This window comes from Leucopleurus acutus (assembly GCF_964270905.1).
Source record: "Leucopleurus acutus genome assembly, chromosome: 4".
Classification (NCBI taxonomy): domain Eukaryota; kingdom Metazoa; phylum Chordata; class Mammalia; order Artiodactyla; family Delphinidae; genus Leucopleurus; species Leucopleurus acutus.
In genome coordinates this window covers 21,174,081-21,246,169 of record NC_139146.1, presented here as the reverse complement: position 1 = coordinate 21,246,169, position 72,089 = coordinate 21,174,081, and positions in this window count along the sequence as shown.

The following is a 72,089-nucleotide window of genomic DNA, read 5'->3' as shown; positions in this document are numbered from 1 at the left end:
AATAAAAGTCTTTTGTGAATTTGTGATCCAGATTTTATAAAAACTTAAAAATATACTTGTACATTAAAAATAATCAGTTACCCTTCAGGACACGTTAGACAATACAAAAATCACTGTAATATTTAAGGAGAGTCATGATGAGACCTGTTTTCCAGATACATAGCTTATTTGTGAAAAATTATTACTAGTAGGTGAAATGTATCCCTGTGGAGACAAAAGATGAACTAAAACATTGTTCCTAGAACTTACACTTTAGAGGGGAAGCTGATGTGATGCAACTAATCAAATTATTAAAGCATAATTTTAAATGTGGTAGATTCAAAGAAAATAAAATAAGTCAATTCTGGAAAAGTATATGACATAAACCTAACCTAATATGGAGAAGTAAAGGAAGTGATCTTTCCCTTGAGATCAGGGTATTGAGTAGGGGTTAACCAGGTTAAAGTGGAGAGTAAGAAGAGAATCCTATATTGAGGGATCAGTACATGTAAAATCCCTGTGGAGGAAGGAAGCCTGGAAAGAAAGCCAGAATGACTGGAGAAGGGGTGGAAGGGGCAGGGGAAAAAGCTGGAGAGGTTGATAAGAACCAGGCTGTATAATAGTGCTCTGTAGGTCATGTTAAGGATTTTGGTCATTATTCTAAAACAACAGGAAAAGTAGATTATAAATTGGGCTGGGTAGGGTGAGAAGAAGGTTTAGGGATGCAGTAAGATCAGATTTACATTTTTAAAATGTTAATGTTCCATACCATAGAGTACAGATTGGACAGAGACTAGAATAAATCCTTGAAGGCCAGTTATTGTAGCAATCCAGGTGAAAGATGAAGATAAATTTGATTAGAAGAGAGGCAGTGTAGATGGAGAGAAGTTAAGGGAATTCAGAAATGATATGTGAGTTGCCTGAACTTGGTAATTTCTTTGATGTGGGAGGTGATGGAGTGGGAGGTGTTGAGCATCCTTGACTCCAGCTTAGGTTTTAAGGAATTGGATGGGTGATGTTGCCATCCACTGAGATATTAGGTACTGTAGGTGTTTGTGGGCATGAGAGCATGTTCAGTCTAGGATGTACTGACATTGCTGAACCTTTGAGAAATTTCCATGGAATGTTCCACCTATCTTCTATAGGTGGCTGGAGATAAAAGTCTGGAGCTTAGGAGAAAGTTATTGTGAGATATTAATTTAGTGAAAGGATGGAAATGGATGAAATTAGTCTAGAGAAAGAGCATTGTGTAAAAAGAGAAGGCAACTAAGAATAAGCCAAGGTAGCATTGTTTAATGGCTAGATTAAGGAGGATGAAATCTCAAAGGTGAACTAGAAGGAGGTGCCAAATATGTAGGAAGAAAACAAAGAGAATATAGTTCAGGGAGGACAAGGAAAAGAGAACTGAAAGAAGTGAACGGTCAGGAGTGTTAATAACTGAGGAATCAAAACAATCAGGACTAAAATTATCTATTAAATTTTGTGACAGGATCGTTGGTTATCTTGGGAACAGTTTTTTTTTGTTGTTGTTGTTGGCCTGTTTTTATCTCTCTCAGGTAAATATCTAGGAGTGGGATTTCTGGGTCATATGTCTAATTTTCTAAGAAATTGCAAGACTATTTTCCAGTGCAACTATGTCAAACATTCTATACCAAAAATATATATGCGAGTTCCAGGTGCTCCATATCCTCACCAACATCCAGTACTGCCAGACTTTTTATTTTTATTTATTTATTTTTTGTTTTGTTTTTGTTTCTGCGGTACGCAGGCCTCTCACTGTTGTGGCCTTTCCCGTTGCGGAGCACAAGCTCCAGACGCAGGCTCAGCGGCCATGGCTCACGGGCCCAGCCGCTCCATGGCATGTGGGATCTTCCCGGACCAGGGCACGAACCTGTGTCCCCTGCATCGGCAGGCGGACTCTCAACCACTGCGCCACCAGGGAAGCCCCAGACTTTTTATTTTTTTTTAACAGCTTTATTAGAGCAAAGTTGACAAACCATAAATATACACATTTTAAATCATATTTTAAAATATGTATATATATATATATATACATACTTAAATCATACAATTTAATACGGTTGACATAGGTATACATTCACCTGTGAAATCTTTACCACAGTCAAGACAGTACACATGTCCATTACCCCAGAAGTTCTCTTCTTGTCATCCCTCCCTCTCCATACTACTCATCCACCATGCCCAGGCAGCCACTGATCTGCTTTCTGTCCACACATTAGTCCTTATTTCCTAGAATTCTGTATAAACTGATCATGTTTACGTGATACTCCCCATTCTCCATTTTGTAGTACTATGGATAAGAATGTGTACTGAGATTGTAGTATTTTACAAAACTTGTATGAAAATTGTATATGAACTAAACATTGAAGCATTTTCATATTCTTCCTTGATCTACATAATTTTTAAGGTACAGTAGTTTTATATGGCATGGATATATTATATATGTATATATATTTAACCAGACACCTTTTGTTATGCATTTTAGTCTGTTATTATTTTTGGAAATTATAAAGTGCATTGTAACAGATACCCTTGTAATGGAAATTTGTGCACAACCAAAATGTGAGATAAAAAGACTTTTTCAAATTTTAACACCAGTAAATTATATTTAAAGCTCTTAAAATACAGTGCTAAATTCATTCCAGAATGGCTGAACTACAGTTTTAGCTATGGGAGTGCCAAATTACCTACACCCTAATCAACCCTGCAGAGCCATCATAAAAAACAACAACAAAAAACCTCACAGAACTCTGTCCACTGGTAAGCAAGAATACTATTGGTAATGAGACATTTTCATAGTATATTTTCAAGTGAAGAAAGCAGATATCAAAATGGCATATATGTTATGTGATTTCATAAGATATTTTAATGGGTATAATATGTATATGAATATACATATATGAGACTATATATAAATACTAAAAATATAGATGTCTTTGTGTGTAATGTACTTTTATATATAGATATAGATCATTTTTATGCTTAAATTTTTACATTTTAGTTCTACTATAATAAACATGTATTGTTTTAGTAATAATTTGAAATCACCTAACTTTGTTTTAATTAACAACCCAGCTTTAGCCAAACCATATTATTTAAAATCGGAATGTAAAACGTGTTTTATAATGGTCCTCTGTACAGGTCAGTGCAAACATTTTGCTTCTTTAATAGATGAGGAAGTGTAGGTATGGGGTAAGAAATAAGTGTTCATGCAAGAAAAAAATGATGGAGAAAAGGGACAGGGAGTCTGAATTCAGGAATATTATTTTACAAGTTTGCTGGAGAAATTAGTCACCAGAGACCAGCCTCAGCTTTAATTGCAGCCATCATTTTTGTATTTCATTGTAACCAAAATATTTCATGTGGAGTCACAAAGCATTTAAAGAAAAATTCTTTCTTTTAAAATTTCACAGTTGTTTTTTTATGTTTTTAAAATATGTGTCATGTCAGATTTAATAGGAATAATTTCCTTTGTTAATCATTTCAAAAAGTAATATATTACTTTACACTTAGAAATTTTACCTTATCCTTTTTATCAATACAAAGTGATGATGGGAAATCTACATCTCATTAGCGTGACACTTTTCAGAGAAAGCACAGCACAAATCACATCAATCAATTCTAAATGCTACAAATTTCAACTAACTTAATTTAAAATGGTTTACAACATTATTAACTTAAGTTTGTGTCCATGATTTGACTTGAAATAACACATATGTGGGGTCTGAATAGATGAAATGTCTCATATCTTTTGAAAATTTGAGATTTTCCTCCTTATCGTAAGTAACATAGTTATTTGAAGAAGCAGCTCATGCTTGTTAAATGTTAATGCTGTTTTTGGATGATTTGCTATTACCTAAAAAGGAATCTATTTAAACATTTTTACTACTTTATATATGATTATTTAAATAAATCAGATAAAGACAAACATAACTACTCTTCCATTATTTATTGTTATGTCAATTACCAAAGTTTTTACATGTAAAAAGATAAAAAAAGGAATTAAATTGTCTAAATTCCTGTCATGAATACAATAAGCATGAAAAGAATTGGAGATTCTATTTTTCAAGCTTCAAATTGCTTAAATAATAGTTAATGACAACCTCAAAATAAAGACAAAAATAACTCTTTAAAATTTTTTCTGTTAGTATGCCTTCATGCCTTTTTTCTTTCCAAATTTTTGCACATGCTCTGGTATCTCAAACAATGACTACATTTGCTGGAGTTAAGTCTTGAGCATCCATGAGTAGACTCTGCAAGCAAAGTTTTCTTATATACCACTGTGCCTAAAATTCCTGGCCCATAACATAGAATGTAATGAATGCTAAATACATGTTTATTTAGTAAGTGAATTATCGTTTTGTAGATGAGTAAGTTGAAAATATGAAGGGTAAAATCATAAAAATGATGCTAATTCTATGCAGTTGAAGATGTCCTCTTTCAATGATCTCATATTGTTCTTGTCATACATCCAACTTTGGAACACACAGAAGTCCATTTATGTGAACCATAATGGGTATTTCTTTGCTCTTCTTTTTATTTTCAACTTGTTACTTCTTTACCATCTTCTATGTTTAAGGCACTAGTACAGCATCAACTCCAGGAATTCTTAAGACAAACTAGAGCTAATGCAGACTTTGTGGTTTCACCTCTAAAGGGTGAATATTTAAAAATCCTGCTTGTCCTCATTGTGGTTTACTGGTATATTATAAAGGACACAACTCACGAACAGCCTAATGGAAAAGGTATGGGAGGGTGGGGTGGGTGTAGAGCGTCCATGCTTTCTCTAGGGACACCCCCCGCCCCCCAGCATCTTGATGTGTTCTCCAACCCTTTTCAAAGGTAAAGTTGGAAATAAGTTCACCCACATTCAGAGGAACCAGACTCCATGTAGACTACCCTTGGCTTCCAGTAGATGGGGCCTGGCTATGGTAACAGGAGTAGAACATCTTTGCCGGGATAAGGGAGTAAGAGAGCTTGGGACCAGGAAGGCTGCTGGGGACCAGCCTGGAGCCTATGACCAGCTGTGTAGCAGAGGTGGGAAGAGGGCAGGATCAAGAACTACTTTGGACTTGCCTTGTGTTTTCAACCTTATGGCAACTGAGCTTCTGAGGATCACAAATCAAGCAAGAGGAGGGACCATAGCTGGGTTGGAAGCAGTCGAGAGAAGATTCAGGGAACAGTGGATCTAGCAGGGCTAAAGAGAATGAAGACAGATAAAAGGCACCTCATTACTGAGTTAGGTCCAGCCCTGATGATTTCCCAGAAAATCATGATTTGCCAATACATGCCTCTCAAAATGCTCAGTATGAGCTTCTGGATGAGAGGAGAAACCCTATTTCAATTTTTGCTTCAAAATTAGATTATATCTATTTACTGCTTAGGAGCTTGTCATGCATAGTACAAATAATTTTGGGTGGTATAAAAGATATTGGCAGAATTAGATTAGTATGTAAGAGATTCAGAACGAGATATAACAACTCTAAATACCAATTTGATTTTTACTAACTTGCCTCAGTTTCCCGAATGTTGCCAGTATTTGGAAGTTAAAAAAAAAAAAGTTCCCAAGTGCAATAAGTTGAACTAATCACACAGTGTATTACTGAGCTTTGCTATGAAGAAACCTTTCAGGTATTGCCCCAGAAAAGTGAACAGCAAGGGAAGCAGTATGGAATCATGGTTCACCATAAAGCTCTGGAGTCTCATTTTCCAGATTTGAATCCTGCCTGTGATAGTTAATAGCTGTGTGAATTTCAACAAGTCCCATAACCACTATCGTTCTCCGTTTCCTCATTTGTAAAGTTCAGTTAATAATAGTCTGTATCTCATGGGGTTCATACGTGCATCAAGTGAGATATTGCAAGTAAAGTGCTGAGCAAGGAGCCCAGCCCGTGGAAGATAAGATTGGCTAATGTCATTCTTAAGGACTTGTGGGAGGCACTTTTCTATGTATCACATGTGATGCCTCCACCGCATCCTGAAAGCCGTAATGCCATCCCCTGGAATTACTAAAATATCTAAGTGAACAGAGCCGCTTGATTTTGTTAATATCTCCAAGTGCTTCTTATGTGCTAAGGTCTCCACCTAAAATTAATATTCTCCTGCTTTATCAAAACCCCCTTGTGGGAGATAATTCATGTTCGTAATGGACAGGTAAAATTGTGTTTTGCTCTTAGACCAATGAGAATGCCCCTACCCCCAACCCCCAACCTGTCTACAGACTGCTTATAGTACAAGTGCCAGGGGACAAGGAATAGCAAACATTTGGCTTGCAACAATAATGATACTAATATAATTTACTAGCTAAGCAACTGACTTCTAATAACCCTTTGGTACAAATGTTTTATGTCCCCTAATCCTGTTTGAAATTTTTAGTCTAGATATTCAATATTCATATGTCTCCAGTTCAAAGGATAGTAATTCAGTGAACATACTTCTTTGTAAATAACAAATGATGGATTAAAAAAGAACTGATATTTAATAAGCACCAATTATGTACTATCCACCATACTAGGTGCTTTGCATGTTGTATCTCATTTAATCTGCAAAGAAACCTATTTGATATTTAATGTTAAATCAGTTTTCTAGATGAGAGTATACTGTTATAATTCATTATGATCCCATGGGCTACTTACCATAATGTCCAGGCCTAATTTAAGTTGAGATGTCTGGTGGCCATTAGAAGGTTGGGTTGCTTCTAAACTCTTCTGCATAGATTTCAAATGCATTCTAAAATGTTTTACATGTTAGATGTTTTACATAGGTTAGAGTCCCTCAAGGCTTTTCTGCCAGGGTAATTTTGTTTTCTAATATATCTAGGCCTTTTTGGGCCTAGTATAGGTTTCTTACTACAGAAATCATATTACCGGTCTGTTTATAATCCCACATGAGGAGTTAAGGAGTATTTATCCAGTCTTGCATATTATGCAGAAAAGTGAGTAAGGCCTAAGTGTAATTGTGCTCTAAGAAGGTAAGAATACTTATCCTGGTTATAACTTGGTTGCCAGAAGTTAAGTACAATATTACTAGATTTTATTTGTGTTTTGTACGTTCAAGCTAAATCCATCACTTCTTTTCATATATTCTGGCACTTGGCGTAGCATATAGCCTAAGATTGAAATAGCAAATCAGAACAGGCTGATTGTACTTTTTCAGGCTGTCAAGTTTCATTGCTCCAAAGTCAACTTGCCAATAATTGGTCTAAAAAAAAGTATTCATGAATACTTAGATGTCTAGTAAAACATGTATGGTAAGCGAAAATAAATTTCTCATTTTATATTATGACAAATAACATATGCTCATTGTAAGGAAATCAAATAATGTAGACAAGCATAAATGGGAAAGTAGAAATCACCACACGTTTCTCTATTCAGAGATGAATACTGTTAATGTATTGGAGAAACTTCCAGTTTCATTTTTTTCTCTATCTCTCTGTCTCTCTTTAGATCTATCTGATTCTGTGTGACTGTGAACTGTTTTGTAACTAAATTTTTCTTCCAGCATCAAAATATGGAATACTCCCTCAATAAATAGGGATAATCATCATGTTTAATGGCCATGTGGTGTAGCATTACATGAAAATACTACAGTCTCCTGTATGGATGGAATTCTATGTTGTTCTTAATTGTTTACTATTAAAATAAGATTGTGATTTACAAAAAGAAAAATCTCTTTTGTCTGTGGTAGAAAGAATAATGGACCTCCAGATACTTCCACTTCCTAATACTGGAACAGGGCTTTGTAGATGTGACTATGTTAAGGATTGTTATGATGAGAGATTATCCTGGATTATCCAGGTGGCACAGTGAAATCGCAAGTGCTTATAAGAGGGAGATGGGAGCATTAATGTCAGAGGAGAGAGAGAGAGAGATTTGAAGATGCTACATTATTGGCTTTGAATATGGAAGGAAGGAGCCATGAGCAGTGGAACACAGGTAGTCTCTAAAATCTGGAAAAGGTAAAGAAATAAAGCAATTGATCTACCCTAGAGACCCCAGAAAGAATGCAGCACTGCTGACACCTTAATTTTAGTTCTGTAAACCCATTTTAGGACTTCTGACCTCTAGAACTGTGTAAGATAATAAATTTCTGTTTTTAATAAATTTGTCTTTTAAGCCATTAAGTTTGTAGTAATTTGTCACAGCAACGATAGGAAACTAATACAGTATATCTCTTTGGACTCTGTCCAATCAGGGTAAATTCTCAGAAGTGAGATTGCAAAGTCAAACCCATTTAAAATTTGTTACATATTGGGATTGGGATTGACATATATACACTAATATGTATAAAGTGGATAACTAATAAGAACCTGCTGTATAAAAAAATAAATTTTTTTGCATATTGACAAAATTATTCAAAAATCTTTCCAAGGATTTCTAACTACACATTCACTGTGTGGCTTTTCTCTTCCCGCCGCCCACTTCTCCCTGCCCTATTCACGATCTTTTTCATCTACACCAGTAAAAAATAATTTTTAAAGTATTTTTGATTAATTTTTATCAGTTAATGATTATCAAACTGTGATAGCACCAGTGCTTATCAAAGTTGAAAGTGCATAGAATCGATGGGGATCTTGTTAAAAGGCAGATTCTGATTCAGTAGATCTGGGATGGAGGCTTAGATTCTGCATTTCTTTTTAAAATTTATTTATTTTGGCTGCATTGGGTCTTTGTTGCTGCACATGGGCTTTCTCTAGTTGTGGTGAGCGGGGGCTACTCTTCGTTGCGGTGCAGGGGCTTCGCATTGCAGTGGCGTCTTCTTGCAGAGCACCGGCTCTAGGAGCGTGGGCTTCAGTAGTTTTGGCACAAGGGTTCAGTAGTTGTGGCACACGAGTTTAGTTGCTCTGTGGCATGTGGGATCTTCCTGGACCAGGTCTCGAACCCGTGTCCCCTGCATTGGCAGGCAGATTCTCAACCACTGCGCCACCAGGGAAGTCCCAGATTCTGCATTTCTAATAAATTCCCATGTGACGCCAGTGCTGCTGGTCCTTGGAATTCACATGGAGAACCAGGGAATCCAAGTTTAGTAAATATTTCTTTATTTATGGGAGGAGTTATTGAACAAAAATTAAGAGCACAGATTTAAGAGTCTGGCAAATCTGCTCTTTTACTCTTTAATTATATGTTTGGATACGGGACTTTCTGAGCTTCAATTCTCTTATCTACAAAACTGGGATAATAGTACATGCTAATTTTATCCATTTTCTGTGGTATTTCCATAATATAATGCATCTAATTTCTTTAGCACAGAGCTTGTAACTCATCAATTATTATTAGCTGTATCAATTGAATTGATGATGTGCTTCCTTTAATTTTCTCTTGAAATATTCACTTTTTCTGTTTTTTTTTTTTTTTTTTTTTTTTGTGGTACACGGGCCTCTCACCGCCGCAGCCTCTCCCATTTCAGAGCACAGGCTCTGGACGCGCAGGCTCAGTGGCCACGGCTCACGGGCCCAGCCGCTCCGCAGCTTGTGGGACCCTCCCGGACCGGGGCACGAACCCACGTCCCCTGCATCGGCGGGCAGACCCCCGACCACTGCGCCACCAGGGAAGCCCCAAAATATTCACTTTTTCTTATTGCAAATGCTCTTGTATGCTTCGGATATTAAAACCTCCCTTTCCCCCATTTATTTTGTAATATTTTCTCCTAAATTTTAAAATATGTTTTAACTTCATGGCATTTCACAGTTATGAGGTCACCATGATCAATATTCTTTTCTAGTATTTCTGGGTTTTAGTCTTGCTTAAAAAGGATTTCCCCATGCCAAGATTTTTTTTTTTAATAAATTTATTTATCTTATTTATTTATTTTTGGCTGAGTTGGGTCTTCGTTGCTGCGCACGGGGTTTCTCTAGTTGCGGTGAGAGGGGGCTACTCTTCATTGCAGTGCGTGGGCTTCTCACTGCGGTGGCTTCTCTTGTTGCGGAGCACGGGCTCTAGGCATGTGGGCTTCAGTAGTTGTGGCACATGGGCTCAGTAGCTGTGGCTCGCGGGCTCTAGAGCACAGGCTCAGTAGTTGTGGCACATGGGCTTTGTTGTTCCACGGCATGTGGGATCTTCCAGACCACGGCTCAAACCCGCGTCGCCTTCATTGGCAGGCAAATTCTTAACCACTGCGCCACCAGGGGAGCCCAAGATTATTTTAAAATGCACATTTTCTTCCTGTGTTTCAAGGGTTATTTTCTCTTTTCTTTAGATTTTAAGTTCTTTATCCACCTGGAATTAATTTTGCTGAAGAGAGTGATGTAGGGATTCAATTTATTTTTTCCGCAAAGATTAGCCAGCTATCCCAATATCATTTATTGAATAATGTATTTTTTCTACTGTTTGAAATTTTACCAATTTTTATAAACCAAGTTTTATATATAGTTGATTCTATTTTTGAACTAATTTTTATTTTTACTGTTTAGACCATTTATCTCTAAATCAATACTGAACACTTAATTGCTCTAGCTTTGTTATATTTTAATATTCATTAGTTCAGAATTTACCCTTCATATCTTTATTTTAGAATTCTCCTATATGGTATTTCATATAAATTTCAGGGAAAGAATTTTGTTGAGATAGTTATAGTCTCTTTCTGTATATTCTAGCAATAATTAAGATAGCTTTATTCTAATCTTCCTGTATTTACTTCTCTTTTTTGTAGTGCTAGTGCTAATTTATCTATATATTATCTTAAACCTGTGGGTAGACCTTCTGAAGTTTGTCACAAATTGGAAAAATTAATGAGTAAGTAATAGCTTATCAATATTTAAGTTTTGGCTGAGTTACATAGTTAAATTTGAATTGATTGGTAGTCACCATCAAAAATCATGTGCTTTTATCTCAACCTGTGTGCAGTTCAAAATTTATGTAGCTTGGTATCTTCTATCTAAGTATAAAATTCTTTCTGCAGTTTTGTGAATTCCATATACGTAGTCTCTGTTCCCTTTATGTCCAAGGGGATTATAGCACCAGAAAGTAGCCCCTTCTTTGGTGGTAATATTTGCTATCTTTGGTTGGTACCAGGATCCTGCTGTACTTTGTGTGATTCACATCACTGCTATTAACTCAGAAAGCAAGTTTTCTACATCTTTGACTAGTGAACAAAGAAGCTGTAGGTCATAGAGCGTTGAGGAAAATTCACTATTAACCGTAAACTGCTTAAGATGCTGCAGAGATATCTGCTTCCCCAAATTAAATGTAACATGAACATACTAATTAATTTGGCATAAAATGTGACCTCTTGTGGTGGGACTTTTGGCATTGTTTTATTACATTTATGCTCAGTATTATCTGGCTAAAGATTAGTTTAAAGGGATTTGTCACTATCTAAAGACCAATGTGGCAGAAAACAGTTTTCTTGGCAATTTTGATGCATTGTGAAAACTGAGGTAATGAAAACTGTTTCATTGCTACTCTGCAGGGTTTTGGCTTTTGGCATTTACAAAAAAGCCTCCTTCTGTTTGTTTAAGATACAATATTATTTGTACAGTTCAAATAGAACTTTTTTCTTAATGATGTCTTCGTAATTATTTTTTTTTTTACTTCATTTGCAAGATAAAAATCTCTTTTCATGTACCCAAGCAAACCAGAGTTTGTGAAGGGTAACAGCATTCTTGAATTTCTTTTTCTCTGAGTTTTTTTTTTTTAATAGAATGGTCTGTTTTGTGGAACAGCAGGTTTTTGTGCCATTTCAGATAGCGTTGCATGTGGCCGAATAGGCCCCATTCACGTTTTCTGTGGGACAATTTGCAAAGGCACTGTGCTGTGGGAACCTTTTTTAAGAGGAGGGTCTGTAGGGGCGGGCAAAGGGCTACACAACACCTGTAGCAAGACACAATCTGTTCAGTACTCAGATCTGATTTTACACTTGGTTTTATTCCCCATAAGTATTCAGCATATGTTCCTTTCTGTGAAAAATAAAAGGCTCTCTCAGATGGTACATATCAAATGAGCACAAGGAGGTTAATAGATTAACTCCAATCAGTCTAAACACTCCCTTGTGAGACCCTAATGCTGGTTATTCACTGCCCTTATTATAATGATGTTCTTTTTATTAGAGCATGTAGCTCCATAGCCACAGTTTGCCATCTTTTTACTGTGAAAAATCTTTCTGCACGGCTGCTTTACTCAGGAAGAAAGCACCAGTAAAATGGTAAGCATTCCCTTTACAAGACTTGCAGTGAGTCTGAAATAACAGAAATAGGTTTTCCATTTTAAATAGCTTGAGTGAATGTCTAATGTTTTCCTGGGCCTGGTAGTACATTCTGTGGACTGAAATTTTTCAGTACAGTGTTTCTAAACCCCAAGTCCCTGCCATGTTCCTTTCACTCTCCTTTTTGCCTCTTCTGTTTCTAAATTAGAGCAATTGGGTCTGCCCGGAGACACATACAGTAGTGATGCTCCGTGATTCAAGTCAAAGAATGTTTAGTCTGGATCCCACAAAGGCCCACAATTCCCGGCACAGACACAGATACAGCAAAGCAGGGAGAAAGCAAACGTGGCATCAAAGAAAACTTGTGAATATAGTCACCACTATGAAAACTAACTCTGTGTTAGCCCAATAAAGAAAGAAGTAACAAGGGTGTTGAATGCTAAAATATAGAGGGTTGTATGAAAGGGAGGGAAACATACACAAAGTAGACAGGCTGAATAAAAGTATTTATCTTTAAACCACACAAGTCACGGTAATTAAATTAGGTCAGGCTGCTTACAACGCTACAAAAAGCAGGCTGTAACTAATTTCAAAAGGAACAGAAGAAGACCTGAAAAGAAAACAGATCGACAGCTCCTTATTTATTTATTTATTTTGGTCCAATCAAGGCAACCCAACATCAGAAAGTGTGAAGGAAAATCCTGATTTAGCAGGACATTTGTCTCATCACAGAATATAAACTTTACACATATATTCAGGATCAGCTTAGAAGTACAGGAAATTATTACTTGTTGTACATGAAAAGCAAAAATTACTCACAAATTAAGTTTGCCATTTGAAAGAAACTGATAAAAACTTTGTGCCCTAAATAGTTCAAACCCTGTTACATATGCTACATCTTCTCTATTCATTATAACGACATAGAGACTTTCTCAGCTTCAGTATCTTCTGCTTTCAACTGTTTAATGTAACTCTGAAAGTATTATATGAAGAGGAACAGTATGAGACTTTTCTTTCAAATTATCTTTTCACAAAGACCACTTACTGATGCCTATTAAAATGACATAAAAATAGTTTCAAATATTTACTTTACATGTAAATGTATCAAGTTATAAGGGACATTTGGAACATAAATTGGGGAATGGGAGAAAATAACAAAGGGAGATCTTTGTTTGGAGCCCATGCTGTATTTTTCAAAGAAAATTTAAGATGTATCACTTTCTTTCTTGAAAACAAAAAAAAATGCACAAGATTTGAGAGATTTTTGCTAACTTAATTTTTTTAAGTAGGAAAATCATTGACTACCAAGCAATTAATTAACAATGCAAAGAAACAGTAATAAAATTGCCTCTGAAAATCTCAAATTCATCTTTCATCCTTGTCCAATAATTAATTTCATTTCTCTCTGTGTATCACTAGGGAGATTTGAGTTAGGAACATGCGATAGCTATGCAAGAGTAGATACTGGCTGAGAAACAGAAGTCATTATGCTGTTTCATTACATATTTAAGGTGTTCGCTTTTCTGTATCTTGGACACAAGCCTGTGTTTAGCTGCTACGTTTCCTTATTTATATAATGTCCTGCTCCTCAGGAGTTTAGACTTAGGCAGGCATTGCTGGTGTAGGTAAACACATGATATTGTAACTATATTTAAACATAGTTTTTTTTGCCTTTCTGATGTTTTAAAGAGCATGTTTAATTCTTTTCCATCTTTGAGAGGTTATTCCCACAGTGTGATTTGGTGATCTCACTGGGATGGACTGATGACAATGGCTGCTCATGACATTAAGTTGCAGGATGGGGAGCATGAATACACATATACATAAGCAGAAATATTATAGTTTCTATCAGAAAAGACTGTGGTATAAAAGTGAGGTAGGAAAAGCCTAACGGAAACAGGCCATGCTTGATTTTATGATGGCTCCTGAGAGCAACATCATCAGATGAGCTTAACTCTCCATCAGTCGTATGCACGCATCAAGAAGAAGCAGCGTGAAGAATTCAGAGAAGGCAGATGCTTCTGTGTTAACTTCGTCATATTGTGCCGATGGTGTGTACCCCACTTATCCATGAGAGTAGTCCTCTCGCGGGATGGTAAGAATCCATACTAGTGTCCCTCTGGAGTAGTCTTTCCAACACCTAGAGATCTTAATAAGGTCTGTTGTGTCGGTTAGGACACTGACGAGATGTCTGTGGTCCTCTTAGCAGGAGGCAGTTGCGAATTTCCCATCTGCTTTGCACGGCATCACATGTAGCTCAAACAACCATTAGAATTTTTTACTAAGTGCCTACTTGCTGAGTTTTGTTTTGCAGGGAAAGCAGCACAATAGGGGAAGCGCATCAGGGCAGAAAAGGGTGGATTTGCAGAAGGAAGAGGGAGGGCACGCCAAGGAGAAAGATGGGGGAAATTGAAAGAGACCGAATGTTTTAGAAAGTTCCCAGAACAAAGGAGCTAATGTGACCCATGCCCCCTTGTGAAGGGCTGCATCTGCGGTAATGAGGTTCTGTTGTTGGGTATTCAGCCTTGTAAATGGGGGCACCCGAGAGCCCAGAATGGGGGTGGGTGGACCAAAGCTGAAGGGGAACCATCTTCCTTACCGACCGCCTTGACCTCGGGCTGCCGGGAAACCTGAGCACAGTCACAGTTCCACATGCTGACACAGGATGCAGTTTGATTGAACAACAGGGCACGGTGGAAAGCTTTTTCTATTGAAAGGTAACATTTTGAATTAAATTAGTCATTTAACTTTTAGACTCGATACATAAATCTAGATGGTATGAATCCAGGTGAAATAGTCCTCTAGGAACTTAATGAGAATGTGAAGGATAAACAGCCACATCATAAAACAGGATAGTTCTTTCTAGTCAAAACTACAGTGTAATTCTCATACTGAGATATACCCCTGTGTTATCTCTAGCAGCTACTTGGAAGTTGTTTTCTAGCCACCGTATTCCATGTTTTAGAGGATCTCACGGTTAATTTAGTGTAACAGTCTAGCTAAAGGGGTGTGAACACACACAGCTTAAGCTGGATGTACTAGCTTGACGACGCTGGATACTTCGCTTAATCTGTTGGAATCTCAGTTTCTATGTTTGACACATAGCAAGCACTCAATAAATGGTAGCTACTATGATAATGTGACTCTCAAGAAATTATATTTTACATCATGGTATTCAACACTTTTGGTTTTCAGCTGTAACTCTTCATATTATGTCAGAGTGCTAATCTTCTTAGGTTGGGAAGTGCTTCATGTCAAGCACCTGTGTTTTGTGTATCCCTTTGTGTCCAGCTCTTAATACAGTACCTGGCAGTTAGAATGGGATTGACAGATGGCTGAATGAGTGATTGGATGAATGAAGGAAATATAAGTTGTTTTTATACTGAGACATTTATTTTTCAGTTGGGCGATGGTTATGTTTTTGAAAGATTCAGCAGAGTTTCAGAGGAAAGGAAGCTTTTAGACACTTTCAAAAAATAAACTTGGCTCAAAATCTTCTAAAAACCTCAAATGAACCTTTCAACACATCAGTAACTGTGATCTCCTTTAATCCAAAACACTCTTTGAATTCTTAAACACGTTAATTTCCAAAGTTTCTTGGAATGCTGATCTGGTGTGTGACCATTTAGCTTTCAGATTTATCCAGTGTTTTGAGTCAAATCCCTATATTTTTCCATCGTGAGAGAGCATAAAATATATTTGTTACTTGGATAACACTTAAAGAATAGGAAACTTATGAAAATGTCATTCTAGGCTACTCCATATTTTTGTGGTTGAAAATATGTATTTTGTTTCCTCCTAGTATTTGCTATTATTACTATCTTGTTGCCCTAAACAGTAATTCTATATTTAACTCTATTAAAAAATTTTGAAGCCAGTGGTTCCCAACTTAGGATCAGATTTTATTCTAAATTCTATTTTATGTTGATTTCTTAGAAAACGGAGCAGATATTTCTAAAGAAATTATGTTTTATAATGGATATTGAGTCTCTACTCATGAAAAAAATCTTTTGGTTATTAATTAGATGGGACAGGATGTCATAGTGTTTGAGAGTATGGGCAGTGGGCTCAGACTACTGATGTTGTCCTGGCTCTGAGAGCACTAGGCGTTTGACCTTAGACAAAGCAATGATCTGTAATTATGCTTAATAAATGGTATTATTTTTTAACATAAACTTTTAAGTACCACATACATACATAAAATTACATAAATCCTAAGTGTATATACCTTGATGAATTTTTAGAAATACATGCATGTAACCAGTAATCAGGTAAAGAAATATAATATTAACAACCCTCCAGAAGCTCACTTGTATCCTTTTTCAGGATTAGCCCCTTCATTTTCTCTTCGTTTGTGAAATTCATATAAATGGAATCAGTAAATATGTACTCTGTTTTAGCTGGAGTTTTTTAATCAATGTGATGTTTGTGTGTCCATTTTGTTATGTGTAGTTGTAGTTTGTTTGATTTCATTATTGTATATAATTCCATGTATTCATACACCAGAAATTACTATTTATTGTACTGTGATGAGCTGTTGGGTTGTTTCCAATTTTTTTTTTCAGATGTCTAAAAAAGTCGAGCACCCTTTCATATGCTTATTGGACATTTGAATATTTTCTTTTTGATGAGTGCATTCATTTCTTTGGCCCATGTTTCCTTTGCAGTGTTGCCTTTTTCTTATTGTTATGTAGGGCTACATTATAAGTTCTGGATATAAGTCCTTTGATATATACATTGCAATTACCTTTTCCTACTAAGCTGTTTGCATTTAGACTCTTTACAATGTCTTTTGCAACCAAAGTACTAAATTTTAAAATATGTCAATTTATCAGTTGTTATATATATACATATATGTGTATATATATATATGCATATATATATTAATTTAAACCTAAAATCCCTTTGGAATTGATTTGTGATAGTCAAAACTTGTTTCTTCCCCCATAAGGATATCCATATGATTTAGCACAGCTTACTGAAAAAAATTTATTTTTCTCTCACTGCACTATGGTATTGCTGTTGTCATAAATCAAGGAAGCATCAATTAGGATTCAATCAGAGAAGCAGAAGCACTAGAAGATATACATATACATAAAGATGTATTATATAGATTTGCCCTTATGCAATTTAGAAGGCTGGTTAAACAGTTACATGAGGCTACTGCTTCTGTTTCTGATCCTGAGCAGGCACTCAGGAAATACGGACATGTAGTGGGGAAAGTCACATGAACTTGGATCCTGTGAGGATGATCTGAAACCCATGCCAGTCTCCCTCTACCTCCACGTCCTCAGCTACAGAGATGGGTGATCTGCAGAAGTGAATGCCTTTCATATGGAGCTAACATGCCCTTGGCCCAGGTGTCAGGAAAGCTGAAGGAGGGAGTGGGGGGAGCTGCAGGCCCAGCTGCTGCCCCACACCGAGTGTGCTGCCACTTAGGCGACAGTGGGTGAGGTGCAACAGCACCTGTACTTTGTGCTGACCTTATGAAAAAACAATGTGCCTGCTGCTTCACCACCAGGTTCCAGATCTCTTGCAAAATGCCTCTGTGGCCCACTCAACTTGGAAATATGCAGGGAGGGAAATTCTGGTAAACAGCTCCAGTTTAGCTATGTTGACACAATACAAGTTCACCACTTCTGTGTGTGGGCCTTTCTGAGCTCTGTTTTGCTCCAGTGGCTCGTCTATTCTTGCAACAAACCACACTTTATTAACTGATGTAGTTTATAATAGGGCTTTATATTTGATAATGTAACTCCTCCAGATTTTTTTCTTCTTCAATTTGCCTTAAATAGGTTTAATCTTTTGCATTTACATGTAAATTTTAGCACCAACCTGTCAATTTCCATTAAAAAAAGAAAAAAACTGTTGGGATTTGATTGGGAGTGCATTGAATCTATATTTCAATTGGTGCATAATTGACACATTTACATTGTTGGAACTTTCAATTCACAGACATGAAATAGCCTTCCATTTATTTAGGTCATCTTTGATATCTTTCATGTTTCTACATTTTCAGTATAAAATTTTGGCACATATTTCATTAGATGTATGGTGTTTTTTTTTTTTTTTTTTTTGCGGTACGCGGGCCTCTCACCTCTGCGACCCTGCCCGCTGCGGAGCACAGGCTCCGGAAACGCAGGCTCATCGGCCACGGCTCACGGGCCTAGCCGCTCCGCGGCCTGTGGGATCTTCCCGGACCGGGGCATGAACCCGTGTCCCCTGCATCGGCAGGCGGACTCTCAACCACTGCGCCACCAGGGAAGCCCAGATGTACGTTTTTTGATGCCATTCTAAAATATACCTTTTAAAATAATTCATTTTCTACTTTTTATTTTAGCTGTGTATAAATACAATTCATTTTAGTTTGTGTCATATTCAGATATATTGCTCAGCTTACTTTTAAATTATCATTTTCTGAAGACTTGAAGTTTCTACTCAGAAAAGCATGTAGAAATAGATAATAATTGTAGATTTATTTCTCCCTTTTCATCCATATAACTTATTGTTTCCTTGTCTTGCCTTTTTACACTAGCTAGGACCTCAGCTGAACAGAAATGGTTATAACAGATTTTACATGATTGATCTTAATCTTGAAAGGAAGCTTTCAGTACTTCAGCATTAAGTATTGCTTACTGTAAGATTTTGTAGATACGCTATCAGATGAAGAATCTCCCTTCTATTCTGTGTTGAGAAAAATTGTATTAAAAACTGTAACTTTTAAAAATTGTACTTTATAAAATTTCTATGAGAAAAATTAGTTAGAGATTGCTGAAGGAGATGTCTGGAAAGCCTTTCCCCTCTCATTGTAATAATTTCCAGCAAATAAATAACTTTCCTCTATTTTCAGAACATCACTTCCTCCTCTGCCACACCCGGTTCTTTCCTTAATATAAACCTATAATGGCAACAGTTTTTGTTCTTTTTCACACATCAATTTATTATTAAGAATTGAGTTGAAATAATGGAGTAGGATTTTATTAAAAGAGATAGGTAAAAGTACGGATACTGTAAGTATGATAATTCTTATAGCCACTGTTTGCATTTGATCCAATGAAAATGGAGCCCTCAGGGGAAAAGGCTAGTTTTAAAGATAAAAACTGGTTCATTTGAGAGAGAGAGAGAGAGAGTATATATTATAGTGGTTAAAAGCTTGGGCTCTGGAGCCAAACTTCTTGAGTTTAAATTCCAGCTTTGCCGTTTAGAGACTATAGTATCTTGAAATTTTGATTTTCAGTTAATTTCAGATTTCTCATTTGAGAAATGGGCTAACATAATTCCTAGTTTATGAGATTGTGGTAAAAGAGTTTGTATATGAAGTACAAATAACAATGTTTGGCACATAAGCACCACCCAGGCAAGTGTTCTCTATCCCCTCCCCCCTCCCCTCCCCTCCCCTCCCCTCCCCTCCCCTCCCCTCCCCTCCCCTCCCCCTCCCCTCCCCTCCCCTCCCCTCCCCTCCCCCTCCCCCTCCCCCTCCCCCTCCCCTCCCCTCCCCTCCCCTCCCCTCCCCTCCCCCTCCCCCTCCCCCTCCCCTCCCCTCCCCTCCCCCTCCCCTCCCCTCCCCCTCCCCTCCCTCTCCCCCCAACAGTAATATCACCACATGCTTTCCAGCAAACAGCTGGCCAATTCTTCACTGATATGAACTGTGAAGAATTGAAACAGTGAGAAGGGTGGTATAAACTGAGTATTATGCAAGATACAATTTTTAGTGAAAAGCAGCATTCACTGTTATATAACTATAGTTGGGACCACTCAGATGGGTCTTCATATTTTTGTTCTCTAATTATAGGTTAACTTGATCCATGACATCCTTATTTCAAATAATGTTCCTTTTCTGCTGTTTATTTGCTAACTTGTAGCCATATATTGTTTGTTTCAACCCATATGAGCAAAATGAACCTATTTAATCACCACCATTGCAGTGTCTATGCATATACTTATTATGCAGAAGAGATGGCAAACTTTCTACTAAAAATTCATGCTTTTCTTCCATTGTGTAGATTTTTTTGCTGAGAACTGGCTGTCACGTCAGGAACTTGACCCTCAGCCCTCCTTACCTTAATTCTAGCTGGGAACATATGACTAATTGCCCTCTGTGGAATGTGAGTAAAAGTGATGTGTGGGTAAGAAGCAAATGTGTCTTCTCTGCATCTCTTTACTCATCCATTGGCTGAAGAGGAGGATGCAGCCACAAGATGAAAGGAGGTTTGATACCAGAAAGATCATGATGAAGGCATCTTAACTAGGAAAATTCACAGGGGGATGGTGACATGAGCAAGAAATATACTTGTTTTGCTAAGCCTTTGAGGTTTCAGTGTTTATCACTTGTAGCACATAGCATTGTTTTAATGAATATATTATTCTCCTCTCTTTCAGTTGTTCAGGACATGATTCAGTTCCCTGAGGAACTGAAAATGAGAGGAATATGTTTGAGATAACATGTAAGAGGTATAGGGAAGAGACATTTGAGTCCCCTTTGATTTAGATTTCTCCATTTATCTGAGATTTAGTCAAATACCCATTTAAATAGAGTCTCTGATCATAATCTTTACAGTTATATTTTACAGCTTTTAAAGATGAGAACTCTGTTTGCAAACTTCTGTAAAATGATGGAAAAAAAATCATTCACCATTTTTTGTTGTTGTTGACCGTTTTTGTTTATATAATTTAATCTAGAAGATGTCTAGAGAGGGATGAGACTATAAGGGGCATGGGAAAATAACCAAAGATGATTTAAATGCCTTCTCAGGTGCTCGCTTCGGCAGCACATATACTAAAGTTGGAACGATACAGAGAAGATTAGCATGGCCCCTGTGCAAGGATGACATGCAAATTCGTGAAGCGTTCCATATTTTTTGAAGTAAGTCAGAAAGAGAAAAACAAATGCCGTATGCTAATATATATGGAATCTAAGGGAAAAAAAAAAGTACCTAGGGGTCAGATGGGAATAAAGACACAGACCTCCTAGAGGGAATGGGGAGGGGGAAGGGTAAGCTGGGACGAAGTGAGAGAGTGGCATGGACATATATACACTACCAAACGTAAAATAGATAGCTAGTGGGAAGCAGCCGCATAGCACAGGGAGATCAGCTCGGTGCTTTGTGACCACCTGGAGGGGTGGGATAGGGAGGGTGGGTGGGAGGGAGATGCAAGAGGGAAGAGATATGGGAACATATGTATATGTATAACTGATTCACTTTGTTATAAAGCAGAAACCACACCATTGTTAAAAAAAAAAAAAAAAGCCTTCTCAGAGTTTGGGTTGTTATCTAGAAGGCATCTTGTTTCATTGAGTCCAGTTATGACTTTGAGTGGGTAAGTAGCTGGTGCAGAGGACCTAGACAGTTAGGGATTTGAAGTTCATGGGAGAGACATGGAAGAGGGAGAAACAGCTGCTATATGGGTGTTGTGAGGAGGGTAGTAAAAAAAGAAAAACTGGTTGGCCTGGCCATGATGGAAATTTGAAACACAGAAATGCCTAATACAGAAGTTTAAGGTTATTTGTAATGAGTTGTGCAATATAGACCCCTCCTTTAGCTTGCCTGAGAAATAATTCAGTTCATTCTATACTGCTGGTTAATGCTTTTATGATTCTTTAAAAAAAATGCATTCTATTTTTGATTTGATTTATTTCTAAAATATAAATAACATGTGAGAATGGTCTAGGGGCTGCAGATATCTGGATTATGGAGATCTATCTTATTTCCTTTTTCCCCTAAAATTTAAATTCAGGAGATATGCCTAGTTAGGCAACAGTGAAAGCTATTTTTAGGGCAATTTGAAAATGAGGAATTCTGAGGTAGAGTTTAAAGTAGTCTTTCCTCCTTTAGATTACTATACATTTAATATTTCACTCTACTTCCTTTTCTTTCATTTATCTGTATTTTATTTCTAGAAGTATTTTAATTTTAAAATATAAATTGTGATTATGTTAATACTTTCATTTTCATGACTTCTTTGGTTACTATTTTGGTTGATTGAAGAAAGAAGGCACTAAATTTTTTTCCACTAGGGTTGAGGCCATTATTTACTTCTGCCATTAACATAATTAGAGGTAAAACAGTGACTAAAATCAACCTTGATCAAAGGACAACTGGACAACTAGTAATGAATCCTTTCCTTTCCTATCCAACAAGAAAGCTGCTTCTTTGTGTCTGTTCCCCAAATTGTATGGGAGAGGCTTCTGATCAAATTGGTCAGCATGGAATTATGTACAATTTGAGTATTGTTTCATCTGGAAATTGAACTGATCAACTACCAGAAAAGCTGATTTTTTTAGTAGATAGTATTTCATTCTATCCTATTCAAAATTATTTAGGGAAACTAAACTGACAAAGCAAATATTTTGGAAATCTTGTCTAGAAATTGAAAATACCTAAGAAACTATTTTTATAGGAACTAAAACTAATTTTAGATTTTTAAATTGAAGGTAACACCTACCAAATATTTCAAATGATCTTTCTCTGACACCAGATATGTATCTTTCTTTATTGCTAGAATAAAACTTTAGCTGTCCTTTGTGGTTATCTCAGTCATTTTCATCCTTTTGTGTCGTGCAGTATTTGTGTCATGCATTTACATTTTAAAAGTTGTAGTCTATGCAGTGTGACTTTCAAACAATCGACAGACCTATTCCCATGTCAACCTCTCTGCTTAATCAGCAGTCACTTTTTATTCCTGCTCTTTTCAAAGGCACTTGAACTGCCTGAAAAGCTAAAGGACAATTCAAGTGAGTGCTCTGGGCTGGTTCCCTCCAGTGTTCATCTATTCAAATCCTCACATGTAATCTGGTGAAGAAGGGTGGTTCAACGGCACCATCACAGCCATGCAGAACAGATGTCCTAAACATAAAGGGAAGAAAGTTTCCTTCTAGAAGGTGGCGTTAATTTTTCTTATTCTGGGTATGTGAGTGTGTGGCAGTTGTGAGGTAGAGGATAAAGACTAAAATTAGGAAGAGAAGATATTTTACAGTAGCAGTGCATGATCCTACCATCCCTTCTTGTTTGGCAAACACATCCTGAATGGTTTCATCAAGTGGTAGGCTGCCCTATCACTTGCTAGATTCTCATGATCATCTCCACCTTGCCAATTTACATATATACTCAATATCATCCAGAATTCTTAGGGCTTAGGCATAAAACTATTAAATATTATTGATAAAAGGATGAGTTTTTATTTTTTACTGCAGACCATTGGATGCTGGTAGGCTTAAGTCCCTTGAACCTTTAAAATAATGCTTTATTTTTTACTTTGGGAAGTCAGATTTGGCCAAAAGTAAATATATCAAGAAACTCAAAAACAAATCATTTTGGATATGAACAAAACATTTAATTTGAGAAATTTATTTGATTATGTCAGAATTTTTTTTATTGAAGTATAGTTGATTTACAGTGTTGCAGGTATATAGCAGAGTGAGTCAGTTATACATATATGTATATTCTTTTTCAGATTTTTTTTAAAAATTGGAATTGATGGGAGGTATAACATGGAACTGAAACTTGGGAAATGTATGTGCTTTCGTGGCAAGCAGTTTTTTGACAATTTCAATTCCCTATTTGAGAGAGTTTCATTGTAGACTTAAGTACAAGTTGGCTGTGTTCAAAATGTGAATATTGACATATTAGGAAGAAAATGTTGATGAAAAAATACTAAACAAAGGATGACCGTACTTATCTTGATGTATTCCTAACCACTGAACCTGATACCAAGATGCAGCTGTCACATCTTCATTGTTCACAGTGGGAAAAGCATAATTTTATTTTATTTATTTATTTATTTAAAAAATTTATTTATTTATTTACTTACTTTTGGCTGTGTTGGGTCATCATTGCTGCGGGCGGGCTTTCTCTAGTTGCGGCGAGCAGGGGCTACTCTTCGTTGCAGTGCGCGGGCTTCTCATTGCAGTGACTTCTCTTGTTGAGGAGCACGGGCTCTAGGCACGCGGGCTTCAGTAGTTGTGGCTCGCGGGCTCTAGAGGGCAGGCTCAGTAGTTGTGGCACATGGGCTTCGTTGCTCCACAGCATGTGGGATTTTCCCGGGCCAGGGCTCAAACCCGTGTCCCCTGCATTGGCAGGCGGATTCTTAACCACTGCGCCACCAGGGAAGCCCAAAAAGCATAATTTTAGAGTCAAACACATTTGAACTTGGTTTTGAACTTGAGTTATTAGCTATGTGATCAGGAGAAATTATTTTAAATCCTTGGAGCTTCAAGCTTCGTTATTCATCAAAGTACCATTTTTTTCCACTGAGGGCTGTTTTGATTTATATATAGTAGCTGTGAATATTTTTCACCAGAAGTCTTTATCTAAATATATTATAGTAAATATTTGAAAATCAGAATAAAGTTATTCATATTTCAAGGATATTTTATTGTGATTAATTAGGTATATTTTGTTATATTTATTATATGTATCCTTTCCTGAAAATGACAAAGTGAGCACTTCAGTATTTTGCCTGCAATAACAGATTTAGAGTTTCTACACTGTGACTGTTGATTTTAGAAATTATAAAATAATTTAATAAAATTTTTAGTTTTGCCTGCAACAGCTCAATTTAGGTTGAATTTTAAAGCTACTTTTTTTTGACTTCGGGGGTTTAGGGTGCATTTGTCCTGTATATTAGACATGGATTATTTGGGGGTAATTTGGCTTCATTTCTACTCCCTTTTTATTATTACATATGGGGCTTTAGAAATGGCTGGAATTACATAGGGGTTAGAATCAGTCAACAGAGGAGACCAGAAAAGACTGAGGGAAAAGGGATACTAGATAGGTCTTTAGATGAGATTTGTCCAGGCAATAGATTTCAGTGAAATGCATGAAATCGTTGCGAGTTTTTTTTTTTTAATTTAAGAACTAATTGCTCATGTATTAGGTACTGTTTTAGGTTCTCTATGGCTACTTTAGCTTGGAGAAGATGACATTATAAAAAAGGATGTTGCTAATAAGATTAGAAACATATTAATATACTTGTAAACATTCCTTTTAATAATTTTTAGGTACATGCCATTGTGACTCAGTCCTTTTGGCATAACTGTTTTGACCCCAGAGACTCCTTCCCCCCACAAGTTCAACCATATTGTTTTCAGCCTCTTATGTTTATTCCTGCCTAATGTTCACAGTTGACAGCTTCAGTCTGTCCCCAATGTCATAATATCCTGGTCCCCCAGGCAATCTCTGAGCCTTGGAGTTGACAGTCTGGCCTCATCCCTCCTGTTGCTCTGGCTCCGGTGTGAGGTTCCTCTGACCATGTTGTTCAGCCTTAGTGAGGCCCAGTCTGGGAGAACCTGAGGAATGGGTGGTCATCTATGTTTAGGGGAAGATGAGGGCTGCTCTTTACTTGTGTCACCAATAGTACAAAGCAGTACTGGTGTGGTTATATTTCACACAGATTAAATCTAAATAGTTTCATCAGCATGTTCATATGGTCAAAAGAGCTGTCTCAAGTTCACCAAAATACTCTGCTTCAGATTCTCTCAACACAAAGATCAATATGTACACATTGGTGGATGTTAGAATTTGTGTGTGTGTAAGATTTTTTTTTCCCTCTTCCTGAATGTATGTCACCCCAAATTCAAATTTTCAAATATGAAAAGTGATATTCAGGGTGTCCCTTTTCAAAGTGATATAGTTTGCATTTATTAGTATTACTTTTCAGTTGTTCCTAATGTGCTAAAATGCCTTCCAGTTGATTACCTAGTTAACAGCAGACTTTTGTTTTCTCAAACAGTAGTATGGGGATTCCTGATAGAACCCCTTCTACAGGTAGTGAATGCAATTGGATAATATGCTGAAATATGGATTTATTCACAGATACATTAGAGTCTGAGTCATGGTGATACATGTCAGTTCAAGTCATTGTTTCTTTTGTCTAAATCAGTGTTGAGCCACATCCATCTGTATATGTAATGCTAATTTGCTAACAGCCTCTTCATACTAAGCCAGAACTCATTTTACCTGGTGGTTTTGTTTTAAATGTATGAGCTATATTAAATAACATTCAAAGAAGTAGTAGAAATTTAGCTCAAGGAATATGGAAAGAAAAGCCATACAGTTACTTTCAGAACCAGTTGGAATCTGGCACCTGACAATGATTAACAGGTTGAACAGATTAGACTAGATCTAAATCTCTGTAAATAAAATTGAAAGACAGAAATCTTTTTATTGAAAAGAACGTCAACAATTTAACAGGTCGGTGATATTTGGAAAAAAATTGATTTGTTTACATATTATCAGTCAATACTAGGATAGGCTGGAAGATTTTGAACACACCATACAAAACAGGACACAAAATAGATCAACTATCCCAATAGTTCATCTGATTGAAACCAGACTTCTGAGTATTTGAAACACCAAATTATTGTTGAAAAATATACATTTTGAATAGGTATTTAACCTCTTATAGATATATTACTAATAAATAAAGCAATAATATTAATAAGTTTGATTTATGAAATAGTTATAAAAATATGTCTATCTGTGTAGTCAAAAAAGCAGTCATTTAAACCTGTCTAAATAATTTTGATTAAAATATTGGATACAGTGTGATCTACTCAGATTGAGCGCCCACAGCAAGTGAACTACTCATTTCTTTACTTCATTTTGCATCATGAACATAAGACTGAATTCATTACTTTTTAAAGATGACAATCTTTTCCAAGAAACCATTTGCATATAAAATATGTAGAGATATTAATATAGCTTACATAGTTTGCTGAACCCTACAGTAATTTGTAAAATTTGTTTATATATACATATTTTATATTACCTAAAACATAATAGGGATTAAAAAATGTTATATAGAACATACAAAGCCCTAAAGTAAATCCTGATGGGTAGTAACTGTGGCTGCCATTAAAAAAAAACAAACGTTATAGCACAGTACACTGTTCTGTGTATGTGCAGAAGGAAAACCAAACTTTGAAGAGACACCCTTCTTCAGATGTTGGCTTTTTCTTACACAAGCCTGTCTTCTGAAATATAAAGCAATTCTCTAATCTTTCATCATATTGTCTCCTACATACATACAGGAGATCGATGCAGAATTAGTTGGTGAGGTGAATACAAGGAGAGCTTGTTAATATGTGTTTGCTGCCCATTTCCAGAATAAACCATGTTTTTTCAACAAATTTCTTTCATGCAGTTTTATCTTCAAAGTGTTATTTGGACATAATTCCAGAGATGTGACAAGCAAATAAGCAAAAAATAAATAAAATAATATACAATAATGATCTTGGCCCTAAAACATGCAATTTTTCCTCTAAACACATCTTCCTTATTGGCGATCTGGCTCAAATTATATGTGTATGGAAATATCCTGCGTTAAGTAACATGAACAAAGCATAGTATCTGGTTGAGATAAAAGTCCTCTTTGAATATTGTTTGTAACTTGAAGACTTTTCTCACTCGTTGGATAGATTCCATTAAACACAGCCGGGAGCAATATATAGTGTGGATTATATGACTTTGGTGTAATGGACATGCAAATACATATTTTTCACGTACAATATACAAACATCTCAGCAGGACAATTGGATAATGGAGCCAAAAAATCAGAAAACTGGCAAATGTGCAATGGACTTCTATGGCTTGATTCCACACTTCAAATATAATGAACATTTAATTCATCTGATGTCTTTTTTTTAATTGGAGACACATTGGTAGAGGGGCATTTGAGTTCACAAACACTCTCAATTACTTCCATGTTAACCACATTTCACAAACTTCTAACTTGTGAACTATTTTCTAAAAAAAAAACTTACGTGGTAGAACTTGCAGACTTTGGCCAACTCAAGTTTTCATTCCTTTTTTTTTGGCTTTGCCTCTCAAATTATGTTCCCCTGAAGTCAGATTTCATGTTTCAGCCTCATGTGGCAATTTAAATGCAATTGCAATTATCACATTTTTAGAAACTAAAAATTTTAATTAATTTTGCCGAAGAGTGCCAGGTTAACATCAAACTTTCAGCAGTGTTTACTGACTGTTATAGTTTATTACCTTCTATATGATTCTACAACGTAAACTATAGTAAATAATAATAAAAATGGCTAGATTTGCATAGCTTTACAGTTTACAAAGGCAATGTATTCATTCATTTAACCAATAAATGTTTGTTGACCACATACAACATACAACATGCCATAAGTTTTCTTACACTCAGGAAATAAAAGGGAGAAGAGAAAATACTGGTCCCTGCCCTCATGAAACTTTCAGTCTAGCCTCATAAAATCCTTGCACACTGACATAGATACCTCTGAGGTCCATTAACTTCCCACCTCCAAGTAACTGCTACCCTAAACTTTGTGTTTTAGTTTACCCAATGTAATTGTATCCCTAAACAAGAGGCTTTTCAGTTGTACCTGTTTTTTGCCCTTATATAAATGGAATCATACTTGCTTTTTTCATTCATTTTTTTTTTGTATTCCATGTCTGCATAGCTGTAGATGTCTGTTTTCACTGCAGCAAGGGATGAACATACAACTGTTCATGAACTGATAAAGTCTAATGCTGGGGGATATTAATGAGTTTCAATTACCCCACATCTTCACCAACTCTTGGAATTCTTAAGCTTATAATTTTTTTGCCAATATGGTAGGTTAGGAAGGTATCTGTGGTTTTTTTTGTTTGTTTTTTTGCGGTACGCGGGCCTCCCACTGTTGTGGCCTCTCCCGTCGCGGAGCAACAGGCTCCGGATGCGCAGGCTCAGCGGCCATGGCTCAGGGGCCCAGCTGCTCCGCGGCATGTGGGATCTTCCCGGACCGGGGCATGAACCCGTGTCCCTGCATCGACAGGCGGACTCTCAACCACTGCGCCACCAGGGAAGCCCTCTAATTGTGTTTTTAATTAGGATTTCCTTAATTACTAATGAAGTTAGCATTTTCACAAGTTTATTGGTCATTTTTGTTTTAAGACTTGCCATGTGTCCTATTTTAATGGTTTTTTTGTTGATTCTTACATATTTTATATTTTTTGGATACTAATCCTTTGTAAGTAATATGTTTTGTAAATATTTCCTCCAAGTTTATGGTTTGCCTTCCACCTTTTTTCTCACTGATAAACACTACTGATTTTTATTAAGCCAGGTAATAGCATTCTAAAATATTAAGGGATTTGTATCAAAGCCTTAGGATGCTATAGATACTAGTATAAAAAGGATATTAATTAATAAATCATTAAATGATTTTTGAAAGGTCTTAAGCAGTGAAAGGCCTTAAACTACAGAAGTCTTTAAAATATGATAAAATACCTAGCAATTGGAAGCATCAGTCAAACTGTTTTTTTAATTTAATTTTTATTTTATATTGGGGTATTATCTGATTTACAATGTTGTGTTAGTTTCAGGTGTGCAGCAAAGTGGTTCAGTTATACATATACATTTATCCACTCTTCTTCAGATTCTTTCCCATATAGGTTATTACAGAATATTCAGTAGAGTTCCCTGTTGATGATTTATTTTATATATAGTAGTGTGTATGTGTTAATCCCAACCTCCTAATTTATCCCACCCCCACCTTTCCCCTTTGGTAACCATAAGTTTGTTTTGAAAGTCTGTGAGTCTGTCTCTGTTTTGTAAATAAGTTCATTTGTATCATCTTTTTAGATTCCAAGTATAAGTGATATCATATGATAGTTGTCTTTCTCTGTCTGATTTACTTCACTTAGTATGATAATCTCAAGGTCCATCCATGTTGCTGCAAATGGCATTATTTCATTCTTTTTTATGGCTGTGTAATATTTCATTGTCTATATGTACCAGATTGTCTTTATGCATTCATCTGTCAGTGGACACTCAGGCTGCTTCCATGTTTTGGCTATTGTAAACAGTGCTGCTATGAACATTGGGGTGCATGTATCTTTTCAAATTATGGTTTTCTCCAGATATATGCCCGAGAGTGGGATTGCTGGGTTGTATGGTAATTCTATTTTTAGTTTTTTAAGGAACCTCAATACTGTTCTCCACAGTGGCTGTACCAATTTACATTCCCACCAACAGTTAGAAGGGTTTCCTTTTCTCCACACCCTCTCCAGCAAACCCTCTTTATTATTTGTACATTTTTTGATGCTGGCCATATTCTGACTGGTGTGAGGTGTTTTCTCACTGTAGTTTTGATTGAATTTCTCTAATAATTAGCAATGTTGAGCATCTTTTCATGTGCTTTTTGGCCATCTGTATGTCTTCTTTGGAGAAATGTCTATTTAGGTCTTCTGCCCATTTTTTTATTGGGTTATTTGTTTTTTTGATATTGAGCTGCATGAGCTGTTTGTAAATTTTGGAGATTAATCCCTTGTCGGTTGCATTGCTTGCAAATATTTTCTCCCATGTTGTGGGTTGTCTTTTCATTTTGTTTATATTTTCCTTTGCTGTGCAAAAGCTTTTAAGTTTAATTAGGTCCCATTTGTTTATTTTTGTTTCTATTTTCATTACTCTAGGAGGTGGATCCAAAAAGATATTACTGCGATTTATGTCAAAGTGTGTTCTGCCTATGTTTTCCTCTAAGAGTTTTATAGTATCCAGTTTTAAATTTAGGTCTTTAATCTATTTTGAGTTTATTTTTGTGTATGGTGTTAGAGAATATTCTAATTTCATTCTTTTACATGTACCTGTCCAGTTTTTCCCAGAATCACTTACTGAAGAGACTGTCTTTTCTCCACTGTATATTCTTGCCTCCTTAGTTGTAGATTAATTGACCATAAGTGTGTGGGTTTATTACTGGGCTTTCTACCTTATTCCATTGTTCTATATTTCCGTTTTTGTACCAGTGCCATACTGTTTTGATTACCATAGCTCTGTAGTATAGTTTGATGTTAGGGAGCCTGATTCCTCCAGCTCCGTTTTTCTTTCTCTGTATTGCTTTGGCTGTTGGGGACTTTTGTGTCAGCCACCCCCCACCTCTGCAGGAGACCCTCCAATACTAGCAGGTAGGTCTGGCCCAGTCTCTTATGAGGTCACTGCTTTTTTCCCTGGGTCCTGGTGTGCACAAGACCTTGTGTGTACCCTTCAGACGTAGAGTTTCTGTTTCCCCCAATCCTGTGGAATTCCTGCAATCAAACCCTGCTGAACTTCACAGGCAGGTTTGCTGGGGGCTGCTCCTCATGTTCCAGACCTCTAGACTGGGGAGCCTGACCTGGGGCTCAGAATTCTCACTCCTGTGGGAGAACCTCTGCAATATAATTATTTTCTAGTTTGTGGGTCACCCACTTGGCGAGTATGGGATTTGATTACATCATGAAAGCACTCCTCTTACTGTCTTGTTGTGGCTTCTTCTTTGTTTTTGGATGCAGAATATCTTTTTTGTTAGGTTCTAGTGTTTTTTATCAATGACTGTTCAGCAGTTAATTGTGATTTTGGTGTTTTCGTGAGAGGAGGTAAGCTCAAGTCCTTCTACTCTGCCATCTTATCTCCTCCCATGATCTCCTTTCCACTTTCTTTATTGAAACATAAGTTTCCATGAGTTGTTGATAATCAAAAACTCTTAAAACTAATTTAGTCTAATTGAGCAATATTTTTATGCAAAATTTTTATGTTGTGCCATGTTTAAGAAATTTTCTTTACCCTAGCATTACAATAATATTCTCCTGTGTCATTTTCTAAATGTTTTAAATCCTTGTCTATCTAGAAATTTTTTGTGTGGGTTGCTTTGCAGAGATCCAGATTACCTATATAGAAGCAATTGTTGAAGTACCAACTTATTGAATGGTGCATTTTTTTCTCCATTGATATTTAATTCCAGTACCATCATATAGTTGAGCTCTACTTTTACCCTGTTGGATAGAACCACCAGTGAAATGTTAAAGCAAAGTGTTGATAGCAGCATCATTGTAATGTTCATGATATTGAAAGGAAGGCTTCCAGTAGTTCGTTGTGCACCTTTACTGTAGTTTGTTTTTAGACAACTCATATATTTAGAAAGTTCTCTTTTATTTCTAGTTTGTTAAAAGTCTTTTTTTTTTCTTTAACCACGCTCTTTTTCTGTGCCTATTTTACATGCAGTCATAGAGTTTACATTATTCAACCTATCTTGTTCTGAGATAAAATTAATCATGGTTTTATTCATTTTATAAATAGTGGGGTTCAATTTGCTAGTAATTAGTTTAGAATTTTTGTATCTTTGTTCATGAATGAGATTGTCCTGCACTTGTTACTTTCTTTTGTCCTTGTCAAGTTTTGGTCTTGACCTTCAGGAAGTCAGTTGTGCAGTGTTTTCATCCATTCAGTATCCTGGAAGAGGTTACATGAGACCAACATTATGTTTTGTTTTTTGTTTTTTTTCTGCGGTACACAGGTCTCTCACTGTTGTGGCCTCTCCCATTGCGGAGCACAGGCTCCGGACGTGCAGGCTCAGTGGCCATGGCTCACGGGCCCAGCCGCTCCGCGGCATGTGGGATCTTCCTAGACTGGGGCCCGAACCCATGTCCCCTGCATCGGCAGGTGGACTCTCAACCAGTGCGCCACCAGGGAAGCCCCAATATTATGTTTTTAACTTCTTAATTTTGAATGTCTGGGAGACTTACCAGTGAAGTCATCTGACTTACATTTGTTGTATTTGTGGTAATTTCTTCTGATCTATATTTCAGTTCACTAATTCTGTCTTGTGCACATATGTCCAAATGTGGCCAATGAGTTTTTCATTTTAGTTATTATATGATTAATTCTACATTTAAATTAGCTATTTTTTAGATTTTTTTATAGTTTCTGGTTCTTCACATATTTTCATTTGTCATTCCTTTCTTTAAACAGGATAAGTGTATTTGTTTTAATACTAGTTTATTTCATAATTCTTATATATGATATACTTGTAGATCTGTTTCTGTTAATTTTTCTTCTGGTATCTTTCATATTGTCTTACTTCTTTGCGAATGTTGTTATCTTTGGCTGCTTGCCAGTCATTGCCCACAGAAAATTACTTGAAAGTTTTGTCAAGGTCAAAGATAGATGTGACCTTTTCCATAAAGAGTTTGCTTTTGCTTATTCCAGTTTCCTATGGATGACGAGAGTTGGAGCAAACTCAAATCATTTGCACAATTCCAAATTGTGTGTTCCATTGAGAATTAATATACTTATATACTTAGTGAACAGATTCATTTTAGAGCAATGTGTGGTCACAACTTTGTAGGAACTATTTCCCCTTCTTTCCTTGTTTTTTCTTTATTACCTATGGTCAAATCCAAGACAGCCTTGTCTGCTATTTCTTGATGTTGGGAACACAGGAGAGTTTAGATCATATGTATCCCTTTAGAGTCTGGGGTTAATTTTGAGAAGGTTTTTTTGTTTTTGTTTGTTTGTTTTTAAAAATATTTCCCTAGCATGGTGCTAAGCATCTAAGAGTACTTAATAAATATTAGAAAACATCATTATGCAGATTATTCTCAATAAACATTTACTAAGCATTCAGTTTTTCGTAGTGCTCTACCATGTTCCACAGAGAGAACACCTTTGTTTTGAACATTTTCCAGTAGATTGATTATTTATTGAGAACACTAAGTTTGTACTATGCACAAGGCAAGGGGTTAGATATTTGGGTTCAGAGATGTTTTAGACTAAACCCTTAAGAAAATTTCTATTTAGATGAGGATTTACGTTATTACTGCAAAGCCTGGGTAAGGCTTAGGAAAAACAACCAAAGGGGCATCTAATAATTATCCCAGGAATTGAATTTGCCTTTTTCCAACTGCTGCCTTGCTGGTCTGATAAGGCAGAGCCTGCTCAGTTAATTTACTATTGGTAGGAGAGGACAGGAGAACCCCTTGCCGGCGTGCAGATTCTAAATTTTCCAATCATATATGTCACTGTGCCTCCTCAGAAAGGAGTGAGTGAGGGTATGCAGAGAAGAGAAGCTGTAATTCTCAAACCTTCTTCCTTACTCAGTATGCCCCCAGGACAGAGGAGTGGGGAGAGAAAGGATGTTTTCCTTACAAACTATACTGGAAATGATGTCAGAACCTGAACATTGTAGGCTAGAGTTCAAGTTGGACCAGATTACTCAGAGCCATTAAAATGTCAGGCTTTGAAATTAGTGTTTTATTTAGATGAGATTGAGGAATGACTATAGGATTTAGTGGCAGGGCGAAATTTGCACTCTAGAAAGCACTGCAAACAGTGACTTAGATAACCAGGAGGACTTGAAAAATATTAACTACAGAGGGCTCCCAGCTTTGATATTATTGTTATGAGGTAATAAAGGCCTGAATGTTCATGTGGCACATTTAGGTTTATTTTATTTTACTTTTATAAGGCTTTCACGAGATCTTTAAACTGGTGGAGTGACCAAAATGTTCTCTAATTTATGTGATTTGGTCCACTAAGGAGACTTAGGTTCTAAGCAAAATGTAAATAGCTGCCTTGTAAAAATACATAATTTTTTAAAGAAGTAACTGTTAAAAGGCACACATAGTCATTTGTAAAGATAAACACCCTTCTCCCTGCTTTCTTTTTTCTTTTTGAGCTGTATACTTTTGGCTAACATCTAGAGACTATTAGAGTTTAGTCATAAGGTTTTAAAAAATTGGAATGTTTTCAAAATTACTCAGTGATGAAAATTTGGAACCAAAGTTATTATGTCCTAAGAGAGACTTATTTCAGAAAGTGAAATGGAGTTGTCAGAAAAAACAATTTACTAAACTCCTAATTAGTGAGTTTTTAAATATGAAATACAATCTTAGCTACTACATGAGAAAAGAAAAATCAACCTTAAATTACATTGAAAATGTTAAGCAGGTTGACAAGATGTGTATACATATTGGGAAAAGTCTTAGATACCAAAAGCTCTAACGCCATTAGAATATTCTTGATCATTTCTTGTAAAATCTCAGCACTTCTCCAGTGATGAATGGTTTATTTTTTAGTGCTGGCAGTTTAGTAATTACTAATTTCATAATTCATAAGTAGAAGTTGAATCACATGTGGGCGTCTAATTTTTATTATATGAGGTTTTTTATGTTTTCAGAAATAATTATCTAATTTTTTCTCAGGAATAACAATCGGTAATTTTCAACATTGCTGTGCTCATATCTTCTGAGATTATTAGATGTGTGTAACTTCTTATAAACAGAATTCTCTGGAGTGGAATTTCTCATCCTTTGCAGTTCATGAAATGTCATATGCCAAGAGAGCAGTGAATTTTGGAATGGCAAGAATTAAGCCCAAACTTGTTCAGGCTGGAAGTGTATGGTTGTTTACATGGGAGGTGACTTCACCACTCCCTTTGACCTTCCGTTGAAGGGCCAGTCTGAGCCTGGTGATTTCATCCCGCAAGAGACTTAACCATTTTAGGACTAGCATTGAAAATGAGAAAAAGGCAATCTTCTTGTGTTCTGTGTGTATTAAAGTAAGCAGGTAACAAAGCAAAGCAAAATGTGAGTGGGTGATATCGAGAGCGCCTTCTTTATCATTACTAGATAACCTGAGATTTCTGGGTTTCTGTTGAATTCAATCATATTATGATCTTTAATGTGAGCACTTGAATTGTAAAACACAAGTTCTAGCCAGACTACAGAGTTGCACTTAATGGAAACTTTATTGAAATCACTGGTAGTAAAGCCTTCCCCTGTGCTCACTTTTTAAAAGGTAGGCTTGATGGATCAATGGATTAGAGGTACCCTCCCACCCAAAAATGTCCATAGTTAGGAGACAAGTAGTGGAGTAGGCTAAGGGCACAATTACTAAGTAGTGAGGTCACAGCTGGATCATTGTTGATCTGTGTTCTCTCTGCAGATGTTTTCAAAGCTTCAATCTATGTTTCAATATAATAGAAAGAGTTTATAAATTGAAGAACAACTTGTTTTTTAGTTATTTCTAAGAGTTCTACTTCATTATTAAAGCAGAGTACAGCAATTTGAAGTGCATTTTTACTTAGCCAATTTAATCTGCATTTGGCTAGAACACACTTCAAGTTATTGGGATAGGATCCAATTGTTATGCAAATTTAGATCACTGCCTTATTATAGTTGAGGCAAAAATATGCAAAAAAGGAGATAGCAGCTGTTTAGATGAAATAGAATTTAACTGGATTTGAACCCTGTTGAAGGCCAGACAAGTTTAGGCAAAGACCTGCTAATAAACACTCTTTCTATGATATTAAAACTTATGAATACATCCATGTCTTCTTGCAGAACCTGAAGTCCTAACAAAGCCCATATTACAGCTCCAAGTTAGGCTGCTTGACCATAATTCAAAATAAGTAAACAAAATTTCTTAATTAAGTTATAAAATGTAGCAGAAATAACCTGAAATGGTTTATAAATTACAGTAAGAACAGAAGCAAAGATAATTATTATAAAGACAATACCATATATCCTATTAAATAGACTTTCCATTTCCATATTTTTTTATTTGAGATTTTCAAAGATGTTTACACCCAAAGAGTCAGAATAGTCTTCATATTCTCTTCCCAAAGCTTCTTTGAATAGTTCAACAATAGGTTGTGTGTGACTTTTCAGTTATGTAGCAAAGGTGGGAACAAAAAATAAATTATAGAAAGTGTATATTCAGATGGCTCCACTGAAAATTGGAAAACTTTACACAAATTTGCCTGAGGTCACACCATACCTGATTAAATCAATAGTATAACTCTAGTTCTTATACCGTTAGGAAACGTTTAAAATTGCATTCAGAAAAATGAGAAATTTTAGATTTGGAGATTTCAATCCAATTTGCCAACAGTTGGTGGAGATCATGTCAGCTCCTAGCTTGAAATAGTACATAGTTTCAACAATAGTTTGAACCATGTTTCTTTAGATGACATCATATCTTTCCAAAGCTGGGTTTTTGTTAGTTGTGATAAAAGCAAGTGTTGTGTGAAGATCATTGTGGAACATGAAATGACAGTGATGAGGCCCAATCTGATGTCAAGATTTGAAAAGTTGTGCTGTGTCTCGGACAAGCACAACCATCTCATTAATAAGTAATTGAGGTTATTTAAGAATGTAATAAAAATATTGTTTTTGCTTCCATTATGTATTACTTTTTGTATGCACTCAGAAACCCATCACCAAAATCAAGATGATGAACCTATCTAGCACTCCCCAAAGTTTCTCATGCCTTTTTGTAATTCCACCCTCCTGTACCTCCCAACCTTACCACTTTCCCAGGCAACCACTGATCGCTTTCTGTCGCTATAGATTAGTTTACATTGTCTAGACATTTATATAAATGGAATTATATAGTATGTGCCTCTTTCTGTTATCTTTCATTCAGTGTAATTATTTTGAGATTCATCCATATTGCATGCAACAATCTGTCATTATTTTTTATTACTAAGTAGTACTCCATTATACAGATAGAAACAGATAGATACATTGTACAGATAGATACAGATAGATAAGTGATTGTACATTGTTTATCCATTTGCCTGTTGATGGATTTGGGAGGTTGGTTCTGGCTTGTGACTTATGCAAATGAGTTTACAGTGACCATACATGTACATATAGTCATCTTTTGTTATCCATGGAGGATTAGTTCCAGAACACCCTTTGGATATCAAAATTCTTAGATGTTCAAGTCCTTTATATAAAATAGCGTGGTATTTGCATAGAACCTATGAACACCTTACCATATACTTTAAATCTTCTCTAGATTACTTATAATACATAATACAAAGCAAATGCTATGTAAATGGTTGCCTGCTTGAAGCAAATTCAAGTTTTGCTTTTTCAAACTATCTGGAGTTTTAGTTTGTTTGTTTGAATAGTTTTGATCTGCAGTTGGTTGAATCTGAGGATGAGGAACCCACAGTTAAGGAGGGCCAGCTGTATACTTTCATTACTTTGACCAAATACCTAGGAGTAGAATGGTTTGTAGGTGTAGGTTTCATTTTTAAGAGACTCTCAGAATGTTTGCCAAAATGGTGTATCATTTCACATTGCCACCAGCAATATATGAGAATTCTGCATCCTTGCTAACATTTTGTATGGGCTATCTTTTGAATTTTAGACATTTTATTATGTGTGCAGTAGTAGCTCATTGTGGGTATAATTTGCATTTCCATAATGCCTAATGATGTTTAGCATCTTTTATGTGCTTATGTGCCATCTTTATATCTTTTTTGGTAAAGTGTATGATCAACTCTTTTGCCCTGTTTTTTTAAAAAATTTTGTTTTCTCATTATTAAATTTTTAATAGTTTAAAAATATATTCTGGATACAAATCTCTTATTAGATATGTGATTTGCAAATACTTTCTCCCTGTCTGTTTTTCATTTTCATTCTTTTTATACTCCCTTTCGAATAGCAGAAATTCTCAATTTTGATGAAGTCCAATTTATTGATTATTTTTATATATTGTACCTTTGGTATTTAAGAAATCTTTGATTAACTGAAAATTACAAAGATTTTTCTCCTATATTTTCTTCTAGAAATTAGCTGTCATATGTGTCTGGGTCCAGTGGCCTAAATAATGCCACCAGGAAATTTTCCCCCTCTTTCTCGTGACACTTTTTCTTATGTTTTGGCCCCATTTTCTCCTTCTTAAAATGACTTTCTCATCTCTTTGTAGCCAGAAGACAGTGATACAAATAGCCCTCTGTACATTGTCCTCACATGCAGTGGCAGAATAAGCAAGTATCTTTCCTGATGATTCCAGAAGAAAAGTTCCTTGATTACGTGCCTACCTTTAAATCAGTCCTTATGGCCAAAGGGTAGGTGGTCCTTGGCAACAGCTGGGTATCTGCCCACTTCTAGGACTGGGTCTAGGAAAAATAGTTCTCAAAGACAAGAATATTGTCTTGTCTCAATATTATTGAGACAAGAATATTGCTCCTGAACAACGCATTACAAATGGCTGCTGCATACATACCTACCATTTCCTGCAATTTTTATAAGCAGTTGTTAGGGTGGGAAGTGACTAGAATGTCAGCTGTCTTTTATTCTACTTTTTGATGTTGGTACAATGAGTCATACATTTGGCATTTTGCTGAATACTCCCATGATAGTAATTTCTGTGTATTAGCATACCGATTTGGAGTATCATCTGCAGAAATATACCATTTTGGGACCCTGTCCTTAACTGTTCTTAGGAAAGAGAATTTTAGGGTAAAAGAAAAGGCTAGCATAAAAATGAAAGAATAAAGTAAATGGGGCCATGGATATACTGAGGAAAACAGGAAAAATACTCATGAGAAGTACTGAACTACTTTGTTGATATTACATACACCTCCAGGAAATTACAACTACTGATGTAAGACCAAAACATTAAAATAATGTTTTATAATACTTTGAGTCTCTTCTGATTTCTTAAAGTAGAAATGGGATTGGTAAGGAGATGTGACTGGAATAATGAGAATATTAATGAAGTATAATGGACACTGTATGCAATCATCAATTCTCCCTTTGGTCTGAAGAAAACTCTACCTCCTTTTTTTTCAAAAGCATTACTTCTTTTTGGTTATATTTGACCCTATGGTTTATTAAATAAATAGTAATAAATCCTATGGTTTACATACAAAAGCATAACTACCTTTTTATGGATACTGGAAAGTTTTATAAAATTTATTTGCCAAATACTCTGAAAGGTTAGAACTTCTTGAGGAATGTTCATTTGTCCCTTAGAGCTGTACTGCAAATATGGTAGCACTAGCCACAAGCGACTATTGAGTACTTGAAATCTGGCTAGACCCAGTTGAGTTTTTAAGTGTAAAATACACACCGAATTTTTGAAGATTTATTAGCATAAAATAAAATGTAAAATTGCTCATTAATAATTTTTTACTGATTCCATATTGATATGATATTTTGCATATATTTTAATATATACATATTTGTGTATGTGTATATATACATCTTAGTCTGTTCAGGCTGCTAAAAAAATACCATAGACTGGGTGATTTAAACAATAAATATTTATTTCTCACAGTAATGGAGGCTGGGAAGTTCAAGATTAAGGTGCCAGCAGATTCGGTGTCCAGTGAAAACTGAGTTCCTGTACCCTGTGTCCTCACATGGTGGAAGGGCCAAGGGAGCTCTCTGGGGTCTCTTTTATAAGGGCACTAATCTCATTCATGAGGATTCTGCCCTCATGACCTAATCACCTCCCAAAGGCCCCACCTCATGAATACCATCACACTGAGGATGAAATTTAAACGTGAATTTTGTAGGGACACAAACATTCAACCTATAGCAGTCGATATATAATTAATTTTATCTGCTTCCTTTACATTTTTAAAAATGTTAAAATTATATATGTGGCTTTTATATTTCTTTTTGGAAAGTACAGCTTTAGAGCAAATGACATGCTTGAGTCACAAAGTACAAATTTCTTTATTAGTTCTTTTATAAAATTTTATTTTATTTTTTTATTATAGTTGATTTACAGTGTTGTGCCCATCTCTGCTGTACAGCAAAGTGACTCAGTTATACACTGAGTATATTCTTTTTTTTAATATTTTTTTCCATTATGGTTTATCATTCTTTATTAGTTCTTACATAATAAGTCTTAACCAAATTCTAACATCATTGTCTACTATGTTTTACATTATTTTAAGTTTTACAGCTCTGAATATAGACCTTGGTTGAAATTAACAATTGACATATTAGAAGAAATTAGTTTTTAAAAATTAGCTATTTGTATTTAAAATTTTCAATTTTTTTCTATATAAGAAAGAAATATATGGAATGTAATTATTCGTAAAGTTCTATATATGAATGCAGCAATGAAGAAACATTCTGTGGTTGCAGTAAGAACACTATATTTTCACTCCCCTCAATATTTTTTTTTTTTCTTTTTTTTGCGGTACGCGGGTCTTTCACTGTTGTGGCCTCTCCCGTTGCGGAGCACAGGCTCCGGATGCGCAGGCTCAGCAGCCATGGCTCACGGGCCCAGCCGCTCCACGGCATGTGGGATGTTCCCGGACTGGGGCACGAACCCGTGTCCCCTGCATTGGCAGGCGGACTCTCAACCACTGCGCCACCAGGGAAGCCCTCCCCTCAATATTTTATTTAATTTACTAAATATATAATAATTAAGCATTTTTATTTTAATAATTACGAGATGAAGTGAGAACAGGGTATACACATCATTTGTTGAGGGAAAAGCTCTAAACGTTCAAGAGACTTGTTTTATACTCTGAGCTCTCCATGAGTGGCTTTGGGCAGATCATTTTACTTCTCTGAACCTGTTTCTTTATCTGAAGAGCATATTTTAGATGATTTTCAAGCTTCTTCTTTTGGTATTAACATTCTACATTCTACAAAAGAATTGCTTCTCTTTCTTTCTTTTTTTTTTTCTTTTTCTTTCCCTTCTCTTCCTTTGACTTTCTTTGGAGACAGTGATATGACCAAGCCCCCTGTTGGTGGCAAGGCCAAGGAAGTAGCAGTGGGGCCAAGGAAATGTAGATCTAAGGAAGTGGCAGATGTGTGTGATTAGATTTGGTTCATACAAGAGGAATGAGCAAGTAAGCAAATATATTAAATATATTGAGAGCCAAATTTCTCACTGCTGGAGAAAGGATTTCACATATGTAGAGGAGGAAAGCTAGAAAAGTATTGCATGGAAACTGGAGTTGTTGACATGAACCTATTTAAAAAGATAAATAGGTTTAGAAGTAGATACAGATGCATGTCCATGTGTACTTACATTTAGTTTCTAAGTATATCCATTAATTAAAAAAAAATTTATTGGCGGGAATGTAAATTGATACAGCCACTATGGAGAACAGTATGGAGGTTCCTTAAAAAACTAAAAACAGAATTACCATATGACCCAGTAATCCCACTACTGGGCATATACCCAGAGAAAACCATAATTCAAAAAAACACATGTAGGGCTTCCCTGGTGGCGCAGTGGTTGAGAGTCCGCCTGCTGATGCAGGGGACACAGGTTCGTGCCCCGGTCCAGGAAGATCCCACATGCCGCGGAGCGGCTGGGCCCGTGAGCCATGGCCGCTGAGCCTGCGCATCCGGAGCCTGTGCTCCGCAACGGGCGAGGCCACAACAGTGAGAAGCCCGCGTACCGCAAAAAAAAAAAAAAAAAAAAAACAAAAAAAAACACATGTAACCCAATGTTCATTGCAGCACTATTTACAATAGCCAGGACATGGAAGCAACCTAAATGCCCATCGACAGACAAATGGATAAAGAAGATGTGGTACATATATACAATGGAATATTACTCAGCCATAAAAGGGAACAAAATTCGGTCATTTGTAGAGACCGAATTTGGATGGACCTAGAGACTGTCATACAGAGTGAAGTAAGTCAGAAAGAGAAAAATATCGTATATTAACACATATATGTGGAATCTAGAAGAACGGTACAGATGAACCGGTTTGCAAGGCAGAAATAGAGACACAGATGTAGAGCACAAACATATGGACACCAAGGGGAGAAAGCTGGGGGTGGGGTGGTGGTGAGATGAATTGGCAGATTGGGATTGACATATATACACTAGTATGTATAAAATAGATAACTAATAAGAGCCTTCTGTATAAAAAAATAAAATTAAAAAAAAATTTTATTGGAGTATAGCTGCTCTCCAATGTTGCATTAGTTCCTACTCTACAGCAAAGTTAATTAGATATATGTATACATATATCCCCTCTTTTTTGGGTTTCCTTCCCATTTAGGTCACCACAGAGCATTGAATAGAGTTCCCTGAGCTATACAGTAGGTTCTCATTAGTTATCTATTTTATACATAGTATCAGTAGTGTACATATGTCAAACCCAGTCTCCCAATTCATCCCACCCCACTATTGAGAAGTCCTGAAATCAAAGACACCTCAGTAGCAATGAGAACATGGAGTGCCACCTCTGTTTCTATATATCATATTCCACTAAAAAAACCCAGGACTTCTTGCATAATGGACTGATTCACAACAGGGACAGAGGGCTTGTTTTCTCTAAAACTCTCAAGGTCATGAAAGACAGGGAAGGATAAAGGAACTGTTTCAAATAGAAGGAAGCTAAAGAGACATAACAACAAATGCAATGAAATCCTGGACCAGAAAGTGAAAAAAAGACCTATTTTGAGAATAACTAGAAAATTTTAATGAGATTATTATATTTATCTCTATATATGGTTGATAGTGCAAGTATGTTGAGATATTAACAATTGTTGGGGAACCTAGGTGAAAGAAATCAAAAGTTCTTTGTACTCTTTTTGCAACTTTTCTGTAAATTTGAAATTAAGTTACTAGAAACTTGTCAACCTGAAATGGAACAGTAATATCAATAATAGTGTTATTATTTAGTAGTCTGAATGAAAAATATAGTTTGAGTTCTATGAGGTAAGGTTGTGGGGAGAATGAGTAGAGGCTTCAGGGGCTGAAGAACATTGGGGTGAGCTCTGAAGTGTGGGTAGGATTTTGATAATAAGCAGAGTAGGGAGAAAAGGAAGAAGGACATTCCAGGTCAGAGAAATAGTAAGAACAAAGAATTTGGGATGAAAATGAGCATGGTGTGCTTGACAGTTGGCTGGAGTGGAGGACTGGTGTTGAGAAATAGTGGGAGATGGATTGAAATTGTGGAAGGAGTCCAGAGTATGGGTGGCACATCAGTATAAGGCAGAGCAAATTAGGGTTTGATCTCACCTTCAAAATAATTTACAGACCAAAATTTGAAGCAAAGAAAAATAGAAAATGATGACTTTATTTTTTACTATCTTTTTTTTTTAAAGCAACTTTACCTAAGAAAATGTGTCAAGAATTCAAACTTTATCATTGGCTTAATGTTACTCTAGGGCAACCTCATTGTTTTGGGGGACTGTATTCATTCATTCAACAATGTGCATTACCTTCTTACTATAGTTCCTTGCACACTTCCAAACCCACTGTCATCTAAGATCTTTGCACTGCTCTTCTCTCTATAAGAAGCCTTTTTCCTCTAGATAATCAGTTTATTTTATTTATTATAATTTTCAAGAAATAGTCTTGGGTGAATTTTAGAACCCATATTAAGAATACTTAATTTTTTTTCATAATAGCAAGTTTTTTTCTCAGTGTTAGTTGAGGATGATCTTCAGAAAATGGCAAAGGCCTTGTCTTGTGTTTTATTTAAAAAGTGTTTATTACCTAATCCCTTCCCTCACCCACCACCAACACCCCTAGAAAAGCAGAGCTTCCCATGGGATGATGGGTGAAGTCTGATATGACAGATCTTGACTGATGACTGAACAACAGTAAAGTGTTTCTTTATAGGAAGTTCATTTATGAAAATTGTATTTACCTGTACAATTTTCCATTTTTATTGGCTTTTAACTTTACATATAATTATTCAGAGAATCTTGAGTCTAAGATATGAAGTAACAGCTTGGATTTCAACTTTATTTTTGTTGTAATAAATAGCTAAAATTTGTTTTGGTAGATTGAGCAAATGTTCCTTTTATCATTGATTTGTGAAGCCATTGTCATCTTCTACTACATTATTATATATACCATTTTTTCTGGATAATTGTTCTTTTCCACTGGTCTGTCTCTCAAGTCATTATCACAAAATGTACTGATAAAGAGTTACAATGCATTTTCATTTCTGCGCACGTAAGTTTCTCTTATTATTATTCTTTTTCGTAGATATTCTCAACTAATTTATTTACCCCGAAGAGCTTTGGAATCAGTCTCTCAAGTACCAGTAAAAAATAGAAAGGAGGAGGAGATTTTTATGGGAACTGAGTCTTATTATAAATTAATTTAGAAATAAAATAGAATCTGTATTTTTAATGTCATTTTGTCATGCAGGAATTCCAAATGAAGTCTGGAAGGTGAGTCAGGTGGTTGCTGTTCTTTCTGTGATAGTAGTGGATGATGGACAGGTTCTGGCAGACACAGGTTTTTCTGACGCCAGACTGCACATGCCACTCTCTGGTGGAATAGGCAGCTGTGATAGCAACACCAGTTTCCAGCTATTTCCTGACTTCAGAATAGCAGTAACAGTTTTCTGATATTTGGATAGTAGTTGCGTGGCATGGCCTTGCAGTCTAGTGGTCTTCCCATGACTTCTACTCTTCCATTAATTCCAGTAACTTCCTTTTTTGTGTGAAATACCTAGACTAGTTTCTAGACTAATACCTAGACTAATTTCTCTTTCCTGAATTGAAACCTATTCCCATAAACAGATTCACAAAGTTTGAAATCTGGATTATTATCTTACAAGTTTGGACTTGAAGGCAACAGTAAGCCAGCGGAAAATGAGATACTGGTGGTCAATTAAAAAGTAGAAAAACGATTAAGTGATTACTTGAGGTTGTCTGGAAAGAAGGGGTTATTTAAGGCAAGGCTTTGACACATTATATAGCTGCTGTCATAAACTACTGTGATAGGACTAAGGAATACCTACCTCTGTGGGTCAATATCTAACTCCAGAAGTAATGAAGAGCTTAAAGAAAGAGAATAAAATGTTCTGAATTTTTAGTTTTGGTCTTATGGCATGGTCTGAGGACATGAGACCTTCTATGACTATTCTAAGAATTTCTTCTCTTGTAGACTCAAAGCTGATGTAGCTAAAAACAAGACAGAGTCTGATCTTGCATGCCTAATTCCAACACAGGTTGAATTCATAGCTTCACCAGATCTCTATGTGAAATTTAGGATAATGTTTAGGAAAGAGTGTGACTTTAAGAAAGGGTTAGGGACAATTGGTAGTTTAGATGAATCCAGGTTCTGTGAATCACCAAGTCCCAGTGAGCTTCTTTGCCATCAGGAGTCCTTTCTCGCAGATGAATCTAGTACTGTCTTGCTTGAAGATCCTTCAAGGATTTTACCTGAGGCAGTTAACCTACAAAGGATGCTAATTCTCTTCATGTCCACCTCTCATTGTAATCAGATCTGTATTAGAGTCAGATTCCATCTTGTCTCAGAAGAACAATTAAAAAGTTGGAAGCAGAAGAAAATAGATACACATCAAAAAGAATTTTAAGATCTTAATAATTTAACTTGGTAGAACCCTTAGTAATATATATGGGAATGAATTCTAAGAGTGCTGATGAGGAAGGAAGAAATTTGTTAGTGTGGGTTGAATTGATCTATGTAGGTATAATGACCAGGCATGTGGACACAGTGTATTAGCTTGAGCATCTGAGACCAGCATTGGAAATCTGCTTGCTTGGAGAACAGAAATCTCAACAGTTCTCTGTATTAAATTAAAATGGGATGCCAGACTTCCCTGGAATAATGGAGAGTGTGGTAGACAGTAGTGCCTGTTGACAAATATTTCAGGTCCTCTACTGAGAACATCACAGAATTGTACTTCCAGGCCCCCTTGTTAGTTAGTAGAGGGTATGTAATTCCATTCAATAAACTGTGAGAGAACGTGGCACACATCATTTACAGGCCAGGGCGTTTAACTGCTAATGCCACACTTCCAGAGCATTTCTTCCCTCTGCTGCATTGACAGTGTTTGAGATGGTGGCTGTTGCATCAGCTTGGTTCACTGAGTGTCTCCGGTAGTAGAACCGCTTTGCTGACCTGAAATGAGCAAGTAGTGTGAGTAAAACATAAGCCTTCAATATATACAACCGCTGAGATTCGAGGACGGTTACTGCATCGTAATCGAATTTATCTTGACTTACACCTAGAGGAAGTGAAACGCTGAGAATTTATCATGTGTTATCCATACATCCACGATATCACTATGTACCCCAGGAAGTTTCCCAAAATACTGCCATGACCAAAGTGCTTAAAAACAGTAGCTACCCCTTAATCACGGGGAATATGTTCCAAGACCCCCAGTGGATGCCTGAAACTGCAGATAGTACTGAACCCTATATATGCTATGTTCTTTCCTATACATACATACCTGTGATAAAGTTTAATTTATTAATTAGGTACAGGAAGAGATTAACAACAATAATAAGATATACTGTAATAAATGCTATGTGAATGTGTGTCAAAATTTCTCACTGTACAAATTTAATGCCCTTTCCATCTTAACTAAGCACCTATGATGCACTGTGGCTGTAAACTTTTGCAGTTTGAGATGCAACAGCAAAACTAGTACCAGTTCCTTTTCCCTTCTTCACAATTTCACTGATAGAAAATTCATTTTTACTGTGAAATTTAACCATCTCAGCATTTGACTTTTTCTTTCCTTATAAAGTCAAGAACTTTCACCTTGTCACTTAAAGGGCACATTTTATGGCTTCTCTTTGGCATATCCGAATAGCCAACATCACTACTCTTGTGCTTTGGGGCTGTTATTAAGTAAAATAAGTGTTCCTTGTGTACAAGCACTGCGATACCTGGACAGTTGATCTGATAACCTAGATGGCTACTAAGTGACTAATGGACGGGATACCCCAGACAAAAGGATGATTCATGTCCAGGGTGGGGTGGAGCAGGATGGTGCAAGATTTCATCACGCTACTCGGAATGGTGCACAATGTAAAATTTATGAATTGTTTATTTCTGGAAATTTCTATGTAATATTTTTGGATTGGGGTTGACCACAGGTATCTGAAACCTCAGAAAGTAAAACCACAGATAAGGGGGGACTACTGTACATTGGCAAAAGAAGCACCAATTTCCTTGAGGTCTGTTGTAACTTCCCTCTGAAAGCTGGAGATGACAGTGGAAGATGCCGTGATTGAGATGGATGCCTTATTTCAATGGGATGATGGAATCCCAGAAATGCAGAGTTATGTGGTAGCTCTTCAGCACCAGGCATAAAGTACATATAAATACCATAATAGTTAACAACACCAAAGCATGAACTGGAATGATTTGACCCACAAGAATCACCCTCTCCCTAGGATGCAAATACATCTGCAAGAACAGCATACTGACTCTTACTTGACATGTGTGTTGAAAAATGAAACTCTAAGTTTGGGGAACAGAGACCTGATATAAGTCAAAAAAAAGAGTGTAGAGAGATATGGATTTCCTAAAAGGAAAGACACTGCAATATTGTCACAAGGTTGTGTTATAAATATTCCTCCTCAGATCCGTCTGCCTCCCACTCCAGTCATTCCCAAAGGAATCTGTGGCCATTTATATAGTCTTTATATACTGGGCAAAGAGATAGTCAGAATATTAGGAGAATATTAAACATTGAGACCTGGGTATCTTAGCTAAGGGTATTCTATGAAGGATGAGTGACTAGTTCTGTTTCTAAACCCCACCCATGGTAAGATAAAATCCCTTTCACAACATGGAGGATTTTAGATTGTTAAGTTTGGTTTCTCTTATAGTTAGAACTTTGGAATCTCTGTTTTCATGAATGTTTCCTTGGAAAGGCAGAAAAATTGTACCTAGAGGGGTGGGATAGGGAGGGTGGGAGGGAGATGCAAGAGGGAGGAGATATGGGGATATATGTATATGTATAGCTGATTCACTTTGTTGTAAAGCAGAAACTAACACACCATTGTAAAGCAGTTATACTCCAATTAAAAAAAAGGTAAAAAAATTGTATATTAACTGCAGACACATATATACATGTCGCATATTGGTAAAAAAAAAGCAATGGTCAAATTTTACTTCTAGTTTCAGATAATTTGGACCCTAGTTCTTGTTCTTCCTTTAACTGTTTTTAAAATGCTGGGAAGTTTTCTTAACCTCTTTGAACCTCTTTGAATCATCAATAAAATGGGATGAATAGTACATGATGTATTTTTACAAGGTTGTTGTGAGGTTTAAATAAGAGGATGCACTTGAACTTTGTACTTTGTGAAGTGTAGAATGTTGTGGAAATGTTCCTTTTTCATCATTTTGGATTCCCACATCAAAAATTTCTTAAGAGGAGGATTACGGCTAATTCATTTTATAAATCCCCCAAATATCAAACATCATGTATTGTACCTAACAGTTACTTACTTGTTGTTAAGACAAAGTTGCATTGAGAACTAAATATTAGAGCACAATATAGGATTTTGGTGAACTGGGAACAGCCCTCCATTCACTGACTCCTTCTCTGTATATTGTGTTTTACAGTAGCTAAGTAATGAAAGAGGCTTTAGTCACTCCACGGTACACTGAAACCCAAAGGTAGCCTTTTAGTGCTGTTTTACACATCCTCAGTAATTCCCACCTGACAGTATGCCTCTCAACATCATCCAGGCATTACCAACATCTCTGCCACCTTCCTAAGAGCATATCTTTGCCCAATCACAAAACTATGCAACAAATACAAGAAACCTCTAGTAGGGTTGATGTTCCCATAAAGGTTCTTTGCAGGATGTGTCCAGATACTGCAAGACACAAAAGGGAAAGTAAAACTTTTGGGGAGTAGGATGTGAACTATTAATAACAGCATTCCACTTGAAAACAGGGAGTCAGACTCACAGGCAAATATTTTCTTGTACTGGAAGAGGACATCTTGTTCTCAGATTCTGTTTTGTTCACCTCTTCCCAGGGAAATTGATGCTTCTCTTGCCAATGTACAGTAGTTCCCCCCCCCCGCATCTGTGGTTTTGTTCACCTCTTCCAAAAGCACATTTTTATCTTACTTGATTAGAAACTGTGCAATTCACCTCGCTGAAATGGTTTTAACAATTAAAAAGCTCTAGAAAGCAAGGTGTTATCAAGTAGTATGAATTATGCCACCTTGAGTGGTACATGAACCTAGATGCCAGGGATTTTTAGAATACAGTTTCAGTAATTCCAGGCAGTTAAACTATTTGTTTATTTGGTTCATTAATTTACTTTTTGCAAGTTTGCATCTCATTTGCAAAATGCATTAAATTTTTCAGTATTTTTACAATAGGGTTGAGTTTCATAGTCTTAAAATATGAACCTATGAAAGGAGTCTATTTCAGATTCTTTCTCACTAGTGGCTTATCAGAAAGCTGTCATTAAGATACCAGGACGGGCTTCCCTGGTGGTGCAGTGGTTAAAAATCCACCTGCCAATGCAGGGGACACGGGTTCGAGTCCTGGTCCGGGAAGATCCCACATGCCACGGAGCAACTAAGCCCATGCGCCACAACTACTGAAGCCCGCGTGCCTAGAGCCTGTGCTCCGCAACAAGAGAAGTCACTGCAATGAGAAGCCTGTGCACCTCAACAAAGAGTAACCCCTGCTCGCTGCAACTGGAGAAAAGTCCACATGCAACAACAAAGACCCAACACAGCCAAAAATAAAATTAATTAATTAAAAAGATACCAGGGCAATACCTAGGGAACATTCATTCTATATTTAGGTAGAAGGTGACCTGAAATTGCTCTGGTGAGTTCAGATGATTTATACATTGTCTTGTTTGGTTTATTAAAATATACCCTGGGTGTAGAAAAGCTCTTTGGATTTGGTGAGCACAAGAGTGTGAAGATGTGTATGTGTGTGCATGTTTGTGTAGCGTGGCAGTTGGGGCTGAAAATCAAAGTCCTGATGCATAACTGTTGATGTTACAAAATGTTATGAAAAAGTCGTCTCTTTGTCACCCTCCTATTAGTGAATGTGCACTCTGTGTATGCAAGTCTGTCCTCTGCTTTCTGAGGTTGCTGCAGGCCGTTTAGACTTTTCTGATTTAGCTGTTTCTAAAGTGACCCTCCACTTTAGCTTCCACTTAGTTATTGTTGTATTTCTTGGGACCATCTATGTAGGAAGTGCTTATTTCATAAGAGATTGTAGTTTAAGTATATCAAGAACCTTTTTCCTCCTTAACCTGTTCATGTCTGTGTCTATTATTTGCATAAAGTAGTGACTCAAAACATTTTTCAAAAATTAAAAAGTCTACTGGATTTCTCTTAGAGTTCACTTATTTTAGGGAAAGGGGTAACCCAGTTTCAATAAGGGCCAAACTAAACCTACTAAAAATTGGTCAGAACTGTCAAATAATTTCTTAAATAAATTTACCATCAATCTTGAGATAATTCTGAGTCCCAAGTTTCACTCAAAGAAAACAATTAAAATGTGGAGTTGTTTTGTGTTTTGAAGGAAAGGGGAACGTGATGAAATTTCCTTTTACCTGTTTAGGGACCTGAAGTCTGTAAAATTTATTAAAGAATTTTACATGGAAAGTAAATCTTTGATAGCATTTAGTTATATGCACAATAAATTATACCTACAACTAGCATCTATTATCAATCTTTTTTTCTCCTTTTAAAAATATTATTTATTTCTTTTTTAACAATAGTGATCATGGTTTCTGAGTCGTGACCCAAAATGGAACAAAATATTTGAAATCTGGAGGTATTAATTTTTTTTTACTCCACATATTACTTTATTCTTGTATTACTACTACATAGTATTGTTGAAAGAAGTATGTAAAATTCACAAGAATATTTACATCTAAAAAATTTTTTAAACTTACCGTATATCCCCTAAAAACACTGTAATATTTTTGAATCTTTACAAAAAGGACTCAGTGAAAAGCATTTTGTATCTTTATTTCAGTCAGTGATATCAAGACATACAAATATAGATCTAATGTTGATTAAAACAAGTGTTTTATATAATTGAATGATGTAATACACCAGAAAATGAAAAATGAATATTGTCTCCAAGCATTCTCACTGTTATAAATTTATTCCACTACATTCTGCTTTCTTTGAAAGTAAGATGTCTGTTCATAGTAATAAGTGTGCTAAAATGTCAAGGACTCAACAATTCACATTCTATAAAAATATTGTCATAAAAATTTCTAAAAAACCAAAAGGGATATTTTAATCATTTCATCTATAATGAGCCATTTTTATTGATGATCACATCTTCCTTTAGAAAATGAATATTCAAAATAGCTTAAATTTAAAAAAAAATTTGCCTGCCTCTACAGATAAGATTGGCTTTGGAAAATGAATCTTAGATTTGCCAGCAATATGTGTTAGAATAAAAAAAGCTCAGCAATTATAGTAAATGTATTTTCTTTTTTTTAAATTCTTTTTCAAATTCTTTTTCCACTTAGGTTATTACAGACTATTGAGCATAATTCCCTGTACTGTACAGTAGGTCCTTGTTGGACCTACTATCGGGTATCTATTTCAAATATAGTAGTGTGTACATGTCAGTCCCAAACTCCCAGTCTATGCCTCCTCATCACCCTTCCACCCGTAACCATAAGTTCATTCTCTAAGTCTGTGAGTCTGTGTCTGTTTTGTAGATACGTTCATTTGTATCATTTTTCTTTTTTGTTGTTTTAGATTCTGCAAATAAGTGATATCACATGATTTGCCATTCTCTGTGTCACTTACTTCACTTAGTATGATAATCTCCAGGTCTCCATCTATGTTACTGTAAATGGCATTATTTCATTCTCTTTTATGGCTGAGTAATATTCCACTGTATACATGTACCACATCTTTACCTATTCATCTGTCGATGGACTGTGTTAGATTGCTTTCATGTCTTGGCTGTTGTAAACAGTGCTGCAATGAACATTGGGGTGTATGTATACTTTTGAACCAAGTTATTCTACAGATATATGCCCAGGAATGGGCTTGCTGGATCTTATGGTACCTCTACTTTAAAATTTTTAAGGAACCTCTATACTGTTCTCCATAGTGGCTGTACCAATTTACATTCCCACCAACAGTGCAGAAGAGTTCCCTTTTCTTCACATCCTCTCCAGCATTTAAAGTTTGTAGACTTTTTGATGATGGCCATTCTGACTGGTGTGAGGTGGTATCTCACTGTAGTTTTGATTTGCATTTCTCTAATAATTAGCGATGTTGAACATCTTTTCATGTGCCTCTTGGCCATCTATATATCTTCTTTGGAGAAATGTCTCTTCAGGTCTTCTGCCCATTTTTTTGATTGGGCTGTTCGTTTTTATGTTATTGAGTCGCATGAGCTGTTTGTGAATTTTGAAGCCTAATCCTCTGTCGGTTGCATCATTTGCAAATATTTTCTCCTATTCTGTGGGTTTATGGCTTCCTTTGCGTTTGAGTTTAGGTTCCATTTGTTTATTTTTGTTATTATTTCCATTACTCTGGGAGATGGATCAAAAAAGATATTGCTGCAATTTATGTCAGAGCGTGTTCTGCCTATATATTCCTAAGAGTTTTATAGTAAATAGTCTTACATTTAGGTCTTTAATCCATTTTCAATTTATTTTTGTGTATGGTGTTAAAGAATGTTCTAAGTTCATTGTTTTACATGTAGCTGTCCAGTTTTCCCAGTACCATTTATTGAAGAGACTGTCTTTCCTCCATTGTATAGTCTTGCCTCCTTTATCATAGACTAATTGTCCATGGGTGTGTGGTTTCACTTCTCGGTTTTCTGTCCTGTTCAATTGACCTATATTTCTGTTTTTGTGCCAATACCATACTGTTTTGATGACTGTAGCTTTGTAGTATAGTCTGAAGTGAGGGAGCCTGATTCTTCCAGCTCTGTTTTTCTTTCTCAGGATTGCTTTGGCCATTTGGGGTCTTTTGTTTCTCCATACAAATTTTAAGATTTTTTTTGTTCTAGTTCTGTGGAAAATACCATTGGTAATTTGATAGGGATTGCATTGAATCTGTAGATTGCTTTGGGTAGTATAGTCATTTTCACAGTATTGATTCTTCCAATCCAAGAACATGGTATATTTTCCCATCTGTTTGTGTCTTCTTCTATTTCTTTCATCAGTGTCTCATAGTTTTCTGCATACAGGTCTTTTGTCTCCTTAGGTAGGTTTATTCCTAGGTATTTTGTTCTTTTTGATGTGATGCTAAATGGAATTGTTTCTTTAATTTCTCTTTCTGATCGTTTGTTGTTAGTGTATAGAAGTGCAGCAGATTTCTGTGTATTAATTTTGTATCCTGCCACTTTACTGAATTCATTGATGAGCTCTAGTAGTTTTCTGGTAGCATCTGTAGGATTTTCTATGTATAGTATCGTGTTGTTTACAAACAGTGACAGTGTTACTTCTTCTTTTCCAGTTTGTATTTCTTTTGCTTCTCTGATTAGCATGGCTAGAACTTCCAAAACTATGTTGAATAAAAGTGGCGAGAGTGGACATCCTTGTCTTGTTCCTCATCTTAGAGGAAATGCTTTTAGCTTTTCACCATTGAGTATGATTTTAGCTGTAAGTTTGTCATATATGGCCTTTTTTATGTTGAGGTATGTTCCTCTGTGCCCAGTTTCTAGAGAGTTTTCATCACAAGTGGGTGTTGAGTTCTGTCAGAAGCTTTTTCTGCATCTATTGAGGTGATCATGGTTTTTATTCTTCAATTTGTTGATGTGGTGTATCACACTGATTTGTAGATATTGAAAAATCCTTGCCTCACTGGAAAAAATCCCACTTGATCATGGTGTATACTCCTTTTAATGTATTGTTGGATTCCGATTGCTAATATTTTGTTGAGAATTTTTGCATCTATGTTCATCAGTGATATTGGCCTGTAATTTCCTTTTTTTGTGGTGTCTTTAGTTTTTGTATCAGGGTGATGGTGTCCTCATAGAATGAATTTGGGAGTATTCCTTTCTCTGCAATTGTTTGGAAGAGTTTCAGTAAGATTGATGTTAACTGTTCTATAAATGTTTGGTAGAATCACCTGTGAATCCATCTGGTCCTAGACTTTTGTTTGTTGGGAGTTTTTAAATCACAGTTTCAGTCTCATGACTTGTGATTGGTCTGTTCATATTTTCTATTTCTTCCTGGTTCGGTCTTGGGATATTGTACCTTTCTAGGTATTTGTCCATTTCTTCCAGGTGGTCCACTTTATTGGCATATAGTTGCTTTTAGCAGTCTCTTACCATTCTTTGTATTTCTGTGGTGTCCATTGTAACTTCCTTTTCATTTCTGATTTCATTTGTTTGAACCCTCTCCTTTTTTTTCTTGGTGAGTCTGGCTAAAGGTTATCAATTTTGTTTGTCTTTTCAAAGAACCAGATTTTAGTTTCATTGATCTTTTCTATTGTTTTCTTCATCTCTATTTCATTTACTTCTGCTCTCATCTTTATGATTTCTTTCCTACTGCTAAGTTTGGGTTTTGTTTGTTCTTTCTCTAGTTGCTTTAGGTGTAAGCTTAGATTGTTTTTTGAGATTTTTCTTGTTTCCTGAGGTAAGATTGTATTGCTATAAATGTCCGCTTAGAACTGCTTTCAGTGTATCACGTATGTTTTGGATTGTTGTGCTTTCATTTGTCTCTAGGTATTTTTTTATTTCCTCTTTGATTTCTTCAATGATCCTTTGGTTCTTTAGTGGCATATTGTTTAGCCTCCAAGTGTTTGTGTTTTTTAGAGGTCTTTTTGTAGCTGATCTGTAATCTCATAGCGTTGTGTAGGAAAAGATGCTTGGTATGATTTCGGTTTTCTTAAATTTACCGAGGTTCAGTTTGTGGTCCAGCATGTGGTCAGTTCTGGGGAATTCTCTATATCAGTTAAGTCTGTCTGGTCTATTGTGTCATTTAAAGCTTGTGTTTTCTCATTAATTTTCTGTCTGGATCATCTGTCCATTGGTGTCAGTGGGATGTTAAAGTCCTCCACTATTATTGTGTTACTGTCATTTTCCACTTTTATGGCTGTTAGCATTTGCCTTCTATATTGAGGTGCATATATATTTAAAATTGTTATATCTTTTTCCTGGATTGATCCGTTGATCATCATGTAGTGTCCTTTGTCTCTTGTAACAGTCTTTATTTTAAAGTCTATTTTTTCTGATATGAGTATTGCTACTCCAGCTTTCTTTTGATTTCCATTTGCATGGAATACCTTTTTCCCTCCCCTCACTTTCAGTCTGTATGTATCTCTAGATATGGAGTAGGTCTTTTGTAGACAGCCTATATATTGGTCTTGTTTTTGTATCCATTCAGCCAGTCGATGTCTTTTGGTTGGAGCATTTAATCTGTTTATGTTTAAGGTAATTATCAATATGTAGGTTCTTATTGCCATTTTGTTAATTATTTTGGATTTGTTTTTGTAGGTCTTTTTTCTTCCCGTCCTCTTTTTTGTCTTCTCTTGTGATTTGATGGCTAACTTTAGTGTTGTGTTTTGATTCCTTTTTCTTTTTTGTTTGTGTATCTTTTGTAGACTTTTGATTTGTAGTTACTGTGAGATTTTGATAGAGCAGTCTGTATATCAAGAAGATTGTTTTAAGTTGCTGTTCTTTTAATTTCAAATGCATTTCCTATGTCTTGCATTTGTGTTCTCTCCTTCTTACAATTGCTGGTTTTGATATCATATTTGTGTGTGGATGATTTCCTACCTTTACTGTGTGTTTGCCTTTACCGGTGAGCTTTTTCATTTGTAATTTTCTTGTTTCTAGACATGCCTTTTCTTTTCCACTTAGAGAAGTTCCTTTATCATTTGTTGCAAAGCTGGTCTCATAGTGAATTGTTAGCTTTCACTTGTCTGTATGTTTTTGTTTTCACCATGGAATCTGAATGAGAGCCTTGCTGGATAGAGTGTTCTTGGTTATAGGTTCTTCCCTTCCATTACTTTAAATATATCATGCCACTCCCTTCTGGCCTGCAGAGTTTCTGCTGAGAAATCATCTGATAACCTTGTGGGAGTTCCCTTGTATGTTATCTGTTGCTTTTCCCTTGTTGCTTTTAATATTTTTTGTCTTTAATCTTTGTCAATTTAATTACTATGTGTCTCAGCATGTTCATCCTTGGGTTTATCCTTCCTGGGACTCTCTGCACTTCCTGGACTTGGGTGACTGTTTCTTTCCCATGTTAGGAAAGGTTTCAGCTATTATCTCTTCAAATATTTTCTTGGGTCCTCTCTCTCTCTCTTCTCCTTCTGGGACCTCTATCATGCTAATGTTGATGCATTTAATGTTGTCCCAGAGGTCTCTTAGACTGTCTTCATTTCTTTTCATTCTTTATTCTGTTCTGCAGCAGTGATTTCCACCATCCTGTCTTCCAGGTCATTTATCCATTCTTCTGCCTCAGTTTTACTGCTATTGATTCCTTCTAGTATTTTTCATTTTAATTATTGTATTGTTCATCTCTGTTTGTTCTTTAGTTCTTCTAGGTCTCTGTTAAACATTTCTTGCATCTTGTCGATTCTTGCCTCCATTTTTTTTCGAGATCCTGGATCATCTTCACTATCATTATTCTGCATCTTTTTCTAGAAGGTTGCCTATCTCCATTTCACTTAGTTGTTTTTCTGGGGTTTTATCTTGTTCCTTCATTTGGGACATATTCTGCCGTTTCATTTTGTCTAACTTTCTGTGATAGTGGTTTCCGTTCCACAGCTGCAGGATTGTAGTTCTTCTTGCTTCTACTGTCTGCCCCCTGGTGGATGAGGCTATCTAAGAGGCTTGTGCAAGCTTCCTGATGGCAGGGACTGGTGGTGGGTGGAGCTGTGTCTTGTCCCTCTGGTGTGCAGGGCCATGCTCAGTAAAACTTTAATCTGCTTGTCTGCTGATGGGTGGGGCCGTATTCCCACCCTGTTGGTTGTTTGGCCTGAGGCTTCCCAGCACTGGAGCCTACAGTCTGTTGGGTGGGGCTAATGGTGGCTTCCAGGAGGGCTCATGCCAATGAGTAGGTCCCAGAATTGCTGCGGCCAGTGTCTTTGTCCCTGCAGTAAGTTCCAGCCGCCCCCCATCTTTGCTGGAGACCCTCTAATACCAGCTGGTAGGTCTGGCCCAGTCTCTTATGGGGTAACTGCTTTTTTTCCTGTGGGTCCTGGTGCACATAGGTCCTTGTGCGCGCCCTCCAAGAGTAGAGTCTCTGTTTCCCCCAGTCCTGTGTAATTCCTGTGATCCAACTCTGCTTTCTTCAAAGCCAGATTCTCTGGAGGCTCCTCCTCCTGTTGTCGGACCCCCAGGCTGGGGAACCTGATGTGGGGCTCAGAACTTTCACTCCAGCGGGAGAACTTCTGTGGTATAATTGTTTTCCAGTTTGTGGGTCACAGGTATGGGATTTGATTTTATTGTGATTGCGCCCCTCCTACCATCTCATTGTGGTTTCTTCTTTGTCTTTGGATGTAGGGCATCTTTTTTGGTAGATTGTAGCTTTTTTGTGTGTATGGTTGTTCAGCAGTTAGTTGTGATTCTGGTGTTCCAGTAAGAAGGGGTAAGCACGTGTCCTTCTACTCCACCATCTTGAGCTAATCTCTCTGACAATCCCTGACACAGAGTGTTTTGCTGCTCCACGCGCCAGCAGGCAAGGCCTAAATGTATTTTCTGTGGACTTAAAACACTTCCACTTTTGAAGGATTATCTTAGGTTACTTGGTGCACTGCTTCATTTTATTTGTCAACTTGACTGCACCAGCAGGTACCCAGATTGCACACTATTTCTGAGTGTGTTTGTGAGACTGGATTTGGATAAGATTAGCATTAGAATAAGTGGACTTAGTAAAGTAGGTTGTACTCCCTAGTGTGGGTAGGTATTATTCAATCTGTTGAGGGCCTGAAGAGAACCATGGGTGGAGGAAGGAGAAATTCACCCTTTTTTCTTCCTGCCTGCCTGCTGTTGGGACATAGGTCTTCTCCTACCTTTGGACTGGGATACACCATCAGCTCCCCTGATTCTCAGGCCTTTGGACTTGGACTAGAATTATACCACTGGCTTTCCTGCATCTGTAGCTTGAAGATAAGCAGGTCATGGAACTTTTCTGTCTTCATAATTTCATACGGAAATTACTTATAATAAGTCTCCATATATAAAAATTATATAGACAGATATAGATATAAATCTATAGATATCTCCTATTGATTCTGTTTCTCTGAATAACCCTAATACTCTTGATCTTCATATGACTGAAAACTGTGTATTCTTACCTGCACTTAGTGATTTAAAGCCATGAATGTACATGAAAGCATCCTTTGGGACAGGGAAAGAAGCATTATTTTCAATCTGCTTTAGACTGAATCATGGAAGATGAGATTAGTAAAACTCTCTAGGTCCAGAGTACTGGGTGTCCTCCAGTTCACTGGCAATGATGAATTTATAACAGGTGGTCAGTGGTCCACAAAAAGAAGTAACAAGGGACATGGCAAAGATAGTTGGTCAGTGTACAAGAAAGTGAATGAAAAAATATTACTTGAGCAAACTCAGGAAGCATTATAAATTTTAGTGCACTGACACATCAGAGGTGAGCAAACTTGGTGATTATGTAGATAATTTTGGTTATTGTTTATTTACTTATTATGTTGTTTTTGTATACTATTTGTGTGTGTAATGGGTCATTGGGTCTCCACATTTGTGCAACTTCATATTTAAAAATAGCAGAAAAATCAGTAATAAAAATCTATGATAAAAGTGGAACATTCCAACCATAAGGAATATTAAGGAAGGAGATGAGACCACCCTTTTTATTCTGCTTCACATGCCTCATAAATGTCCCAGAGGGAACCTGCTTTGTTTACTAATATGTAAGCGTAAAGGTTTGAGGTGGCCTGGGGCAAAGGTAATACTGAGAGAATCTCCTGTATTTGTTTCCCACAGTCAGAACAAGTCCTATAAAATAAAGTCAAAAGGAAAAAAGAAAGGGCACCTTAAGCTATTTTAAGCAAACCCAAACCCAACAAAACAAAAAACCCAAGCAATTCCCTTTGGGGTTTTTCATGGGAAGCATTTCAGTACCTCTTATCCAGTTTTCTGAGTGGATCACTGGCTTGATGAGTTGAGTTCTGGGTATTAGCTCTACATGTGTACACGGGATGCTACCACTGCTGTCACTGTGAGGACACAGAGAGCAGCACCAGTCATATGCCATGGGGCCCTGTTCTGACCAACAAAGAAAATTTAAGTTGTTGTTGTTGTTTTTGTAGCTGACAGTAGGCTTCTGATAGATTGAATCAAATTAATTTATTAATTCAGAAGACTATCAAGATTTGCCAACTCTCCTCTCTTGCATCTATTTACTCTTCCACAAAGTGAACAAATTAAAAATGTTACAAATAATACAATTAGTTCTGCTCAATTTTAAACTATCAGAGCTCACATGTCGGGAATAATTGAGCTTTAGAAGCTAAACTTCTTGTTGCCCTAGATCCCTTCACGGTTTATGTGAGTGGGTCTTTGTTTGACAGTCCACTGAGCTGAGCTCATTTGAGGCAACTGCTTCATTCTCTTCACCTTATTCTCAGGTATGCTGCTCTCTTGCAAGTGCTAGACTGATGTTTTATTCAAGGGACCTATGTTGCTGTACCTTAAGATAACCCAGTTTAGAAAGAAAAAAGAAAAAAATAGTTTTGAGCACAAGTTGAAGCACATTGTTACTGATAGTGTGGATAATGGCAATTTACAAAAGCTTTGAGTCGGCTCTACCTCATCACTTACTATCTATGCAACAGAGAACAAGTTAACTTCACTAAGCCTCAGTAGCTTCATCTTTAAAATGGGGATAATTATTTAAAATGGGGATAAAATACAGTAGAGATTAAATATTATTATTATTAAGTAGAAAAGTATTAAAAAAAACCTTATAGCTATTTGTTAATGAATATATCGTAATTTAGTATGTGGTTATATAAGAAGTTGTTGTGGTAAGTTGTATTATTGTTCCCAGATGTTTGAAGCTCCTCCCAAGGGAAGGATTATATTTCCCTGACCCATTGACATCAGACTTGGCCATGTGACTTGCTTTGGCCGGTGAAAATGAACAGAAGTCATACATGTTGCTTCTGAGCATAAATTTTAAGAGCCAGTGTGAGGTTCACCATTTCTTTTCCCTCTGCCATGATAATCAGAAAAATGAAGATAGAGCCTGCTTCATCATCCTGGTTTCTGGTATGAAGTCAAAGAGTGAAAATGCAGTGTATCTGTAATAAATTCCACCAACAAGAAGTCAACCCTTTTTGTAAGCAACTGAAATATTGAGATCGTTTGTTGCTGCAGTGTAACCGCCACCTCCAGCCCCCATGAATATGTTACTTAGGGCCCAATGACTAAGCCATTCCCAAGACAAACACAGAGAAGCCTTCTTAATTTGGTATGTGTCTTTTCCAGTGGAAGGAACAGTTCTTTCCAGCGAATGAATTTTAGGTTTGGCACTAGACTGAAAGCATTTTGTGGGCTCCTGGTGCTTTGCTTTCAAGTAAATTGCAGTTGTGGGTACTGATCCTTCACAACTCTGCATAGCAGGCAATTACTACTAGTGTTTCTCAAATGGTGCCTTTCCAAAAACAACTTATGAATATAAAAATCAAAAGCTAAAGTTTCATTGTTCTTTACTTGGAATGAATCCCAAACAACTGCATTGAATTTATTCATAATACATAAAAAGAAAAGGCGTAAGAAAATCTCAGTGGGAGTAGGAAGAGAAGGTAGGAAATTGGCAAGATAATGAAAGTGAAACTTTACATAATCATAAGGCAAAGAAGAGGCAAGGTCAGGGCTTTTTTAATTAGAAATTTTATACCTTTGAAAATTAGACTTGTTTACTTATAGTATTATATGTGTTTGACCATTAAATGTTTATTTGAGTTCCAAATGTTAATTTCAAGGATATCACCTACCAACATTTTATGGTGAGCCTTTTAACTTTTTTTAGCTCAGGGTTGAATATACCATAGAGCCTCAAGTGAGGTTCTCTTGGTGCAGCTTATGGGAGTTGTAGACATGATCCTGGCAATTTGTATGAAAAGTGATCATACCTTAAATGTATCAAGAAAGATCTCTGTTGAATATTTTATTTTGGATAGGTCACAATGATGATTTTTAGTATTGAAAAACAATCATTCCCTGTATCAGTCGGCTGAAGCTGCCATTACAAAATACCATAGACTGGGGTGGCTTCAACAACAGAACGAAGAGGAAGAGGCACCACAGCTCTCTCTCTACCATGTGAAGACAAAGCAAAAAGTCAGCCATCTGCAGGCCAGGAAGAGGACCTTCACCAGAACCCAACCATGCTGGCAACCTGATCTCAGACTTCCAGCCTCCAGAACTGGAGAAAATAAATTTCTGTTGTTAAACAGAGATCTTTCTTGATACATTTAAGGTATGATCGCTTTTCATACAAATTGCCAGGATCACGTCTACAACTCTCCATAACCTGTACCAAGAGAACCTCACTTGAGGCTCTATTGTATATTCAACCCCTGAACTAAAAAAAGTTAAAAGGCTCATCGTAAAAAGTTGGTAGCTGAAATCCTTGAAATTAACATTTGGAACTCAAACATTTACATGCTGCTTTCTTACTCTGTGGCTTATGGTAAAAACCCTGTGTTCTTTGGTTGGCAGTCTCTGCTTGTTGCTACTTAAAATACCTTTATTATTATTATAATTTAGAAGATTCTTTTCCTTTTCTAAAAAGCTTGGATTCCTACAGTTGTCATCTCTGAAGAGAGTATTAAGTATTAGCTTTAGAAGTCAGAGTCTGAGCTTCATCACCTTTGCTCTTGGTTGTCTTCTGCCTTCTTGAATCTGAGGATGCCTCACGTGGTAGGTGAAGAACATCAGGGCAGCAAGAATGACCAGGAATAAACAGTCACCAGATAACATTTCAAAACACTGTCCTCCCTCATAAGAGTTTCAAAAGACATGAGAAAATACAGTCAATGTTCACCAACACTGTGATTAGGGAAAAGAATTCTGTTGTTCTAGAATCAGTTGACTACATTTTAAAAAGTTGGTGCTTAAGGTACTAATGTCCTGGGATAAAGTTAGCATATTTTTGTGCACATACTATTTCAAATAAATAACATGCTTTTTGGCCAGTAATGAAAAACATGAATATTCTGCTTCCAAAAAGATAGAAACCAGTTTCAGTCTGGATGGCATCTAAAGGCTTTGCAAGATATAAACATAAACGGTTTTGGAAAAGGTGTAAGTTATGGTCTAGTTACCTCAAAGCGAAAGGTTTTAGTGGTACTGTGTTTAGCCTTATATGCAGATAAATAAACCAACAAATTATGAAGGAAACAGTAAAAAGATCATAATAATTATTTCAAATACATGAAAAATCCACTATTCATAATAGTATCTGCATTGATTTCGGCAATTTGGGATTTGATGATGGTGAATCCCCAAGATCCCCTCCACTCTCCCACCCTCGGTCAATATTTCCATCACTCTGTGTCTTTCAGGGACCTTTTCAGTATTTATAATAACCTATGTGATGCTTCTTAACTTTCTAATTCAGTATGTCCCCCAACAAGACTGTGGGTGCTCAGGAGGGCACAGACCATGCTTGTCTTGCTGTCTACCCTACTCTGTACCCAGAAACAAGAGCAGCAGCTGCACTTAGTAGGTGCTCAATAAACATTAGTTAAATATTTTGACACTAAAATGGGCCCATTTACCTCTGTTTCCATAAGGAAAGTCAGTTTGGAGTAGTTTGTGATGATCCAGATACCTGAATTTAGATAAAGACGAAAAGGAATATGATCAAGACTGGGGCTTCTTAGATTCTTCCTCTTCCAAAGGGCTTCTGGAAGTCTTCCAGTTGTAACTACAGAATGTTTTCTGGGAAGTGCCTATTTAGAATGCAGATGCAGTAACTCCTGATATTTAACGAATCAGATCATAGTACACTAACATTCATGCAGGGCAACATGAAGTGTTTTTATCTGCAGTCCTCAAAGTATGGGTAGTCTTAGAAATAAGCACATATCTTAAATGATCAGCTTTTATTTTTTTCATGTCTTTCATATTAAAATTTATTTCCGGGCTTCCCTGGTGGCGCAGTGGTTGAGAGTCCGCCTGCCGATGCAGGGGACACGGGTTTGTACCCCGGTCTGGGAAGATCCCACATGCCGCGGAGCGGCTGGGCCCGTGAGCCATGGCTGCTGAGCCTGCGCGTCCGGAGCCTGTGCTCTGCAACGGGAGAGGCCACAACAGTGAGAGGCCCGCGTACCGCAAAAAAAAAAAAAAAAAGAAAAAAAAAATTATTTCCTGTCTTCGCTAGCTTTCTGACAAGCAATCTGTAGTTTAAGTCTGAAATAGGTTTGCTTTTTTTGTTGTTGTTGTTTGTTTCTTTTCTTCTCATAGCTAGTGCTTTGAAAACTAATGCTCTCATAGTCAGATGATATGTTAAAATTTTTATCATCAACTTTAATTTTATACAAACTTGTAAATACAGGGACAGCCTTTAGAAAGTTTTATCAGCAAATGGAAAGACTGTTAAAACATTTGAGATTAAAATCTGTAAACTTGATGCAATCTTATTTAGCCATTTGCTATTATTAAGGACAGAATGAAGAAGATGACAATGAGTAATCCACTTGGTATCTGTGTGCTTTCGTAGCCGTATCTAGTTTCCATGGTATCTTCCTCTAAATTATATTCTTCTCCCTTGCTCTCACTCATGCCACTCCAGTTTAGTCTTTCCCCAGATTTCTGAGACAACAGATCATACAGTAAAAGGGCTGAATATCAGAAATGAAAAAGTGATGGCCTGATGTAGAATGCCATTCTCACCACAAATGATAGTTTTAGAATCCTACCCTAACTTTGTGGAGCAATGGAACTCAAAGTTTTAGTGGAATATCAGTCAAGCATTACTTTGATGCCAAATGATGGATTTTATTTTGGCTTTTAAGCATATTTATTTAACCCCAAACTCAGCCATTGTGTAAATTAGTAGGTCCAGCAAGTAGTATGTGATTTGGGTATGAGTACTTTTTTCCCCTCCTGTTTTTGGGCATAAAAGAGGAAAGGAGGGCAGAAAAATAATACTTTTTGTTTGCAGATGGAGGACTGGGACTGGGACGGAGGAGGGAAAAAGACAGCAGTTTCCTTTTAGATATATTTCAGTGTTAACTAGAAGCCACACACTACTGAACTGCAGAATAAAGAGCCAATGGATGACATTAATTTACACTTTATTAAAAACTGAAAGATAGTACAAATATAATTTTGAAACTGGTTCTTTTTCTTTTGGAGTTTCCTAATAGGAAATTAGTTAGGAAAACAATATAGTTGAACCTTGAACAACACAGGTTTGAACCGCACAAGTCCATTTTTATGCAGATGTTTTTTCAATAGTATATAATTCAGTACTCACCATTGGTGGTTGGGTGAATCTGAGGATACAGAACTGCGGATACTATAAGTTATATCTGACTATAAGTTATATGCCGACTGCAAGTTATATCTGGATTTTCGGCTGTTTGGAGGGTCAGTGCCCCTAACGTTTGCATTATTTAAGACATCCAAAAGACATAACATTGAGAAAGAGAGTAATTCTGTATCACACTACAGTTGTTGTTGTTGTTGTTGTTGTTATCTCTCCATGTTCTTTCAAAAGCCGTATAAGGTTTTTGATGAGTTTCAGTGTATTGTGGGATAACTAGGAATTACTGGAAGACTTCACTCAAGGGGGATATTTATTTGGAGATTTCAGAGAGAAGCAGTTTGAATTATTTAACACATTTTCAGAGCAGAAAGATATTCATTCATTCATCCACTCCCATATTCAACAAATATATACCGAGTGCCTATTTTGTGCACAACAAAATGATAAATGAGACAGATACTGGCCACTATTTTGCCCAACTCCAGGAGGTACCAAGTTGCCACAGAATTCTTTCCATCACAGACCAAACAGTTTAGCTGGGGAGAGAGATACTAATCAAATACTACACAGCTAAGAAACGTGGTGAAAACATACCTTGTGAAAGAGAGGACAGGTCTGATATTAACTGCAGCAGTGGAAAGTTCTATAAAAGAAGAGTATGATGTCTATACCGGAGGCTCTAAGAAAGCCTATAAATTAATACACAAAGAAAGGAAAAGAATCAAATGTAACATTTCAGTAGAAGATAAGCAGTTAGAGCATCTGCCTCTTTCTATTTAGTATTGCTCCAAAATTAAGTGGGCCAGGTGCATGTGATGTATACCTGAGAACATGGTTACTGACAGTTTTTAGGTAGAAGCTCATGGAAGCCAACAGAATCAAGGCAAAGAATGTGGAGCTCTGAGGTGGTGTTGGCAAGAACGTGAGAGCGATTCATAAGGAACAGATGCAAGCGAGAAGGGACAGAGGAGAGATCCAATATGTGCAGATGAGGTCATTTCAGAGGACAGTAATAGAATTGAGTTTATGGGGTATCTGATACGTTCCAGGTCCTGTGCTAGAGGTAGAGACCACTCATAGATTGTACTGACTCCACAGCATATGCTCCTTTTACAATATAGAGAAATTTCTTGAGGGTTTATAAAGCTTTTGGTGGTCAATGATAATAATTTTATCGTAGATGTACTTCACACAAGTATATCTACTTGAGCTTTTGTGCTCAAAGGAGTTAAAAATTAAAAGATTTTTTGTGCTATTAGATAACAGTGATTTTATGTTTCGTAAACTTCTACATGTTAAAAAAGGTTGCTAGAATTAGTACACAGAAGTGTATTGCATTCCTATACAATAATGAAGAAAAATCTGAAAGAGAAATTAAGGAAACATTCCCATTTACCATTGCAACAAAGGGAATAAAATACCTAGGAATAAACCTGCCTAAGGAGACAAAAGACCTGTATGCAGAAAACTATAAGACACTGATGAAAGAAATTAAAGATGATACAAACAGATGGAGAGATATAGCATGTTCTTGGATGGGAAGAATCAACATTGTGAAAATGACTCTACTACCTAAAGCAATCTACAGATTCAGTGCAATCCCTATCAAACTACCACTGGCCTTTTTCACAGAACTAGAACAAAAAATTTCACAATTTGTATGTAAACACAAAAGACCCCGAATAGCCAAAGCAACCTTGAGAAAGAAAAACGGAGCTGGAGGAATCAGGCTCCCTGACTTCAGACTATACTACAAAGCTACAGTTATCAAGACAATATGGTACTGGCACAAAAACAGAAATACAGATCAATGGAACAGGATAGAAAGCCCAGAGATAAACCCACACACATATGGTCACCTTATCTTTGATAAAGGAGGCAAGAATATACAATGGAGAAAAGACAGTCTCTTCAATAAGTGGTGCTGGGAAAACTGGACAGCTACATGTAAAAGAATGAAATTAGAACACTCCCTAACACCATACACAAAAATAAACTCAAAATGGATTAGAGACCTAAATATAAGGCCAGACACTAAAAAACTCTTAGAGGAAAACATAGGCAGAGCACTCTATGACATAAATCACAGCAAGATCCTTTTTGACCCACCTCCTAGAGAAATGGAAATAAAAACAAAAATAAACAAACGGGACCTAATGAAACTTAAAAGCTTTTGCACAGCAAAGGAAACCATAAACAAGGTGAAAAGACAACCCTCAAAATGGGAGAAAATATTTGCAAATGAAGCAACTGACAAAGGATTGATCTCCAAAATTTACAAGCAGCTCATGCAGCTCAATATCAAAAAAACAAACAACCCAATCCAAAAATGGGCAGAAGACCTAAATAGACATTTCTCCAAAGAAGATATACAGATTGCCAACAAACTCATGAAAGGATGCTCAACATCATTAATCATTAGAGAAATGCAAGTCAAAACTACAATGAGGTATCACCTCACACCAGTCAGAATGGCCACCATCAAAACATCTGCAAACACTATATGCTGGAGAGGGGAACCCTCTTGCAATGTCGGTGGGAGAAAGAAAAAGGAACCCTCTTGCACTGTTGGTGGGAATGTAAATTGATACAGCCGCTCTGGAGAATAGTATGGAGGTTCCTTAAAAAACTAAAAATAGAGCTACCATATGACCCAGCAATCCCACTACTGGGCATATACCCTGAGAAAACCATAATTCAAAAAGAGTCGTGTATCACAATGTTCATTGCAACTCTATTTACAATAGCCAGGACATGGAAGCAACCTAAGTGTCCATCAACAGATGAATGGTTAAAGAAGATGTGGCACGTATATACAATGGATATTACCCAACCATAAAAGAAATGAAATTGAGTTATTTGTAGTGAGGTGGATGGACCTAGAATCTGTCATACAGAGTGAAGTAAGTCAGAAAGAGAAAAACAAATACTGTATGCTAACACATATATATGTAATCTAAAAAGAAAAAAAAATGGTTCTGAAGAACCTAGGGGCAAGACAGGAATAAAGACGCAGACGTAGAGAATGGACTTGAGGACACGGGGAGGGGGAAGGGTAAGCTGGGACGAAGTGAGAGAGTGGCATGGACATATATACACTACCAAATGTAAAATCAGTGGCTAGTGGGAAGCAGCCACATAGCACAGGGAGATTAGCTCGGTGCTTTGTGACCACCTAGAGGGGTGGGATAGGGAGGGTGGGAGGGAGACGCAACAGGGAAGAGATATGGGGATATATGTATATGTATAGCTGATTCACTTTGTTATAAAGCAGAACTAACACACCATTGTAGAGCAATTATACTCCAATAAAGATGTTAAAAAGAAAAAAGATGTTGCTAGTTTATCCAGCCCACCCAGCGATGCCTGTGTTAATGGTGTCTTAAAGTTCTGCAGAGGCCACAGAGGGGAGAGGGAGTGAGCAGATGGATTGTTTCGTTCCCCTTTCTGACTTCCATCTGATTAGCTCTGATTTTCGTAAATTGACTATCTTTGGTTTCACATGGGGTATTGTTTTACAAAAGTTTTCTAATAAAAGTAATGTTTATAAATCCTGAATTCGGTGTGAGCCCTGAATTCTACCAGTCTTCCAAACAATGATAATTCCCCCAAATATTACAGCATTATTTGAAAATTTGAAAGCCACTGCTTTAAGGATGCAGTTCAGAAATTTGTCATATGACCCGACTTCATTTAAACACCAATCAACAAGCTGTGGTCTACATAACAGAAAATTATAGCAAGAACTTTGATTTTTAACTTCCCATTTCCCTTTAAACCAGTTGTGTAACCAGTTTACGCAGGTTCATTTTCTCCCAAAACTTGCTTGCTTTATCTTGCCCTCCAAATTATGCACATAAACCATCTCCAGTAATTTTAAAATGGAAGTTGTACCTCCTCCTAAGAGTAGTGTCTCTTAACACAGCATGCTATGGTTTAGCAGTTTTCACTGACAGCATCTCTCCTAGCTTTTTAATCAAACATTTACTTAGATCTTTCTGACACAGTAATCAGACTACTTTACATGAGAAACAGGGTTTTGTTGTAGGCTTGCCTCCTCTGTGATTAGAAAAGCAGGCGATACTGAAAAATTCAAACTGACCTTAGAATACTCATTTTATCAAAAAGACTCAAAAAAGATTAGAGATATTCACTACCTAAGGAAGAAGGTATTCAACATGAATACCCTTGTAGATCAGAATGAGTAAAATGATTTTAAAAGTTCAGAACAGTCAGTTCCCCTGTTACAGTTACCTATGACCCACATCCTGACCCTGGCTATCTTGGCTAATTTGAATTTTCTGGAATGCTGCCGATCCAGGTTTGACATGCTATATGGAATGAATTTGTTTCCTAATTCTTCTATATTTACACTTTCACCCTCTTACTCCTTCACTTTTTTACTCATTCATTTTATTCATTCTACAAATACAGTATTGAGAAACCTCTCTGTACTAAGTACAGTTTTAGCCACGGGAAGCATATCGGTGGAAAAAATAAAATCCCTGCCCTTTTGGAGGTTGGGTAACTCATTATTGGGGAGCCAGGCTCTGGGGTCAGACTTCCCTGGAGATAACCTGGCTCTGCCTGTATAACCTTGGGTAGGTTATTTAAGCTCCAGTGCTGTTTTCTGTCTGTTAAAAGTAGAGAACATTAGTTTCTACTTCATAGGGTTAAATGAGGATCAAATGATTTAGTGCTTGTAAAACCCTGAAAAGCGTACTCGGCTCATACTGGACATTCAGCAAGTTAGCTCTTATTATTATGATAAATAAATGAGTAAATATGAACTGCTCTGTGGAGATAATGCTGTGAAGAAAGCTCAGGTAAGATGAGCTGGAGCGTGAGCGATGTTGGAGTGTGTTGTGCAGCTTAGATAGGCAGGTCAGGGAAGGTATCTCTGAGGAAGTGACTTTCGACCTGAGCTCCGCAGAGAAATTGGTGATCACTTCAAACTGAAGACCAGAAGCCAGAAGAGACTTGAACATGTGTGCGACGAGCAGGCTTCTTATCCTGTTTTCCCATCTCCCTAGGCCTCTTTCTGGATTGCTGTGACTGATGGATGGGAAAGAATGATGAAACAGAAGAAAACGGGGATAGGCTGAGAACCAAAATTTAAAACTCAAATCAACTCTTTTCTCCTTTTTTTCCACAATGAAAACAACAGCCAATCAAAGTTCTTAAATAATAGTCTGGTATGTGAATACCAAACAAACTCAGGCCATTAAGCTGGGGTCTCTGACCTACATGATGTATATGTAGATTGCCTTAATTGATTGGTTTCCAAGTCTTTGTCTTGATGAAGTCATGTTCCTTACAAAGTCCAAGAGCTACTCAGACCTCTCCTTTCTGAGGATATGTCCACTGGTTTTAAGATTTTGTGGAAATTAATACCTGATCCTTTTAATTTAATTTTATTTATTTTTAAATTGAAGTATAGTTAATTTACAATGTTGTGTTAGCTGCAGGTGCACAGCAAAGTGATTCAGCTTTATATATATATATATATATATATATATATATTCTTTTTCGGATTCCTTTTCATCATAGGTTATTACAAGATATTGAATATAGTTCTAGCTGATCCTTTTTAGATTGCAGTTAAATGATACAGAATAATATTACTAACTATAAAATTACTATTTTTTTAGATCTACAAATCACTCATTTTAATAGAGTTTTCTGTCTTGTATCATGAAGAAAAATGTCCAAATCCCACGTTTTGCAGATGGAAACAACCAAATAAAAAAGAAGAGATCCAGGTATAGTGCCAGGGCTCCTTTTAAATGTGAGAAGCAACACAAAATACTGAGAAGAATGAGAGAATATTATAATTTGCAAGTTAAATAAGTTGATTTTATTTATCTTGGAGCTTGACTGAAATTAAATTTGCCAAAAAGCCAGATGTGTTTTTACTTCATTTTCATCATTCTTAGCTCTTGGCTATTAAAAAAAAAAAAAAAAAGACTTGTTTTATTTGTATTTATCAAGGAGCATAATTTTTGATGCAGTTAAAATTTCTGGTATTTTTAAAGGATATGCAGTTAGACAAACTTCTCATTAGAGTCGGATTTTTTTTTAATACTCTCACATAACTTGGCCCCCAGATTCCCTTATCCTTCCACATCCTATCCTTATCCAGCCCAGGGCTTTAGGCACACTGAAGAATTCATCATGCCCTAAATGTCTGCAGACATTTTATTTCTCCTAGTCCTTCAATCCAAACACTCTTTTCTTTATCAGTAGTTAATAGCCTTCCTTTGAGGGAAGGTACCATACATTTTAATTACAGGAAGCAGTAACACAGAGCTTCAGATAGTACGAAAGAAGAAGAATGGACCCATAAAAATACTTGTAAGAAGAGGAAAGAGTGAAATAAAAGTACAGACTAGTAGGCAGTGTGGTGTAGTTTCTAAAACTGTCTGAAAGTCAAGGAAGGACCAGGTGTGGCAATAAAACAGTGTTTGGGGAGTAGACTAACTGTTGCATGAAAAGCTGTCAATGGCTAGCACAGTTATGATTATGAAAATATTTTTAGCTTTTGTTTTTATAAACATGTCATCCTGTTAACAAACAATGACTAGTAAAAAATAAAGTTGTAGAGCAAAGTTTCCATCAATCCTGGAAACACCCCTTAGCTTATAGTTTCTATGACTATATGAGTCTCTGTAGTTGGTCAGCCTCAGTAATGACAGTCTGGCACACGTGTCCACGCCCAGATTCTGTTTTCCATACTAGTGATGATATTTATATTAGCAGAATTTGGAACAGCTTAAGAAGATTCCTTTTGTTTGTATCAGTATTTGATGTGAGAGAATGTATATTATCATTTTATGGGGCGAGCTCAGTTTTCCCTTCTATTTTATCTTAGGTGGATAAGTCAAGATCCTGGATGCTTTTGGGGTGTTTTTGTTTTTTAAATTGATACTGGTTAAATGTTTCCACTAACTTCTACTTCTCTATAACCAATCCAAAATAAATGATATTTTAGTAACTCTTATTTTTTCTATCTCTGTTCTACAAATTTCAAAACACTGTTATTCCAAATAAATTGTAACTCAAAAATACAGTAGAAGCTGAAACAGTCAGCCCCCAGTAGTTTGTAGGAAACTGAAAGGTGTATAAATGAAGAATTATTTTTGAAAGTGATACACACATATTTAAAATTTATACATCTCTAAGTTCATTCAATAATTGACTGATGTAGGACCAGGTGGAACAGGTTGGATTTTCCTTCTTTCACAAAATACACCCTTGAAAGTAGA